At 31.2% G+C, this 69,781-nt stretch overlaps 12 protein-coding genes and 2 non-coding genes across 14 annotated transcripts in view; 4 read left to right on the top strand and 10 right to left on the bottom strand.

The window, feature by feature from the left end:
• Positions 1-1,810, top strand: part of LOC124920941 (transcription factor bHLH104-like) — a 3,515-nt gene extending 1,705 nt beyond the window's left edge. Inside the window, exons 4-5 of the mRNA XM_047461531.1 lie at positions 254-416; positions 1,308-1,810. Coding sequence (XP_047317487.1) covers positions 254-416; positions 1,308-1,556 — 412 coding nt within the window. The 3' untranslated portion in view covers positions 1,557-1,810. The remainder of the gene's footprint in view (positions 1-253; positions 417-1,307) is intronic.
• LOC124920940 (WAT1-related protein At5g07050-like) lies at positions 1,782-4,193 on the bottom strand. The gene is made up of 7 exons (XM_047461530.1): positions 3,921-4,193; positions 3,772-3,834; positions 3,557-3,673; positions 3,206-3,437; positions 2,957-3,115; positions 2,452-2,603; positions 1,782-2,353 (listed from the first exon to the last, which is right to left on the bottom strand). Exons 1-7 carry the CDS (start codon positions 4,118-4,120, stop codon positions 2,206-2,208), a joined length of 1,071 nt encoding a protein of 356 aa, XP_047317486.1. The 5' UTR covers positions 4,121-4,193; the 3' UTR covers positions 1,782-2,205.
• A 67-nt stretch (positions 4,194-4,260) lies between these two features.
• LOC124921934 (CASP-like protein 5B3) lies at positions 4,261-5,141 on the bottom strand. The gene is made up of 3 exons (XM_047462641.1): positions 4,976-5,141; positions 4,775-4,907; positions 4,261-4,680 (listed from the first exon to the last, which is right to left on the bottom strand). The coding sequence occupies exons 1-3, from the start codon at positions 5,104-5,106 to the stop codon at positions 4,486-4,488; spliced, it is 459 nt and encodes a 152-aa protein (XP_047318597.1). The 5' UTR covers positions 5,107-5,141; the 3' UTR covers positions 4,261-4,485.
• Positions 5,142-6,424: 1,283 nt separating this feature from the next.
• Positions 6,425-7,625, bottom strand: LOC124921710. Its single transcript, XM_047462398.1, has 4 exons — positions 7,478-7,625; positions 7,145-7,259; positions 6,873-7,061; positions 6,425-6,798 (listed from the first exon to the last, which is right to left on the bottom strand). Exons 1-4 carry the CDS (start codon positions 7,543-7,545, stop codon positions 6,697-6,699), a joined length of 474 nt encoding a protein of 157 aa, XP_047318354.1. The 5' UTR covers positions 7,546-7,625; the 3' UTR covers positions 6,425-6,696.
• Positions 7,626-9,936: 2,311 nt separating this feature from the next.
• Positions 9,937-11,365, top strand: LOC124919325. The gene is made up of 5 exons (XM_047459550.1): positions 9,937-10,190; positions 10,500-10,614; positions 10,726-10,815; positions 10,906-11,004; positions 11,095-11,365. Exons 1-5 carry the CDS (start codon positions 10,123-10,125, stop codon positions 11,194-11,196), a joined length of 474 nt encoding a protein of 157 aa, XP_047315506.1. The 5' UTR covers positions 9,937-10,122; the 3' UTR covers positions 11,197-11,365.
• Positions 11,366-16,369: 5,004 nt separating this feature from the next.
• LOC124923160 lies at positions 16,370-16,500 on the bottom strand. Its single transcript, XR_007098170.1, has one exon. It is a non-coding gene; the product is annotated as a U11 spliceosomal RNA (small nuclear RNA).
• On the top strand, positions 16,419-21,916 carry LOC124919323 (actin-related protein 9). Its single transcript, XM_047459548.1, has 20 exons — positions 16,419-16,692; positions 16,775-16,847; positions 16,926-17,044; positions 17,137-17,196; positions 17,269-17,334; positions 17,417-17,516; positions 17,598-17,806; positions 18,118-18,238; positions 18,745-18,809; positions 19,178-19,267; positions 19,795-19,845; positions 20,085-20,216; positions 20,482-20,571; positions 20,674-20,744; positions 20,824-21,017; positions 21,105-21,148; positions 21,227-21,276; positions 21,372-21,417; positions 21,501-21,551; positions 21,659-21,916. The coding sequence occupies exons 1-20, from the start codon at positions 16,690-16,692 to the stop codon at positions 21,800-21,802; spliced, it is 1,779 nt and encodes a 592-aa protein (XP_047315504.1). The 5' UTR covers positions 16,419-16,689; the 3' UTR covers positions 21,803-21,916.
• On the bottom strand, positions 21,880-22,733 carry LOC124919324 (enoyl-CoA delta isomerase 2, peroxisomal-like). The gene has a single exon (XM_047459549.1). The coding sequence runs from the start codon at positions 22,692-22,694 to the stop codon at positions 21,966-21,968; it is 729 nt and encodes a 242-aa protein (XP_047315505.1). The 5' UTR covers positions 22,695-22,733; the 3' UTR covers positions 21,880-21,965.
• Positions 22,734-26,533: 3,800 nt separating this feature from the next.
• On the top strand, positions 26,534-31,519 carry LOC124921084 (DNA repair protein RAD5B). Its single transcript, XM_047461693.1, has 17 exons — positions 26,534-27,306; positions 27,396-27,529; positions 27,616-27,751; positions 27,840-27,893; positions 27,992-28,135; positions 28,211-28,362; positions 28,445-28,523; positions 28,593-28,751; positions 28,854-28,997; positions 29,083-29,303; positions 29,391-29,513; positions 29,609-29,708; positions 29,803-29,915; positions 29,997-30,642; positions 30,740-30,811; positions 30,895-30,993; positions 31,116-31,519. Exons 1-17 carry the CDS (start codon positions 26,539-26,541, stop codon positions 31,236-31,238), a joined length of 3,267 nt encoding a protein of 1,088 aa, XP_047317649.1. The 5' UTR covers positions 26,534-26,538; the 3' UTR covers positions 31,239-31,519.
• A 3,458-nt stretch (positions 31,520-34,977) lies between these two features.
• Positions 34,978-35,475, bottom strand: LOC124918808 (transcriptional regulator SUPERMAN-like). Its single transcript, XM_047458862.1, has one exon. The coding sequence runs from the start codon at positions 35,473-35,475 to the stop codon at positions 34,978-34,980; it is 498 nt and encodes a 165-aa protein (XP_047314818.1).
• A 1,854-nt stretch (positions 35,476-37,329) lies between these two features.
• On the bottom strand, positions 37,330-37,401 carry TRNAG-UCC. The gene has a single exon. It is a non-coding gene; the product is annotated as a tRNA-Gly (tRNA).
• A 12,387-nt stretch (positions 37,402-49,788) lies between these two features.
• Positions 49,789-51,599, bottom strand: LOC124920896 (serine/threonine-protein kinase BLUS1). Its single transcript, XM_047461474.1, has one exon. It carries the CDS (start codon positions 51,513-51,515, stop codon positions 49,914-49,916), a length of 1,602 nt encoding a protein of 533 aa, XP_047317430.1. The 5' UTR covers positions 51,516-51,599; the 3' UTR covers positions 49,789-49,913.
• Positions 51,600-51,765: 166 nt separating this feature from the next.
• Positions 51,766-54,805, bottom strand: LOC124920895. Its single transcript, XM_047461473.1, has 2 exons — positions 53,898-54,805; positions 51,766-53,861 (listed from the first exon to the last, which is right to left on the bottom strand). The coding sequence occupies exons 1-2, from the start codon at positions 54,645-54,647 to the stop codon at positions 51,807-51,809; spliced, it is 2,805 nt and encodes a 934-aa protein (XP_047317429.1). The 5' UTR covers positions 54,648-54,805; the 3' UTR covers positions 51,766-51,806.
• A 1,352-nt stretch (positions 54,806-56,157) lies between these two features.
• On the bottom strand, positions 56,158-60,309 carry LOC124922238 (cellulose synthase-like protein G3). Its single transcript, XM_047462971.1, has 8 exons — positions 59,673-60,309; positions 58,182-58,271; positions 57,973-58,110; positions 57,667-57,879; positions 57,502-57,601; positions 57,231-57,406; positions 56,799-57,146; positions 56,158-56,731 (listed from the first exon to the last, which is right to left on the bottom strand). Exons 1-8 carry the CDS (start codon positions 60,282-60,284, stop codon positions 56,240-56,242), a joined length of 2,169 nt encoding a protein of 722 aa, XP_047318927.1. The 5' UTR covers positions 60,285-60,309; the 3' UTR covers positions 56,158-56,239.
• Between the last annotated feature and the right edge of the window lie 9,472 nt (positions 60,310-69,781).

Genomic DNA, 69,781 nt, shown 5'->3' with positions numbered 1-69,781 from the left:
TCTTGTTAGTTATTTTCTTGTTATAATAAGTTTTTGATATATGCCTCCTAGAACACGCGTCAAAGATACTTTCTACTAATAAAGATATTATGTAATTTTGAACAACATAAATTTCAGGAGTAACTTGTCATATGTTGGGTGGTAAATTTCAGCTGTAACTTGTCATAAGTTGGGTGATTTTGTGACATGGACTAGGGTCAGCAGACTTAACTAATTACTGATCTAGAAATAACTTCAATTTAAAATTTGGCAGATTCTTAGAACTGAGTTCAATTCTAGAGCCTGGGAGACCTCCCAAAACTGACAAGTTGTCAATTCTTGGAGATGCAATCCGAGTGTTGGGCCAGCTGAAAGAAGAATCAGAGGAATACAAGGAGACTAATCAAAAGCTCCAAGAGGAGATAAAAACTTTAAAGGTATTTTATCTTCTAAATATTCTGTTCCCTCTCTTTACAACTGGTGAAATGACCCTGGCCTCAAATATGCGCTCGTACTCCAATTCTACTACAATATAGTCTATTAACCTATAAATATTGAGGATTGATCTCTTGGTTTGGATAAAGTTTGTTTGATCCATGGCTACATGAGAGAGTTTTGGTGGTTGTATTGCTGTTCAAATTCAAGTTGCCTTGGAAAAAAAGTACTATGAAATATACAACTTATAGTGTTCTCACACTTCAACCAAAAACAGAACTGGTTAAGAGCATCATCCTCTTACATATCAAAATTATCTAGATTTAATGTTGAGCTGATTTACCTCTATAACTTACCTTTAAATAATGAAGACTGAAGCATCCCTGTACAGGAATCTATTTACTACCGAGTTCATAAATAAAGGCATTAACTCTGCCATCGAAGTTTGTTTGAACTTGGGTTTTGGGGAAGATTCTTATGATATTTGGATACAATGTAATGCTTATAATGATGTATTTGTCAATTTTAAGTTCCACCCTAGACTATATATATATTCCTTCCTCTATGAGACTGTTTTGATATGAGTCCTTTTTAAAGGGCAATTCTTTATAGATTTTGTTTGTTTCATACTCCCAGCTACATGATAATTTTTGTTGATTGTCCAATTTTTAAACATCATCTCACTAAATAGGTTTTGACACTATAGAAAGGCCAAGTTACAAAGTTTGAACATAAGAAAAAACTGTTAAAGTTTCCCTTTTAAAAGGGTTCAAGTCAAAATGCTTTCATTGTTGAAGGGTTTACTTAAAAAAATAATAGTCCAAGGGCAGATTTCAAAATTGACCTATAATATAATGGCTTATTTATGGGTACTCATTTTTTTCTTATCACAGTTGGAGAAAAATGAATTGCGTGAAGAAAAACAAGTACTTAAAGCAGACAGAGAAATGATAGAACATCAGTTGAAATCTGCATCTGCTGGCCCTGCTGGGTTCATGCAAGGTCACCCAGCTCCATATCATTCTGGTCTTAACAAGATGCCCATTTACCCCAGTTACGGATTTGTTCCAATGTGGCATTATCTACCTCCATCAACTGTTGATATATCCCAAGATAAACATCTCAGGCCTCCTGCTGCTTAGAAAGACTACAGATGGTATTGTGGAAAAAAAGGCCAACTCTCATAAGGAATAGAGTACATTCCCATTCAACTGTAAATATGATTGTCACTGTAGTTGGTAACAGGTCCTGGTTTATAGTCATTTAAATGGCAGTAACTAGATTAATGTACCAGCAAGATATTAAGTTGGGTTGAATGTATGTCCATGTCATTTTTTTTATATCATAACTTTTACCTAGTTTTTTTAATATAATAAAGAGTTTGGATACAGAATGTTTTACCATTGGTATTTTCATATATTTTCTTGCTTAAAGGGTTTTAATTATGTGATTGGACATTCAATAGATAGATAAGTCATCAAATGACACCAAGAACTACATGATATAATTTGTGTTATAACCATAGATTTCAGATTCCACTTGTGGGATAGAAAACATTGGTAATATATAATACAGAAACTTTACAAGCATAATAACTGGTAACTAGGTGTGTTGGACATGCCTCTTCCCATTGCTGGTGCAATAATGTTTTGTTCCACTATCTTATATGTTGACTTGAAGAGGAAATTGAAGCTGTAGTTCTGGTTTGGGTAAGGTAATTCCTTGTGTCCTTTTACCTAGCTTAATATTGGTGCACCTTTATGTTTTAAATTAGTTCAATGGACTAAAACTTTATAGTTCTTCTTTCTTATCCTTCCCAGCTGAAATTTGCAGATGTAGTTTAGTATCTTCACAAGGCTCTTCTGGTTTTTCTTCATCACCTTCTTTGCCCCACAATAACATGTATAGGCCAATGATGACAATGACTGCTCCTATGATGCTGAAAAAGTAAGCCGAACTGTTAGGCACCTTTTCACTATCTTTTTACTTTGGCTTGTTTCAGCCTAGGGCTTATTGAATGAAAAGAAGAAGAAATACCTGCCCATATAGAGTTTTTCTCCAAAGACAAAGTAGGCTAGAGCGGCTACTAAGATTGTTGAAAGGGGACTAAACATTGTGACAAAAACTGGTCCTTTTTGCTTAGTGCACCATAGTTGGATGAAGACGACGATACCAGACATCAGAATACCCTGCCAAACATGCAATGCATAAACATGGATAAGTAAGTTTAGGGTGTAGATGTTATGTAAAAAAGATGAGTCAGATTCTGAAGGCCTTGTTTGATCTGGGGTTATTTGAATAACCAAGTCATTATTTTCAAAGCTTGTTTGATGTAGGTATAGAAAGTTAGATTATTTGGGTAAGAAGACATATTAGGAGTATAACTATAAATATATAATCAATAAATAACTTTTTTTGAAGGGCATTTTAATTGGTTGGTGATTTGAGTATAGTGTTGATTAGACAGTGATTTATTTGAAATTAATCCCAAATAACTCAATGATTATACCGGGCCTAAGTATTTATACTGTTAAATCCTTACTGCATATATTGTAGACCAAAAGTCAATATCAAAACCCATAGTCCAGGCAGACAGTTTATGTTCACTGCAGAATGTGAAGACAGCTGATTGTGCCGCTCCCATGAAGCTCATCCAGGTTGTCAATGACAACTGTGCTGGATATCTTTTGAGGGTAAATGCCTGCAACGAATAAAGATGTATGTAAACTAGGTCTATCTTGCAGTTTTTGTTTTAGGTAGTAAATGTAATAGGTCATTTTGGATCTGAGACCTGCATTATGTACCATATAGACCAAGAAACACAGCTTGCAACAGTAAGTAGAGAGCCTTTCAGCCAATCTTCTTGGAAAACTGAACTTCCTTGAATATGGATCAGAGGAGGCCATAGATTCTTAATGGTAGGTCCTTTGTACAATGTCATAGTCATGACTCCAGCCAGGGAGATTAATGTTCCAAGAACTTTGGCGATACCTTTAAGGTGTCCAAGATCAAGCACCTCTAACCTACATTCATTTTTTGTAAACATTACATGCCATTACCTTATTTGATCCAATTGTTTTTAGAGGGTGTGAAACTTGGATTTGTTTTCTTTGCTATAAACTTGGAATGAATTCAATGCAACCTGAGGGCAACAGCGATAACAAAAGTTAAAGAAGCTACGGTATTGACCATTGAGGCGAGGAATGTTGGCGAAGTTAATTTTAAGCTTGCAAAGTACATGTTTAAGGTTAAACCAACTCTGCAAAGGGCAAAAGTAAACTTAACCATTAGTTAGTTAAATGTGTCACCCTTTCATGTGTTAACTATATAAGAGATGTAGATCTTCATAAGTTTTACCCAAGAAGGGAAAGAACAAATATCTCTGCAAACAGAGCTAATGTGAGCCTGGGCCTTGTTTCTCTGCAAGAAAGGGTATCATTTAATGTATTTTTCCCAATTTTGTTACAGTCATTCAAAACAATTGTTTGATAATTGGAAATATTTACCTTTCGAGAAAGTAGGCGAAAGGCAACATTACTAGAGTAGCTACTATCTGTCTGTAAGTTATGTAGACATGAGGATTCATCCCATGGTTGAAGGAAGCCTCTGTAATGAAATAGAGGACTGTATATCCAATCTGAGCCATCACCATGAGGAGGTGAGGTTTGAACCTCCTGAAGGTGGATGTAGTAGTAGTAGCTCCCATTGATTAGATATTATTGTAGCTTACTTTTGTTTTCATCAAATGCAGCACTTAATATAGAGAATTTGATTCTATTAGCATATTATCGTACCGGGTGAATGTTAGAAATGAGTGTGGGAATATATTATTGGCTTTATAGTGCACCATCAATTAAAAGTAGAGTTTTGAGCTGGACTGTAACATTTGGCATATATATATTCTGATTCTCTATTGTTGAGTGTGGGAATATTATAATGTTGATGAACCAAACATTAAAAGTAAATGAATAATGAAGTAAACAAATATTATTACATGTACTAACAACTCTATCTATGTAGGTTCTCTTTATGTGTGTAATTTATGGGCATTTACAGTTTGAAGATAGGTAATCAACCAGCTGCCAATAACCAGAGCATAATTAGAGCTGATATGGTAGTTGTTATCCAGGCGAAGAATGCGAACACAACTGACATTTGGTACTTTATGCAATAGTCTTCTAACACACAATGACCCATGTCATTGAAGTACAATATTGTTATCCCAGCTGATGAAGAAGCTGCTGCAAGAGATAATATGGCTGTTACCTGGACATAGACAGACAGACAGAGACAAAGAAAGTTAATTGGGTTTTTTTTGATTTTGCAGGTTTAGGGAAGGGAAGGGGGCTGACTGACTGACCCAGTCTCCAATGAGGAAGAAGCTGACGGTGAGTTGGTTATGGATCAATTTGTTGTTTGCCAAGGCATAGGCGTCGAGAAAGGTTAGGGTGCAACTCCAGATGACTTGCCATCCCATTGATGCAATTAAGTAGCTGATGATGATCATGTTAAAAGAAGACAGATTGATAGAGAAACATATATATATATATAATTGGATTACCAGAAAGCTGTAACGCTGATGAAGGTTTCAGAAGTAGCCATGGCAGTAATTGAAGCAACGGCAAAGATGCACTGGCAGATCCTAAGAACAAGACCGCTCACCGTTCCTGGTGTACCTGCAAAATCCTTCATTTTCTTCTAACAATATTACCCAAATCGAATTAATGTTTGATTAGGCGTGATAATCAAAGAAGAAGAAGAAGACTGTATAATTATATTGATGGAAATAGTCAGCCTACAATTTAATAGCCTAATTATTATTATGTGGGTTTTCTAATTTAACACATATTATAATTTTACTAGTCATTAGTCAACCACTGACCAGATCTTGCAAACCTATGTGGTTTGCCACCAACCATCTTTAACTAATATTTCAAATAAATCATAAGAACAAAAAAAAGGAGAGCAGGCTTTTTTTTCTTGTTTTTTCTAGACATGTCATCCACTCATCTACTATAGTGCTATTTCTTTTTTAGTAAATTAATAATATATATTTAATAAATAGTTTGATACTAATAAATATTATGGGAAAGAAGAAAAATCTCTATAAGGATAATAAATAAGTAAGGAGATGGCAGATCTACATCCAGCATTGATGGTTCATATGAGAGCTGATTTAGTAAGAGTTATTATGTGCAGCCTTTTATGCCCACCTCCATCCGATTTCAAATTATTTCAAAATATGCTGGTTTTATTTGTATTAATTATTATTATTATTATTATATGCATAATGAATAAATCCCTTATTATATATATTTAGAACATAAATGGATATAAGATTTCGATATTTATATTTAAAAACGTTTTAAAATATAATTAAGTTTCTTAAATTGAAGTGAAAGTCATAAATTTAATATATATATTAAAACATAAATTGATACAAGATTTCATATTTATATTTTAAACATTTTAAACTGAAATATAATTAAATTCTTAAATGGAAGTGAAAGTCATAAATTTAATATATATATATTAAAACATAAATTGATACAAGATTTTGATATCCATATATATATTAGAACATAATTTTTTTATAAAAAGCAAGAGAATTTTTAAATATATATTATTTTTGAGAGAATAAATATATATATATATATATATATATATTCCTAAACACATTTGTTTGTTTATAATATAAAAAAAAAAACTCAGTGTGGGAAAGCCAGCCAGCATTGATTTTTTAAATTTAGTAAACAACTAAAAAAATTAAAGCCTACATGCCTCTATAATTTTTTAAGAAATTCTAGAAATAAGAAATACTTTTTAATTGAATTTTCAAAATTTTCTCATTAATTTGATAGTGAAAATAACAAAAGGTACTTTGAATTAAAACTAAGGGCGTACAAGTAAATCTCTAAAATTTAAAAATACATGAAATAGCCCCCAATTGATATATATGAAAATGAAAAAAAAAAATGTTTCAAACACCAACAAAACCAGAATCAATATTAAGAAAACCCACAAATTCATAAGGACAGGATGGATTTAGAATGTGCAGGATTCAAGATTCCATATTTTTTGAACTATACTAAACAATAATTTAGGCAGATAAATGCAATCAACATTTTGCTCTTCCATGGATGGAATTCAAAATTTTCCAAATAAAGCTGCCACATTCTGAGTCTCAAGTCTATCTCTACTACACTAAAGAGATAAATTGAAAGCAAATCATACCAAAAAAAACAAAAAACAAATCTAGATCTTCATCTTCATCTTCTTTCTTCAGCCTGTTTTGGTTTTGTGAACCTTCTTCTTAGCCAATCTTACTGGAATTGAATTCTTCATGCCAATGAAAAATAGAATAGCCCCAAACAAAGCCAGGTTCTGCCACACAAAAAAAAATGTCAATTACAATATATAAAATTGACCAAAACCAACCAAGATTTTCACAATTTTACCTGAGTGAATTTGACAAAGAGTTGAGAATATTCATCCTTTTCAGCATCATAGTTATAGAAATCAAACAAAATTGGAGTAACTATCAACTGATGAAGTAACAACAGATAAGCTCCAATTGAACTTCCAAATATGAAAAGAAGACTTCCCAATCCTTTCAAAGCTATTGAAGCTCCAACCAAGTTTTTGATCTGTAAACAAACATTTCATATCAATCCAACCAACCAACCATGATTAATCAATAATGATCCATGTTTTGTTTCTATATTCTTACTTCCAATGGAGGCACAACTAATCCAGTCAGACTATTCACATGATTCGAAAACACATTAAACTTAGGTTTCAGAGCTTTTGCTGCCGGCCCACCATGAATCCCGAATTCATTGAATCTGATAAGAAAAAAAAGTACAGTGGGGCTCAAAAAACAGAGATCCAAGCCTAAAGTGTTCAAATTTCGTAAAATCGATCAAAACCCATTATAGAAGATACAAACAAATGAACAAATCGATGGAGAAACAAAAGTAAGCATAGAGAGAATGCAGATCTGATTATAAAACAAGGTGAAAACAAAGAAATGTAAAATAAAAAAATGAATGAGCTTGCTTACTCTTGCCATGCTGAGAGAATGAACACTGAGACGAACAAAACCCTTCCGAGGAAAGCTAAAAACGCCATTGATGTACTTTCTCTGTCTAAAATTTAAGACAGAGAGAATGGAAAGAAGAAGAAGAAGGGACGCGTATCAAAGAGAGAGAGACACAATTTATAAAGATGGACATAAACTCAAATATAATATTTTTAAAAAAAGTAAAGTTAATTAATCATTTGCGAGAATAGTATTTAAGTGGTACTCGCTAATAAAATATTACACGTGGCAAAGAAAAAACATTTGGACAGGAAACACGTCAAGAGAACCAATCAGATCTTGTCGTGTTTGTCATTCATGTTAGCATGGCGCGTGATTAATGAATATTGCTCTTTTTTGTACTAGAGGAATACGGTTTGAATTTCATTAAGAAGACTATGATGAAGTTTGAGATTTTGTTAAAATAATCAAATTGGCCCCTTAATTCTTTATAAAATAATACATTTTGAGAGCAACTTAAAGTTTAAGGTCTTGTTTGTATCACTTGATCCCTATTAGAGACCACCTCTTACATAGAGGAGTAATGATTAAAATATATATATTTACAGTTTTACCCTCTCAGAGATCTCATCTGTGTTTGTATGGAAATCTCATTTATAAGGAAATTTGAGTGCCTAAATACATACGGTGTGTCACTAATTTAAATAGCGCTGGTGACCCTATTTTTTTTTAATGACAATTGTACCCTTGCGTAACGCAACTCCAGTTGCGTGACGCAATCGATTTTTTTTTTGTCTCGCGGGTGCGTGACGCGATTGCGTAACGCAACTGGGGTGCGTGACGCGATTGCGTAACGCAACTGGAGTTGCGTGACGCAACTGGACATTTTCGTCAAAAAAAAAGGGTCACCAGCGCTATTAAATTTAGTGGCCCACACCATATGCATTTAGGCCCCTTTTTAGGGCCATTTGCTCAAATTCCCCCATTTATATGATTGTATCAGTCTCATAAAAAAATTAACTTACTAACTTAAACTTAAGCCTGGTTGGTTATAGGTTTTTATTTTAATTTTTCCAAAATCAATTTTTAAATCAATCACTTCTCACCAATCATATCACTCATTTCATTAACCAAAATACTAAAATACTTTTTATTTTATATTTTATTTATATATATCAATACTTTTAAGGTTTTTATAAAAATAATCATTATCTCTTCAAAATTATCACCCATCATTCAATTTTTCTCTCTCTTGATTTTTTAAAAAACCCATAACCAACCAGGCCTTAGTTTAAATGTCAAAATGATTTATAAAATAAAACAAATTGATGGTCACCTTTACTTTAAATCGTGTTAAATTGAGGGGAAATTTGAGGAGATGACCCTCCAGATGGACCTAATTACGGATGGTGCGGACCTATAATTTTAATAGTGCTGGTGACCCTTTTTTTTAATGACAATTATACCCTTGTGTAATGCAACTCCAGTTGCGTGACGTAACCGATTTTTTTTTTTTCAGATTTTTTTTTTTCAAATTTTTTTTTTCGGGGTTGCGTGACGCAACTGGAGTTGCGTGACGCGATTGCGTAACGCAACGGGGGTTGCGTGACGCAACTGGGGCATTTTCGTCCAAAAAAAATAATAATTAAATTTTTTTGAAAAATAAAAAAATAAAAAATTGCGTCACGCAATAGAGACATTTTCGTCAGGAAAAAAAAAGGGTCACCAGCGCTTTTAAAATTATGGGCCCGCACCATCCGTAATTAGGCCCGGAGGGTCGTTTCCTCAAATTTCTCAAATTGAGTGGGTTATGTGACATCATTTTTTAGTATCTCACATTAAAAAGAAAATTAATAATAATTAATAATTAAACAAATTTGATGTAGGATATATAAAAATTTATCAAAAATTCATTAATTTATATATAAAAGAAAATTCATATAATTAAATTAAAAATCTATAAAAAAAAATGAAAAATTATGAAAAAGAAAAAAATTATCAAAACTTTATTAGTTAAAATAAATAATGAGAAATAAAAATATTAAATTATCAAAAGTTTGTTAGTTAAAATATTGATAGAGATCTCAACTTATAAGCACAATCAAAAGTGGCCAAATAATTTATCAAAAAAGTTTAGAAAATTCATATAATTCATTCAAAATTATATAAATATCAAAATAATATTACATTATTTTTTACTTTTTACTTTTATAATTTAAAAAATAAATAAAGGCGTTAATAATAAATAAACATCTTTTGAAAAGATTCCAATTCAAAATATCACATATATGGTTTGAAAATATTTTATTAATATTTTTTTTATTATGTATGTATATATGAACATACTAATTAATTATTTTTTAAAAATATTGTAAGCTATTATTAATAAAAAGGAATTCAAAAAAAAATAGTCATGTCACGTGCAAGCACGATTGTAAATAAGTAGAAAACAAACGTCCATAATTGTATTTCCAGTTGTCAAGATCGGAATCTGCAAATTTCTTATTAGGCTTTTCTCAACGGCTGCTTTCTTCATCATCTTCATCTTCTTCGTTCAACCTTTCTCCGGTCCGGTCTCCGATCAATATCCAGGACTGACTGCTCGGAGGCGTTTCAGGTTCACGATTTCATCTCTCTAGACTCTCTCATTACCTCAATCCGTAACAATGGGGTTCGCTTCGTTCCTTGGACGCTTGCTTTTCGCTTCTATATTCATCCTCTCCGCCAGACAAATGTAAGCTTCCCTGTCATCTCATTCTACGTACAAATCTGTACTCGTCTTGACTCGATCACTACAAACTCATTGTTTAGGGTTTAGTCACATGAGAATACCAGATCTAGTATATACTCTGTTTCAAAACTTCTTGTAACCTAGATTTAAGCATTGTATTCTCGGATCTAGACAGACATTGGTGATTTCTTTGTATTTTGACTATTTTCAACATTTCGACCTGTAAAACAAATAGAAATGCAAGTATTTCAATTCATCTAGGAGCAAGCAAATTGAGTTTAATTACTTGTAGATTCCTTCTACCTTTTATAGGTACAATGATCTTGGAACGAATGATAGCCCATCAGCTCAGCAATTTGCTCCAAAGTTAGCAGTTTTGCAAGGGTTTCTGAATACCAAATTTGGAGATGAAGCAATACAGATTGATGTGAGGACTTTTTTATACATTGAAAACTACTCTCTTATTTGTGTTTGTTTCAATAAAAGATAATATCTTTTTGCTTTCCTTCCTTCATTCCTCTTCTGTCCATACATACAGGTTAACCTTTTGGTTGCTGCTGCCATTGTTCTTAAAGGGCTTGGTGGATTTCTTTTTGTGTTTGGAAGTACATTTGGTGCTTATTTAATGGTAGTAGTAGTAGATACATCATTCATTCTAAACCCTTTCTTTTAAAGATTATTAAGTATTTTTAATCTAACCAAATTTGGTCTTGATCAGGTTTATTACTTGGCATTTACCACACCAGTCTTGTTTGATTTCTATAAGTATTCTTATGGGGGGGATAAATTTAATTATCTATTGGAAGAATTCATGCAGGTAAAATATTGTTTATTTGTATCAATCAATTGGTTTTGATATAGGGAGATTGAATTTTCAAATTTTTCTTCAATTTTTTGTTTGGAATAGGGATTAGCCTTGTTGGGAGCTTTGCTGTTTTTCCTTGGTATGAAGAACTCATTGCCATCAAAACAACTGAAGAAGAGGATCCCAAAAGCAAAGACAACTTGAGCTATTTATTTATTTATTTAGAAGAGGTGCTTGTTTCAGATTTGGATTAGACATTTTTTTTCTTTTTCTTTAGATTAGTAGAATATATAATAATAATATATGTATGATTATGTTATTTTCTTCTGGATTTAATTATTTTTTTCTTTCCTGAGTTACAAATGTAATTTCAAATTTTCTAAGCTATTTTTAAATTATGATTTTTTTTAGTTTATTATCTATAACTCTAAATGGTTGACCGGGTATTGTAATTCTTCCACCCAACCCAAAGAGGGGGTTGGTAATTATCTGCACCGCTTGACCGAAAAAATAAAATTAGAATGATATTATAATTTGTAAGATAAAACAAAATGACAATTAAAAAAAACTAATCAAAAATCTTAGTTAAAAACAATATCATGATCATCTTCTTTTATAAATTATTAATTATGTTAAAAATGTTTTTTTTTTTTTAAACAAAAAATGTAGACAAATATTTTTCTTCATATTCTCATTCCTGAACCAAAAAACTTGTTTTTTTAAATAATAATTTAATTATATATTTAAATTAATTATTTTTATAATAAATTATATATATTATAAATAATATTTAATAATTTATATATATTAATTATTTTTAAATTTTAAATTATAATTTATATAAAATTATTTAAAAATAAAATCTAATTTATATAATTATTAGTTTCAAACAAAATTATTTAATATTTAATTTAAAAAACTAAATTATCAATTCTTTTTATAATTAAATCAATTTGTAAAATAAGAAGAAAACAAAACTTAAAAACGGGACCAAATAAAATCAGTTTATTTCAAGAAAACATGTTAATTAGCATAAATTAATCATATAAACCAATATATTAAAGGGGAAATTTGATGGAATAACCCTCATAAGAGGGTTATTACCACTTTTAGCATGTCATTTATAATTTTATCATTTTTGACCTTTTGCCAAGGCAAAAGGTCAGTTTTACCCTTTATTAAAAAAAAAAAAAAAAAAATTTGATTTTCATTCTCCCCCGTCGTTTCCCTTTCCCCAGTTCTCCTTTCACTCCCTCTCTCTCGTTTCCAACTTCCCGAAGACGACTGATCAACCCCGAAGACGACGACGACGACGAAAATCCCCCGAAACATCGACGACGTCCTCTTCCTCGAACCCTCCCTCGAACCCCGACGAGCACCGACGACAAACAAGAGCCCCCGACGAGAATCTCAACTCCAGAACGTCGAAGGTGAGTTTATCTTCCCCGTTTCTATCCGTTTCTATCTGTTTCTATCCTAGTTCTCCGTTTTATATCCATGCATGCTATAATGGAGGAATGGTTTAGGGTATTGTTTAGGTTTAGGTATGTGTTTAGGTTTAGGTAGTGTTTATTGTTTAGGTTTATTGTTTAGGTTTAGTTTTGGGTTTAAAATGCTTCTGTCGAAGGCTGTTGCAGGGTTTTGGGTTTATTGTCGATGGCGACGATGCATTTTCGCAGGCGATAGTGCATATGTCGCAGACGACGGTGCATCTGTCGCAGACGACGGTGCATCTGTCGCAGACGACGGTGCATCTGTCGCAGACGACGGTGCATCTGTCGCAGACGACGGTGCATCTGTCGCAGACGACGGTGCATCTGTCGCAGACGACGGTGCATCTGTCGCAGACGACGGTGCATCTGTCGCAGACGACGGTGCATCTGTCGCAGACGACGGTGCATCTGTCGCAGACGACGGTGCATCTGTCGCAGGCAGAATATACTATTGCAGAATATCTGTTGTAGGGTTTTTGGTTTATTGTTGATGAAGAGGCTGTTGATGGTTTGGAGATCAACAAAGAAGCCGAGCAGAATGAAAACAAAGATGAAGAGGCTGCAGTAGTTGTTGATAAGAATGCTGAGTTGGGAAAGAAAGAATTGGCCATGAAGAAGAAGAGGAAGGTGGTTTTGGCCAAAAATAGGTTGCAGCAGTTGGGCAAGAAAAGGAAGATGAATGAAGAGGCTGACATGGGAAAGATGAATGATGAAGAGGCTGACATGGAAAAGAAGAATGATGAAGAGGCTGACTTGGGAAAGAAGAATGATGAAGAGGCTGAGTTGGGAAAGAAGAATGATGATGTATTGGTATTGACTCCAACAAGATTTCAGGGATAGAGTTTTCGGAGAAAGAAGAGGTCCACACAATTGGGGAACTATACAGATCCTAATGGAAAATCCTTTAAACTCATTGATCCAGTAACTGTAAATCCTCTTTTAGATTATGATAGTGAACTGTTTGATGATTTGAAACAATGGCTGAAGCTGGAGGATGAAGACAAGATAATAATATAAAATAATTAAAATAAATTAATTTAAATATCTTACAAATGTAAATATTAAGTGAAGTTTGCTTCACTTCTATCAGCGCTGTAAATATTGAGCGAAGCAATCTTCACCTGGTAGTGCTTGTTTCACTCATTTGAGTGCTGTAAATCCTCAGGTGAAGCTTGCTTCACCTGGTAGTGCTTGTTTTTTTTTTTTTGCTGACTTACATGAAGGTATAAATGCTCTTACATTAAACATATAAATGTTTTTACATAAATGTGTTAATGATTTTACATGAACATTTATATATATTTAATATATAATTATAGAAAATATAAAATAATTTAAATAATTTTTTTAAAATATCTTATAAATAAATTTAAAAATATTTTGTTTTACAAATTTATTTAAATATATTACAAATTTTTTTTAACATGTTGTTATATATATATTTAATATATAATAATATAAAATAATTAAAATAAATTAATTTAAATATCTTACAAATGTAAATATTAAGTGAAGTTTGCTTCACTTCTATCAGCGTTGTAAATATTGAGCGAAGCAATCTTCACCTGGTAGTGCTTGTTTCACTCATTTGAGTGCTGTAAATCCTCAGGTGAAGCTTGCTTCACCTGGTAGTGCTTGTTTTTTTTTTTTGCTGACTTACATGAAAGGTATAAATGCTCTTACATTAACATATAAATGTTTTTACATAAATGTGTTAATGATTTTACATGAACATTTATATATATTTAATATATAATTATAGAAAATATAAAATAATTTAAATAATTTTTTTAAAATATCTTACAAATAAATTTAAAAATATTTTGTTTTACAAATTTATTTAAATATATTACAAAATTTTTTTAACATATTGTTATATATATATATTTAATATATAATAATATAAAATAATTAAAATAAATTAATTTAAATATCTTAAAAATGTAAATATTAAGTGAAGTTTGCTTCACTTCTATCAGCGCTGTAAATATTGAGCGAAGCAATCTTCACCTGATAGTGCTTGTTTCACTCATTTGAGTGCTGTAAATCCTCAGGTGAAGCTTGCTTCACCTGGTAGTGTTTTTTTTTTTTTTTTTTGCTGACTTACATGAAGGTATAAATGCTCTTACATTAACATATAAATGTTTTTACATAAATGTGTTAATGATTTTACATGAACATTTATATATATTTAATATATAATTATAGAAAATATAAAATAATTTAAATAATTTTTTTAAAATATCTTACAAATAAATTTAAAAATATTTTGTTTTACAAATTTATTTAAATATATTACAAAAATTTTTTAACATGTTGTTATATATATATTTAATATATAATAATATAAAATAATTAAAATAAATTAATTTAAATATCTTACAAATGTAAATATTAAGTGAAGTTTGCTTCACTTCTATCAGCGCTGTAAATATTGAGCGAAGCAATCTTCACATGGTAGTGCTTGTTTCACTCATTTGAGTGCTGTAAATCCTCAGGTGAAGCTTGCTTCACCTGGTAGTGCTTGTTTTTTTTTTTTGCCGACTTACATGAAGGTATAAATGCTCTTACATTAACATATAAATGTTTTTACATAAATGTGTTAATGATTTTACATGAACATTTATATATATTTAATATATAATTATAGAAAATATAAAATAATTTAAATAATTTTTTTAAAATATCTTACAAATAAATTTAAAAATATTTTGTTTTACAAATTTATTTAAATATATTACAAATTTTTTTTAAAATGTTGTTATATATATATTTAATATATAATAATCCTGGGAATACATCTTGCTGCTCAAACACATCCTGCTGCTCAGATACATCTTGTTGCCTTGGGAATACATCTTGTTGACTTGGGAATACATCTTGCTGCTCAAACACATCTCGATGCCTTGGTAAAATATCTTGCTGCTCAAATATGTCATTTTCTGGTCTTTCACTTTGTTCAGTTGAAGGTATTGACTTCTCTACTAAGGAGACACATAGCGGGGCGCGATGATTGGGCAGTGAAGACGAGAGTTCTTGTAAATAGAACGCCACATCGCTATCTCCAATGATTGTTGCAGGAGGAGAATTGATCATTAGCATATTATACTTTACCTTGAACACTAAGTCATATCTTAGTTTGTCCACACCAATAGAATTATAGACAATTGAAGCTAACTCTTCATATGTAACATTTCGGGGTACATTCACACCACGACACGAATTTGAGACAAAAGAACTAACCCCACAATCATCAGTTTTCCCGTCTCCATCAAAGAGTAGAAAAACACCAACATTCATGTGATCTGCAATTGAAAAAAATTCAAAGAAGTCAGTGACAGTGACCAGTTAGTGTTTGCGACAGATGCATTTCCCGCCTGCGACAGATGCACTGTCGCCTTCGTCACCTTCGTCGGATGTATATTTCACTGTAAAACAAATCAGCCAAGCTCTAAAACCATTATTCCATGACCTAACCTACATCCTAGACTCTAAACGACAAAACCCTAAAACGACGAAGGTCCAACCTGAATGTTGAAGACGTTCCAGTTTTGTTGATGTTGAAGGATCCGTTGATGTTGAAGGAAGCTTGATGATGAAGAACTTGATGATGATGAAGGAAGGGGAAAGCACGGTTGGTGTAGAGGAGGGAAAGGGGAGAAGAAAGTGACATTTCAGTAACTGAAAGGCGCACTACTGATTTTATTTTATTTTATTTATTTATTTTTTTTTTTAAATAAAGGGTAAAACTGACCTTTAAGATCAAAAATGATAAAATTATAAATGACATGTTAAAAGTGGTAATAACCCTCCTATGAGAGTTATTCCATCAAATTTCCCTATTAAAGAAGATAAGGATAATATTATAAAAACTAAAACTAAATGAGAGGGTCGGCCGAAGCGAGCCAACCCTACAGATTTCCAGAAATTATGTCAGCCATATGTCTAGATAGCCATACAGCACTTGCCAATAGACGCGGGCAAGCGTGGCATAATTAGCCAACCGACCCTTTTAATTTTCTCAAATTCCCCCTGTACAAGACTTTATACTAAAACATTCTACTTCTTCTTTGTTTTCTTATCGATGTGGGACAATTTCCTGGTTTATAACAGTTCCGTCTCCTCCTTTCCTCCAAAAACAGTTAGGGCAGAAGAAGGAGCATGACGAACTGAAGAAAACTAAATTCTCTGTTATCCCACTGCCATGGTGAGCGCAGGAGTTGGAAGCTTCTCTCTGTTTTCATCTTCATCCCAATTCATTCTATTTAATTTTTATATTTTGATCGCAGGATTACCTCAAAACAGTGGTACCTTCTCAGCTCTTCGCTGAGAGAGGTTCGGATATAGTTGTCATCAACCCAGGTTCTAAATTCTGCATCTTATAAAACCCTACATTCATAACATTCACTGAGTTTAACTTTGGTTGATTTCTGTTCGTAGGTTCTGCAAATATTCGAATTGGGCTAGCTCAACATGACAGTCCTCTTAACATTCCTCATTGCATCGCTCGACGAGTTTCAGGAGGCAATCAGCAGCCTAGAAGGAATGTACAGGACCAGGTTCAGTTCTTTAGTGCTTGGAATTGCAACATGCTTTTTTTTGGCCTTTTGATTGATTGATTATTTTTTTTTACTGTTTGGCTGGTTTTCAGTTGCTTAATTCTCAAGTTACTACGGCTCAACATATGGAGAGGGAGAGGGCGTATGACATGGTGAAGTAATGTTGATTTTAGTTTGCTGATTTCTTGGTACATTTCTAATTGGTCAATTTTTTGTTTTGTCAGATTGCTTCTCTATTAAAGATTCCGTTCCTAGATGAAGAGGTGGCTAATAGTTCATTCCCCAGGAAGGTAAAAGTGTCCACTACATCTCATTCCTTTAGCTGCTTTTTTAGAACTGTTTCAATGTAAGGATTGCTAATGTCGTGAATAGATGGGACGAGTAGATGGCCACATGCCACAGAGCAACAAGAAGGAAACAGCATTTACCTGGACTGATGTGGAGGTGAAAGCTGAATCATCTCCACCATTAGGTAACCAATATTTTGGTTGTTCTTTCTTTCTTTCTTAGTTTTGATACACTTATTTATGATAGTGTTGTTGGTTTGATGCAGAAAATTCACAGAATATAGGCAAAGTGGGAGAAATTTCTGAACTCGATGACACTACCACCACAAAGGACCTTGGTTTAGTTGAGCGCAAATTAAGAGAGTATGTTTGTGGTGAGGAAGCTTTGACAATATCCCCAACAGAGCCATATACTCTACGCCGCCCTATTCGTAGAGGTCACCTCAATATCTCGCAACACTATCCCATGCAGCAGGTATTTCATCTCTTTTTTGTTAATTTTAAATTATGTAGGACCTGTTTTTGTGATCAATTTGATTATGGGGGTACTACTATGTTGATTATCATTTTGAGAATTTGAAAGAGCAAATGGGCTTCATTGTGATCAACTGAATGCTGGCAATAATTTTATACATCCATTCAATATAGTATTGAAATAAGTTAGATACATATTGTAGCTCATAACAAAATGCAAGAAATTGTTGTCTTCTAGGACTTGTAAACTTTGTGCTTTTTTAATGTATATGCATGTTAAATTCCTTATAAAGCTTCCTTTTATTTTTGCAGGTCATAGAAGACATGCAGACCATCTGGGATTGGATTTTGACTGAGAAACTTCATATTCCTCGCAGTGAGAGAAACATGTTTTCCGCTCTTATTGTCGTGCCAGAAACATTTGATAACCGTGGTATGGACTTGTTCAAAAACGTTTCCACTCTTAAGTATGTGACATACTTCCTCAAATATTACCCAAACATTTCATGTTTCTGAAGTTGGAGATGAATTTGAACATGAATCTGACAACACTATCAAACTAGATGAATTGGTAATTGGTCTGTTATAACTATAATCATGAAAATGCTGTGAAGTTGTTAGGTTGACAGGTACAAACTGGTTATATTAGTAGAGCAATGTGTTTGTACACGTTTGGACTCGACCCCAATTTCAATGAATAACTTTGCTTTTATTCGGTCTTGTTATGCTTACTTGTTTATGGTGATCATTAAGGAACTGAAACCAGATGTTGGTTGAAGAAATGCACAAATTTGATAGTTTATATTTCATAGAAGCTTATGTCGAGCATTATAAACCAAATATTTTTTTCCAGACATCTTAGTTTTCTATTTTTGTATGTGAGTAACATTTTTTGCAAGAACTTAAGAGACTAATCACTTAACTTGTTTTTGTATGTAGAAATAAAAGAGTTGGTGTCTATTGTCCTTAGGGATTTGAATTTCAGCTCAGCAGTGGTTCATCAGGTAAGGATTGTTTCTAGTTGCTGTCTTAGTTTTGGTCAATATATAGTTCGAATACTGAAATAAACATTTTAACCTCATATTTCCAATACTTCTTTGAACTTTTTTTACTCTTCAGCCTGGACTTAGATGAAGTTCTATTTATTTTTATTTTGCGAAAAGGAAAAATCAAGTTCTATTTTTTTTTGTGGTATGAAAATATAGAATAAATATACTGTGCTTTTCTTGCAACTATTTTCTACGCCTATATATATATATATATATATATATATATATATATATATAGCCATTATATGGACCATCCATAGCTAAAATTATTTTTTCAGAGTAGAGCGTGTCTCCCGGCATCTAATATTTGATTGATTTATCAGGAAGGTCTAGCTGCAGTTTTTGGGAATGGTTTATCAACAGCATGTGTCGTAAATATTGGTGCTCAAGTGACCTCTGTTATCTGCATTGAGGTATCTATCTGACCTTATTGCATAAAAAACTGAATGATTGTGCTTTGAGGTGGCTTTTGCTATGGGATATGTCTTAGGCATAATGCTATGACCATTTCCCTTAGTGTCAGAAAAGAAGGTGTAAGCTCATAACTATACAAGATCATTTGTAAATCGAAGTTATAAGCATAATTACCCCCAAATACTTATACAATATCATTTTTATACTGCTGTAATAATATATAAGCATAATTGTCCCTGCATTTTAGTTGTTTAGACTGATTACAGTATATATTACTTTGTTTTATGTTTTTATATTAATACATGTTTGAGATGGATCGAGATTTCACAAAAATGTATCAGAAATCATTTCCTTTTTAGGGATAAAGTCCCTTTGCTTTAGTTTCTTAAGCCTTGGTACTTCTAGAAGAGAAGTTTGCACATGCAAATATAATTTACTTCATCTGGGAGAATTTGCTTTTATAGTTCTGGTATAAGTTCTCCTTATGTCACTCTTGGAAAATTGTTTAATCTGTGTCTTTTAACAGGATGGATTGGCTCTACCAAATACACTTTTGACCTTGCGTTATGGTGGAGAGGTTTGAACTCTACTCTTGGATCCCTTTTTCTTTTACTGTCACTGGTTTCTTCAGCAAAAGGAAATACTTAGAGATCTGGATCTCGAACATCAACCTTTTTTCATATTTCTTAGTGGCCTATATGAGTAGAAAAAGGCGGTCTCAAATTTTAGCTATGTTCTATATCCATGTTCTGGTGATTTCTGTTAGGCACTTTTATTTGTTGACTTCACCTGATTTTTTAACTATTCTTTTTCAAGGACATATCAAGATGTCTTCTCTGGACCCAACGCCATCATCAAACATGGCCCCCAATTAGAACTGATGTTCTAACAAAGCCTGTTGACTTATTGATGCTTAATAGACTAAAAGAGACATACTGTCAGATTAGAGTAAGTTTTATCTTCTTTTTCTCTCAGATTATCTTAAATCTAAGATCTTTTTGACAAATCATCAATCAAACTGCTGGACAGTTGAAACTTGGATAACATGTGCCTCCAAGAAAATGTATTAAACCTCAGTTATTTGAACTTATATATATATAGTTGTTTATTTTTCACCGTTTGGTTGCAATATTCGTGATTAAATTGATCAATGAAATGAGTTTTATCCTTTCAAAAAGAGAGTATTTGTCAATTTATGACATTTTTGCCTTAGGAGGGGGAACTTGAAGCTGTCGCAGTGGTCCATTCATATGAAGACGGCATGCCTGCTGCTTCTCACAAGACTAGGCTAACTGCTCTAAATGTACACCGATTTATGCGAATATTCTTACATTCGATATATTTTGAGATTAGCTTCAGTGTTCATCTATATATGATCCCTTTGCCAATATTCCTTCTTACATAGGTTCCTCCAATGGGTCTATTTTATCCTATGCTTCTGGTTCCAGATGTTTTCCCTCCACCACCTCGCACTTGGTAAATTCCGATGATCATGTTTTGCATTTTACATCACTGAAGCTACTACCCTTTTGATGTTCTTTATTACTCTTCCTAGGTTTAATGACCACGAAGATATGCTGGAAGATGCATATGAATTTACCAGAAGAACTGACATGTCAGATGGCTTCTATCCTGTCTACAGTGGTGGGTTCTCAATGTGGGATAGCTACCCAATGTTTCAATCCAGACCCAAGAAAGAAGATAGTATTGGTCTTGCAGAAGCAATTTCAAAGAGCATTCTTTCAACAGGTACAATTACTCTTTTGATTTTCTGATATGTATATGTGTGTGTAGATTTTAATTGACTAGTCCTTTTCATTCCTTAACTACCTACAGGCCGTATAGATCTCCAGAGAAAACTGTTCTGCAGCATACAACTGGTGAGTTTCGATGCTCTGACATTTAAATTTGTTCATAACATGAAGTGACTATATTCTTCTGCTCTTCATTCAATTCAGGTTGGCGGAGTGGCGTTGACATCCAGTCTTATTTCTGCTGTTGAGGATAGGTTTGTTTGGTCTTATTTCTCAACTATGTTTTCGAGGGGAATGCCCATATTTTACATTGAATTCATTGATTGCATCTCACTCCCTTATTTTACAGAGTATTACATGCAATTCCATCAACAGAAGCAATTGACACTGTGGAGGTTAGTTTTTGGTTGATGATCTTGGCTAGTGTTGGTTTTTGATTACTGATGATGTTCTTGGAAATGTTATTTGAATTGTACAGGTTTTACCATCAAGAACAATTCCAAATTTTGTATCATGGAAAGGTGGAGCTGTAAGTCATGCACCAACTCTCTATTTACATTTTTTTCTTTCTTTCTATGTTTCTTCCATTAAACAAAATCTGATTGAATGATTTACTTACTCATGTTGTGTTGTTAGATACTTGGCATTCTTGATTTCTCACGCGATGTGTGGATACACAGAGAGGATTGGATTCGAAATGGGATTCATGTAGGAAGTGGCAGAAAATACAAAGACTCTCACTTTCTCCAAGGACAAGTTATGTGTTACATTAACTCTTAAAAGTTTAGCTCTTTTTATTAGTGTTCATCTGAAATGTTTGATTTGAATTGGAGAATGTTTAGATTTCTTGAAACTCATGGCATCCAAATTTGAGAATATGGGTATTTCATTTCATTTCAATTCATTCAATAGAGAAAAGAAAAGAAAAGATAGATTTGACAGTTCATAGACGGGAGGAAGCTACAATGGACTTGCCAGTCAAGCTGAGTATACCACACAGGTCCTGATGCATTGCCTTCCGTATCTCTGCATAAACATCCCCATTCCAACTTCTCTTCCCCAATTCTTCTCCAAGGCGCATCGCAGCTTCCACCACCTTCTCTCTGCTATCATGAGCTGAATCCACCATCCCCATCTTCACTCCCTCCTCCGCTCTTACCTTCATCCCTTTCAGCATAATATCCCTCATCACCATCGGTGACCGTGCCTTGGATCGAATCACCGCCGTGAAGAAATCCGGGTATGTTATTGCTATATCCAGCTCGCTCATATACATTACGCCTCGATAACTTCCCATCATCACGTAGTCGTGACTCATCGCCAGAATCATGCCTGCAGCGGCAGCGTGCCCTGTTACTGCCGCGATCGTTGGCATCGGAAGGGATATCAGATCGGCGATTAGAGGTTTGAAAACCTCCACCATGTATCTGAGACGTTTTATCTTAGCCGATGATTCGCCAGCTTCTTTGGCCCAATTGAAGTCGAATCCATTGCAGAAGAATTTGCCTTGGGCAGCAGTGGTTACAAGAACGCAGCCGGCGGTTGCTTGTTGTCGGACATGGGAAAGAGAAGATCGAATTGCGCCAATAAGATTAGGGTTTAAGACATGTTCGTCGTCGTCGCCGGTGAGAGTGAGGAAGAAGATGTTGCCACGCTTCTCTAGAGTGCACATGATGGTTTGTTTATCCGGCCGGCCTTTCTCTCTCTCTCTCCCACACATATGCTATATATAGTATATTTTACAAAAACAATATTTTTTTTTATTAAATTTTTTTAAAGCAGTAATTAATTTCTGTTCATTTAATAGCGTAAAATGATTTCATATTAATCTATTATCCACATTAAATAACTTCACATTTATATATTGATTTTATATTTCTTTTTTATTTCTTTTAGATTTATAGAATTACACATTAAATTACTTTTAACATTTTTATCCTTAGTCTTGATATTTATGTTTATCTTTTTATTGAACATTTTCTTTATGATATTTACAAAATTATGTGTAAATATACACATTAAATTACTTTTCATATTTTTATACTTATCATTGATTTTTATGTTTTTAATATTTTTATTTAATAAATAAATTTATTTTATTTTATTTTTGAAAAATGTTCATTTATACTAAAACTAAAAGAAAAAAATATATATTTAAACACAACGAAAAATCATGACATTAAAAAAAAAACGGTACTAAATAAATTACCGAGCTCATAAATTCTTGAAAATAACGATTAACTCTCCGATATACTTGTCATAATAATATGATACGAATCGGATAACTATGAATATTGAAAGCTTGACGATTTCTCTCCAACTAAATAGTCCACCAAATAATAATAGAACAGTAACCCAAATATATATGCACGTCATATCAGTTGCATCAATCTAAATTTCTCAGCAACTATTTAAAGACTCAAACATCACACAATGAATTCCAATAATACTCCACAAAAAACTTCAAATACTAGTCATCACTCTACAATGTAAAGTAAGTGAGTTGTCAATTCAACCCCTTTGTGACAAATACGTCATCGACTAACTATAATACAATATTTGTTCATGCACATATCATCCGTTAAAATTCTATCATAAATAATGTTTCATCCAAATAACGAAATTTTGGATGAAATCTTTGACTCCCAAAATTTTTCTAACAAAAATTATATGAAATCATCTTAGAAAATAACTTGTAACATTGCCCCACATGGAAATTATACATATATTGTCAACGCATAACGTCTTGTTCAGACTATGATACTTGTTTACGTTATACCAAAAGTAATTTCTATTATGGGACGAATTCTCTATAATGTTTAATCTTTTTTTATATCCAATTCAACTAGTGAAACCACTAGATTGATGATCAAACATGTCTTTAACTGTGACATTTCTACATATACCAATGGAAGCAAATTCAAGATATATCGTAGCTAGACTTTTGACGCTACATCAAATATCGTCCCAAAATATAATCGAAAAAATCCTCACAATGAATCTAGACTACTCGAGAATTTTTTTTACATAGAATAAATTTCTCTCCAAATTCTAAACCCCGTTGGATAATTAAACATTTTGGTGAACCAATCAGACCAATCATTATCATACTTACATCTGATTATCGATGCGCAAAGACTATTCAACTCTATTGCAAATCTATTACATTATTTTGATAGAAGAGCTTTATTAAAAGAAATAAGATCTTGAATATCTAGACCTCCTTGATCTTTAAAACATTTAACATTATCTCAACTAACTAGATGACAAAACAATTAGATAGAAGATCCCCATATAAATTTACACATTATTTTCTCAATTTTCAACGTTACACTTTTAGGGAGAATTAATAACGACATCATATATGTGGGCATATACGACAACACACTCTTAATGAGGATTAACTAACCTTCTTTTGAGAATATTTTATTTTTTCATCTAAATAGTTTACATTACATTTTAGTGATAATTGAGTCCTAAAAGACATTGGATCGTAATTTGGCACCTAATGACATACCAAGATATGTTCACGGAAGACCACAAATTCCGAACCCTAACACATTTGCCAACCCCATCCTTTATTTATTCAAAACAAAATTTGATATCTTCTTGACCCACAGCTCACTCCACGGATGAGTCACAAGTCTTTTTTTTTTTTTTTTTTTGTAAACCCATCATTTTTAAAGAGCTTCCATAATAATAACGAACAAAAAAAAGAGAGAGTGAATCATCTTGTCTGATCATTCTAGAGCTCTCAAAAAAATCTCTAAGAACTCCCATTATCAATGACAAAAAACTTAACTGTCGAGAGGCAAAATCTAATTCAATTAATCCATTTTGCACCGATTCTTATTTTGTCCATTGCATGAAATAAAAACTCTCAATTGACATGAACATAAGTTTTTTGAATATCTAACTTGACAAAAATACATTTTCCACCTCTTGAATTAGTTTCTCATTCGGTCTAAGTTGTCTGAACTCTCGCCTGCCAATTGACATGAACATAAGTTTTTTTGATATCTAACTTGACAAAAAATACATTTTCCACCTTTTGAATTAGTCTGAGTTGTCTGAACTCTCGCCTGCCATCCGGCCTTTCCCCCTACCTAAACTTATGCTTGAATTGTATTTCTGGTCTATTTTCAGTCTGACCAACGCTGAATTTAAGTTGTGTTTCTAATATTTTTATTTTAAATTATTTTGATTAATAAAATTATTTCATTTTCAAATCAAATTACATATAAATCATCGCTCCCAACTCATTTTTATTAAAAAAAATATCCAGTCTTTTTATTGTAAATCTTATATAGCAGGTCAATTCAAATATATTACGAATTTTGTATTACAATATTATATTTTATATTTCGTAATTTCTATAATATAATTTATATTTTAATTATATGACTATCCTATGTTCTTCAACATATCAATATTCTTTATTATTTAGAGATAATTTGAAAGCACAACACAATATCTAAATATGAAAAATATTAATGAATAACAATCTCGTCTCCGTCTTAGTTTTTGCAACATTGTTGACTAGAAATAAAACAAATCAATTACATCTCAATTACATCGTCGTTTGAGAATGAAGTTGAAAAAGTAATCTCAAAATGAAAGTAAATATTTTGCTCATAATTAGAATAAAAAAAAAGGAAAATATATCATGTAGAGAAATTTATATTTATTTTTAACACAAATTAACGATTTTATAATACTTTAAATGTTTTAGATATTTAAGTGTAAATTAAAAAAAAAATTCTATAAAGAGGAATTTCAAAAATAAATAAATATAAATGAACAATAAACAAATTTAAATAAAAACAATTATATAAAGATCAATTTAAAAAATATGTATAAAAAATTATTTCAAATATCTCATATATTTTTTTATTGTTATTAAATTGGGGTTGATTTTAAGTAATTTAATTATTATTTTTCTATTAAAATACTGAATTTATTTTAGTTATTGTCAATCTATTATCATATTTATTTTAGAAAATTTTATATAATATTATTACTTATAAACTTGATTTTGATATTTATTTAATATAAAAATTTGTTTAAAATTATGATTATATTTGTGATCTTATATTTAGTTTTATTTTATTAATTATTTTACAAGTTTATTTACATGATTGAATATTGTATGCATAAAGTCCAAAAACCAAAAAATTATCTCCAACCACTTAATTTTGATGTCCATATATGGAATGTAAATTTCTGAAAATAAAAAAATTATCAATCGAGATTTAATATTCGTATCAATTGATAAAATATAATATATTCATTCAAAAATCAATTCAAACTGATCCGGCGGTAAAAAAATATATAGTAGAATCTCCGCTGTTAATTCCCGCCAGATAATTTACCACTACTTCTTACGTTAACTTGGCGCCACAACTAGCGATGGTAAAAAGATTTGGCGCCAAATTTTATATTTATATTTATTTTCTTCTTCTTCTGTAATTTCATATTTTTCTAAAGTTTATTACATTTCCTATCGTCTTCTTCCGATGACCGCCATTGAAGGACTGGAAGAGGCCATTGCCAAGGTTCGATCAGTACTCGGTACTGAGTTATCCGAGTTTTCCATAACTAAAGCGCTTTCTCATTGTTCTAACAATCCCGATTCCGCCATCGATTACATCATTAACAAGTCCGGATTCATGCCGCCTCCATCCAGTATTGTTAAACGAACTCTCACCAGCACTGGAGCGCGGATTTCCGGTCCAATCAAGCAGGAGAATGATCAAACTGCATTTAAGCCGATGATTCGAGTGAAGGAAGAACCTGATGTTGATCATGATCAAGTAAAGTATTCCGCATCTCAATGTATTTCTTCTGATAAGTTTCTTAACGCCACAGACATGAAAGTGATAGTTAATGAAGAATATCCAAGGACACAGATTATTAAGCAAGAGCCATTACAAGTTCTTCCTCTTAATAAAAATAAACCAACCTATATGAAAAGGTCTCTTGAGGAGGTTGGAGACAATCTTAGGTCTTCAGGGAGTAGTAACAAGAAAGCAAGACCTGCAAACAACCAATCGAGTACATTTGTGATTGAAGATGGTGATTTTCCTGAAGAGCCAAATTGGTTATTGGTTGGAATGACATCTGTTATTGCACTTTCCACTACTAAAGGTAGGAAACTAGAGAACAATGAAATCGTTGAATTCACCTTTCCTGATGGAGAAAAGCTTAACTCACTGCGGGGAAGCTCCAAGGCTATTGCTGCTGCGTCTATGACAGTTCGTTTTTCCACTAAAAGATCCGGCGAGGTAAATCAACATTCTTTTAATCATATTTATAGTTTTATACATCATATCAACATTTTCAATTAATCTGATTGATTGTAACCGGGATTTAGATTGGGAAGTTGAAGCCTGAATGGGCTAGTTTCCTGATTCCACTTGCGAATTCTTCCAAGATCAAGATTCGTGGTAGATGCATAGAAGCTCCCTTAAATCTGAGCTATTATCAAGACATAATGTTATATGTCAGGTAACATTTTCATGAACTAACATAATTTACTTCACTTTGCTCATTAAGATGAGTTTTGAATAAATCACATTTCATTTATTTTGCAGCTTTTACATCAATCGATCTATTTTCACTAAAATTGATGTTCTTCTAAGTGGGCTTGATTCTTCATTAAACATTAACAGTGCTATTGCTCCCTTGCTGAGATTATTCAGATGTCTACAAATTCAACCATCATCAGAGGTATCCATTTTGAAACTTTTTTATTCTTATTTTTTTACCATTGATGATCACAGTTTCATTATATATATAAGTTTCCTTCTTCAAACAGGCTTTATTCACAGCCGATGACCTTGATCCTAATAGATGTGCGATAAATAGAGAAGTATGTCCTATAAATTATCATCAGAATCTCACTTATGGTCAGGTTTTGTTATGTGCTGTTTTCAATTTACGCTCTTTTATTCTTTATAATCTGAATAGGGCGATTGGGCTGATATTAAGGCTGCATTGCCAATGGTGAAGGGTACAACCCAACAATACCAAATGCAAGACAAGGAAGAACAAGCTATATCTGAATCATCTTTGAACAAGATTATTGGTGCAGTTGATGTTTATAATCTAAAGGTAGAGAACTAAAACATTTGACATTATTTATGCAATTTGTATATAACAATCCTTCTCTTTCTTTCTCATTGGCAGGAAATGGAAGCTCCTGAGACACTTCTTTGCAAATTAAAGCCGTTCCAGAAACAGGCCTTATACTGGATGACTCAGCTAGAGAATGGTATCGACGCTGAGAAGGGCGCTGCCACTCTTCATCCATTTTGGGCTGAATACAAGCTATGCAATGAGTAAGTGTATCTTTCACTTGAATTCTCAAGAGGAAAATGAGTATTTTCATAATCAGTTATGATAAATCCTGTTTAATGACAGGAGTGCTATTTATGTGAATGTTTTTACTGGAGAAGCAACTACTCGGTTTCCCAACGCCACTGAAGCAGCTAGAGGAGGAGTGAGTTAACGACACTTTTTGTTAGCTTAATCCCCTTTTATAAATTACTAACTAAATAAAATTGTCCAGATTTTGGCAGATGCAATGGGGCTTGGGAAAACAGTTATGACAATTGCTTTGATACTTTCAAGACCAATGCAAGTAAATAGAAGCAATGCAAGTGCTGGATCGAAAGTGAATGGTGGCACTCTAGTCATCTGTCCTATGGCATTGCTTAGCCAGTGGAAGGTATACAATATAAATAAACATTATCGTCTGCAAAATCACAAAAAATAAACAAATGTGTTATCATTAATGGTGTGATGAACTATATTTGATGTGAAATCCCAGGATGAGCTTGAAATGCATTCAGAATCAGACACTATAAGCATTTTTGTTCACTATGGTGGTTACAGAACCAATGATCCTTCTATCATAGCAGAGTATGATGTTGTCTTGACAACCTATGGAGTTCTTAGTGCATCTTTTAAAAGTGTAAGTAGATTTTTTGATATAAGTTCATTAACTGGCTTATTTATGACCAACTTCTTTACTTAGAAAATTGAAATCTCATGTTCAGGAAGGAGTAAACAGTATTTTCCACAGAATAGAATGGCAACGAGTAGTACTTGATGAAGCCCACACTATTAAATCCTCTAAAACGCAAATCGCTCAGGCCACTTTCAAGTTGTCGTCTCAATGTAGATGGTGTCTAACCGGTACACCTCTTCAGAATAGTTTGGAAGATCTTTACAGCCTCTTATGCTTCTTGCGCATTGAGCCTTGGTGCAACTGGTTATGGTAATGAAATGAATCGGATCATTGAACAAACCACATTAACTGTCTAGAATCTACATGTTTGGAAAATAATCTTTATGAGCTTTCCAGGTGGAAGAAAAAGATCCAAAACCCATATGAAAATGGCGATCCAAAAGGGCTGAAGATACTGAGAGCCATCTTGCGGCCACTCATGCTGAGAAGGACCAAAGATACTACAGATATCAACGGAAGGTGTGTAAAGTCTTAATTCTTTACATTTGGGTTTTGTTTGATTCAAGGTTTATTGTAGTGTTTATAGCAATGCCTAATATCTTATGCAACATCAGGCCTATTATTGTTCTGCCTCCAACTGACATCAAAGTCATTGAGTGCCAACAATCTCAAGCTGAGCGCGATTTTTATGATGCCCTCTTCCAGCGATCCAAAGTGAGTTTTTTGTTTTGTTTACTAAACTCCACATTGTTTATCTGTTTCTTCTGTCCTAAAGGTGAAACTAAACGATCCTCCTGAAATAAAACAGATGAAATTTGACCAATTTTTGACTAATGGGAAAGTTCTGCACAATTACGCAAACATTCTGGAGCTGCTTCTTCGACTGAGGCAATGCTGTAACCACCCATTCCTTCTCATGAGGTGCAAAAATATTCAAGCTTCAAATTTCCCTTTTATTTATCAATATTCATTTATCTGATTCTCCCCCACTAAAACTTGCAGCCTAGGCGATTCACAAGAGTTTGCAGATTTAAAGAAGCTAGCAAGGTGGTTTCTCGAAACTAGCCCTGATCCAGCCAATCATAACCGTCAGGCGCCAAATTTAGCATACATTGATGAGGCTCTAGAGGATATGAAGCAGGGCAGAGGTAATAACCATCAGGCACCACCAAGCCGTGCGTTCATTGAAGAGGTGGTTAAGGATATTAAGCACGGTGTGAACATGGAATGCCCGATTTGTCTTGAATATGAGGATGATCCTGTTTTGACCCCCTGTGCTCATAGGATGTGTCGAGAATGCTTACTGTCCAGCTGGCGGTTGCCATCAGGTGGAGTTTGTCCTTTGTGCAGACAGAATGTTAAGCAAAGTGAACTCATTGTGTGCCCGTCTGAGAAGATTGATGTTGATGTGTATGAGAATTGGAAAGAGTCATCTAAGGTAAATAAGTTAATGGACTGCCTGGAAATTATAGGAAGAAATGGTTGTGGTGAGAAGAGTATTGTTTTCAGCCAATGGACATCTTTCTTAGATCTTCTTGAGATACCATTGAAGAAAAGAGGAATTGGGTTTCTGAGATTTGATGGGAAACTTGCACAAAAGCAAAGAGAAACTGTCTTGAAGGAGTTCAACCAAACTTCAAATAAAATGGTAAAAAAATGTATTTTTTTTTGTTGGTATTAGATTTCCTTAATTTATTTTTGCATGATAAATAATAGAAAACAATTGTGACATTTTACTATTTTAGGTTCTATTGATGTCCCTAAAGGCAGGAGGTGTTGGTTTGAATTTAACTGCAGCTTCCAATGCCTTCCTCATGGTAAAATTTCTTGATTTTCTTTTCTACTCCCTTTCCCGTGTTTTTTTTGTTTGCCATGCATATTGATATCCTTTTTAACTTAGGATCCATGGTGGAACCCTGCCGTGGAGGAGCAAGCAATCATGCGGATTCATCGCATTGGCCAAAAGCGAACAGTTTCCGTTAGAAGATTCATAGTCAAGGTAAAATATGATTTCTATTTTTATTGATAAAGATATGAACTTTCCTATGCTCTCTTCAATGGGGATGCATGAAATGAAGAAATAGGATTCTAGAAAATGATAGGAAATGTTTTGATGAATAGGACACGGTGGAGGAAAGGCTGCAGCAAGTCCAAGCTCGAAAGCAACGGTTGATTGCCGGAGCCCTAACCGACGATGAAGTTCGATCTGCCAGGATTGCAGAGCTTAAGATGCTCTTCTCATAACTTTTATATTTTATGATAGGAAGGATGGAATATATCAAAAGAAGATTAGTCTGGTTTAGGTTAGGTTAGCTTAGGTTAGGCTAGCTTAGTTAGGTTAGCTTAGGTTAGGTTAGAAGGGTTTTAATTATTTTCTATATGGTATAGGCAAGGTCCCATTTCAGCTTTCTTTCAAGATCTAAAGCTTTTATTTTTGTTTAGCCATGGCTACTTTTGTAAGTTTCTACCCAATCCAGATGTGAAGGTTTCTTTCTCTTTTGTATGTTATAGTTATTTATTTTGGAGGAAACAAATGCAGTGAAGACAACGCTAGAGAATTGTGATAGATGCATAATACAAACAGTGATTGGAATAATAACGGTGGTAATAAATAAAAGTCTATAAAGCCTTATCATAAACTGATTTTCATATCTGCAAGTGTTTTGAATAAAAAAAGAAACATGGGATTGAATCAGTTCTGTACTTTGGCAGACTAATATTCTACTACCGCATAATACAAAGTTGTAATAAATGAAAATTTATGAAGTCTTACCACATAAACCTACAATTGTCTCAAAACATAGGGTAGTGCATCAGCAGGAATTGAACCTGGTCTATACTATGGCAGAATACCAATAGACCACTAGTGCATAATACAAAATTACAAACATTTATTCGATTAATAACAATTGTAATAAATGAAAGTCTAAGAAGCCTTACCATTGCCTCTTAACATAAACTTACAATTGTCTCTTAACATAAACCTCAAAAAATGTTTGAAATGAACCAAAGTCTAAGAAGTCTTACCATTGTCTCTTAACTTAAACCTCAAGAAAATGTTTGAAGTGAAACTTATTTTCAAATCTTCAGGTGGTTGGAATAAAATCAAAGGTAAAATGAATATATATAAAAAAAAGAGTGTTGCACCAGCCGGGAATTGAACCCGAGTCTGTACTGTGGCAGGGTACTATTCTACCACTAGACCACTGGTGCATCATATAAAGTTACAAATAGTGATTTAAATAATAATAGTTGTAATAAATGAAAGTTAGGCATTGGGTTCGTTTTCATTGGTTGGGGTCTAAGACCTTCGATTGGACCCATCGGTCGAGGTTAAGAAGCCTCGGTCGAGGTGTTAGGGACTCTTAGTCTTTGGTTGAGATTATCGATTAGGGTGTAAAAACCACCAGTCCTAGGTTAGCCTCGGGCTAACTTTTATCGGTCATAGGTTTAGGAATTCTTAGTCAGGGTCGATATTACTCGGTCCTAGGTTTGACCTCTCGGTCGGACTTCTTGGTCCGGGGTGGAAGCCATCGGTCCTAGGTTCGGGAGTTCTCGGTCCTTAGTCTGACCACTCGGTCGGATGTAAAAATTATCGGTCGGACCTCTCGATCCTAGCTGAAGAACATCAAAATTGTAGGTTTTGCAATTTTGATGGAGGCTTGGATTCTTCGGTTTAAGGGTCTGGATAGTTTCACAAAACTCCCATGAATATTTAGAACACCATCCAATGTATCAATTGACCTGGGTGATGATCAATTTGTTCAAAATAGTTTGTAGCCAAAAATCGTTTTTTTGGTTTTCAAGTTGTTTTGAAGTGTAAGGAGCTAGCCAATAACTTCCTTATACTCCACATACTTGATTGATATCAAAACAAGAACACTAACTGTTCGTTTGGACCAATTTAAGAACTCAAAAATTTCAATTGTTTTGAAAATTTTGAGTTTTGATAAAAAATTATCCAAATGGTTTCCCAATCCCAATATCATTACAATAATGTTGGGAAGATTTCTAGGTAGGTGTTTTTGAGGATTAGCTCAAGAACAGAAAACCCGATTTTTTGATTTTACAAATTCAATTTTTTTTAAAGATCGATTGATCGGTTCTAACTTTCACAGAAAGCTCAAAAATGATCCTAAGATCGATTTTCAATTAAAAAATCCAACAACTAGATAACATACAAGCTTATGAAAATTGAAATATAAAAATTTCAAATTCAAACTGGAAATATGAATTAAATAGTGATTGGAAGCTTATTAAGGATTGAAGAACACTCTTTAGACCTTAAGGGAGTTTTGAGGATGCTCAGATCCAAACTTTAAGGTCTTATGTCAAAATTTTGAAAAATCTAAAAATTTGAAGTTTAATTGACAAATTTCTAGTTTTTTCTATTTAAAGTTTGAGAGTTGATCTCTTAGCCTCAAATTTATTTAAGGAGGCTATTGATAGCTTCTCCAAGTCGGTTGTGAGCTTCAAATGGATTGAATATCATTCAATTATATTTCAATAAAATATGTTTATGAATTTGAAGTGAGGAAATTAAACTTATGTAAAATGATGATCATTGAATGCATGTATTTGTCGGGAACATGCAAACTATCAGGTTTTGGTTTTGGGAAAGACATTCAATAATTAATACACCCCACAAAAACAATCATACCTGAATTCATTAAAATCATTCACATCTCTCTGCACCCCAACACTGATCTAGGATATAATTACACTCATTCAGACTCACTCTCGCTCCTCCTCTTCTCTCTCTCACACACACCAATGCAAGAGCGTGATGTAAATAGTTAGTTCCCCTGAAATTATTAATTGTACATCCGTGAAAATGAAAAAAAAAAAAAAATATATATATATATATATATATATATATATATATATATATATATATATATATATATATATATATATATATATATATATATATATATATATATATATATATATATATATATATATAACAATGATTAAGAAACTTAACTAAAGTTTGTTAAAAATATTTAAGTAAATTTAATATTTTGATTAATAAATTTAATAATTGAATATATAAGAAATGATAAAATAATATTTAATTATGTTTTGATATAAAAAATTCAACCAAACAAACTTACAAATATTTAAAACTTAAGATAATGTTTAATAAGAAAAAGTTATTTGGAATATATAAAATAAAATATTAAAATAGTTTTTATTTAAAATTTAAATATAATGAAAATAAAGTAAGAGTATTTTAGTATTTTAATTAATAATTTATAGATAAAATAATATTAACATAAATAAAAATAGAGTTTTTAAAACCTGAAAATTCAAAAAAAATCCAAGAAAAATGGTATAATAAATTAATACAATGCTTAATATCATAATACGAGGCATAATACATTAATGTTTTTGTCACATCTCATTTGTTACTCACTTTGTTCTAAAATAAATATCATATAGTTTTATATAATTTAATAAAGTAATTAAAATGATAAAATAATTTGTAAGAAATCAAATATCATAGTTCATTTTTTTCTTTAGACATCTTCCAATCTTAAAATAATAATTAAACTTAATAACAATCAATCTTATCTATAATAATGTTAAATGCTTGGGAAATTGGAACTTGTTTCCAAAGTCCAAATCTAAGCCTTAATTCAATCATCATCTTACTTAATAAACATATATAATGAAGAATGGAAACATATTCTAGGGTTATTTATAAAATATAAAAAATACTAACAACTAATCAAAGTAAGACTCTCTATCATTAAATTAATGGTGACGAGTCTCTCCTCTGAATTTTTGTAATAAATAAATAGCTAGAACAACCCAAATACAACATAGATTTATCATAAATTATATAGGGTATAATAATATAGCTTAATTTCTGCAACATGCATGAAAGTACGACCTAATTAGTTATATTAAAAAACATATAGCTTAGAATATATAGATACTACCAACAATGAAGCAGCTAGCTAGCTTCATGTTCGAACTAGTTAGTATCATTGTATCCCAGTCGAAGCTCCAAATCCAACGCTGGTTCATCCTTTGAATCTCTAACCGAACCCATATTCTCCAAATCCAATCCAGCTAATTTCATTTTCCCCCTCTTATTGTAAACCTCATCAATATTATCCTCGCGAAAAAGGACTCTTGTTGTCGTGGCACAAGACTTCATCTTTTCCAAATTCGCCGGCCCCCCACAATTGACTGTATTATGCGTCCAGTAAATATTAGGGTTTGGGGGATGATGATGATGATGATTAGGGTTAGGGTTAGGACTAGTAGGGGTTATGTTAAGGTTGATGAGGAAATTAGGAAATTGATCTGATGTTGAAGAGGAGGGAGGAGGAGAGAGATGATGTCTGAGCTTAGCTCTGTCTCTTCTGTGGACATTCATATGACCTCCCAATGCTTGAGCAGATCGAAACTCTCTTTTGCAAAAGCTACAACTGTATGCTCTTGGTGGCCATGAGAAACCAATACTCATCTCATTCCGACATTCACACACTTTCTTGTTTTTCTCTCTCATCAATCCTTCTTCTTCTTCTTGTTTCAAATATGAGAAAACAGATCCTAGGTCCGTCCAAACAATATAAGGAGACAAAAAATTAAGAAAGATGACATCCAATTCTTAAGGTCAGGTCAGGGCAGGGCAGGGCAGGAAAGACCATGAGGATTGGTTTTATATCAGCTGCTGCAACAGAGATGATCATGAATATGGGTCATAGTTTACTAAAACTGGAACTTAGTTAGTAGACAGCTCATACCTTTTTGCTATATCTGGATTCAGACTTTACCATTTGAAAAGAACTAAAAAAAATGCAAAGGAAACATATTACAAGTCACAACTCCTAAATTGGTGATTACCTCTTATCAACTTAGAGCTTGCTTAAAATAAATTATGTATTTGCTACACAAGAAAAGTAATTATGTTAATCACAACCTGTAAATATTTGCTTAATCAAATATTATTTTACTTTCCTCTCTACTATAACATAACTCAATATATTAACTAAAATATTTTTTAAGTTTTTTTATAAAAAAAATTAACATCTTCTCAAAATTACCATTTATCATTACTTTTTAAATAATACAGATTATTCAAAACACCTAAATCTGAAGGGACCGGATCTGCTGTCCTACGACATGTCTCAACGTCTGTTTCATTCTTTAAAACACTTTAAAATCATATAAAAAAGAACTTTTCATCAAGAGAGAGAATAATTTTAAAGTGTTTTAAAGAATGAGACAAACATTGAAACATGTTGTGGACAGCAAATCCGACCCCATATCTGAACGAGTCCAAACTTTATTTTATATTAGTTTTTTTTTTATTTTACCCAAAAACTCAAACATTTTATCTACCATCTTTTCATCAATCAAATCTTTCTTTTAAATATATAAAATACTAAAATACCCGGATTATAAGTATTTTATTATTTAAGGGAAATTATGTAAATAACCCTTTTAAAAACTAGTTTTTGTAATATTTACACTTAACAAGGTTTTTCTATAAAAAAAAAAAAAAAGTGATTTTATCCACCCAAATAACCAACATCATATTACTACCTCTCAAGCCAAATTTAATTAAAAAAACAAATAAATATTTAAAGCTGATAGCTAGCTAGTTAGCAAAGCAGTGAGATTCTGCAAACAAAGGAATTTGAAGTAGTCTAGCAAGATTTGTGATTGCCATTTTCCTTGAGAAAAGGTAGATCGAGTGAGTTGGTTCAGAAAAAACCAGACAGCCAAAAGATCCTTCCACATCTGTCTCAGATTTTGTCAATTAATTAATTAATTATATTATTTGTCAAATATTGGATACAGCACAAAAGCAACTTTCTTCTTCTTTATATGGGTTGTTGATTCTCCAAGGTTGTGTTTCTGAAGCTGCAGAGATTTCCTCTACGAGGATAATTCTATCAATTACAACAGTAGATAATGTCGTTTCAAAAATTTAAGGTTAGATTTCTTGAAGTGGAGATATCATCATGAATTCAATTGTTAGACGGGAAAATAACAAGTCAGAACAATCAATGACTTTAATTTAATTTATTGAATTTAATTTCCATTTTTGTGTGTTTCAAAAAAGAAGAGATAAGAAAGGTTAATTATGATATGGAGCTTTATTTATTTTGTATTTGTTTTTTCTGGGCTTAGCAGTTAGCTAGCTATCTAGCTTCTTCATCATTCTGTTTTGATAGATATTCATGAGAATCATCCCCTTTAATTAAGCCTTGTGTTTGATCTGAATTATAATTTATAAGCAATTTACTTTTTGTGTCGCTTATTATTCGCCGCCAATTATACGTCAGTAATGCCTTTTGTTGGAGTAAAAAATTGCGTCTGCCGGGAGTCGAACCCGGGTCTATTGCTTGGAAGGCAATTATCCTAACCGTTGGACTACAAACGCTTTTGTTTGAATATATTAAAATAGTATACAAATTTAACTAAACAGTTTCCCTCCTCACCATTTATCCTAAAATTTAAACAAAATAAAAATATATATAATAAAGGAGTTTTTATAGATCGATGCAAACACACCGTTCATAAAAAGCAAAGTAAATTATCTCTGTTAATTAATTTATATATAAAATTTTATATTTTTTATCTTATCATTTATTTATATATAAATATTTATATTTTTTATATAAAAATTATATAAGGTATAAGTTATATAGAAATATAAATTATAAAGAGATATAAATAGTATATAGGATAGTATAAGTTGTATATATAAATTATATTCGCTCTTCTAGCTTAGTGGCATCAAAATGTGGATATACTTAGTCTCCTTGAGAATCTGGGTTCGAGTCCGTCTGACCATAAGTTTGCGCCTAAATAAATGGTTAAGTGTGTTTGCGGGTTATTTGCTTAACCTGCGGGGATTAGTCGCATTTTATATGAGAATCGGAACCCAGAATTCTCAACAAAAAAAAAGTTGTATAGAATATTGTTGTTTGATTTTAATTGTAAAATATAATTTATAGTTTTGTGTTTGGTATCGTAGTCTCGGTCTAGAGTTACACGCTCCGCTCTGTGCGCTTCGTTAGACTCAAGGAAGTGTAATGTGTAAATGAAGAGAATAGAATAGAAGGGATGAAGTCCACTCTAGCCTAGTCTATATCCATAGCTGATGCAACTACATATTGATGCTTTTGAATCATCTACTCGCATGTTCTAACTACATATTGATGCTTTTGAATCATCTACTCGCATGTTCTAAGAGATTGAAACTTGATAATTTTCACTTAAAAATGGGAATGAGAGAGAGTTTGGTGTCATCTAAAGTATGATTTCAAAAAATATTTGTGGAGACTTGTGAACAAAATATATATAAACAAAGGAGTTGATCAATTGTCAATCCGGCCAGAAACTTGTTCAAAAATACTGTAATTAAAGTAACATAGGAGTTTGTAGCTCCCGCTGTCGTGGTACAGCTGTGGACAATTACGACGGAAGAGATAAGAAATAAGAAAGAAAGATGTTAGACTATCTTACTACTCAAAAACGAAATCAACTTTTAAAAGCCATATAAATAGATAATAGAAAATTTGAGAAAATGTTCGTGTTCATATTATTTATGTTCCTCTTGGTTTTGAAGTCGTAGCTTGCTGCTCGTTAATATTTCTATTTCCCGAATGTCATCGGTACTGTTAATTTTCCCGCTATTCTTGTAATTGTCACATGTAATCCGCACAAGTGTGTCCGTCCCTGAATAGACGAGAAAGAAATGATTTTTCTAAAAAAAAAAGTGAATTCGAATTGGATGGAAAGGAGCGATAAATTCATTGGTGCGTTGCTGGCTTAAGAGGTATTGCTATGTGTTTTTTTATCTAATGTCCCTTGAGTTGTCTATTGCGTTACCGCCGAGAATAAGTCATGTTCAAGTGGCAGTGGTTTATCCTGCAGCGGATGTCAGCGGGTTCGTGCCTGCTTATATCTAAATTCTAATTTAGAAACTTTTCAAATCAATAATCATTTATCAAGTGTCTGCTTATATCTAAATTCTACTTTACTAACTTTTCAAATCAATAATCATTTATCAATAGATTTAGTTATCGCTTCACGAAACACTAATTACTAATTGTACCGTAGTATAAATAAATAAAAGGATGCAATCTATTTTTACTACCTCTTTGATGGTTACTTATGGCAGATGAGAAATTCGTCCTCAAGCATTGTGCTCTGACTGAAGGTGCTCCTTTGAAATTACACTTCTATATTTTAAATAATTAAAATAAAAATATGAATTTAAAATTATTTGTATATAATGAATATTTAATTATTATTATTATTATTTTAATTTATTTATTATTATAACTTATTTTAATATTATAATTATTATATTTAATAACTAATGTAATTTTAATTATAATATAAAAATTAATTATAATATAAATTATAAATTATAATTATTTAATTTAAAAATTATAATAAAATAAATATAAAACAAAAATAATATATATAATAAACAATATTATTTATAATCTAATTAATGTATAAAAAATTGTAATAATAATAATTAATAAAATTATCAATATAAAATAAATATATATTTTTAATTATAATATTGAACTATTTAAAAAAATATATGATATTAAAATTATTAAATAATAAATAATATTAAAATTAAATAAAATATATTTAATATATTATATAATAATAAGTTGTATATAATATTAATAAAAAGTATAATAAAAAGTATAATAAAAAATAAAAAAAATTAAGTGATATTATAAGTAAAAACTAATGAACACATGGTTATATTTATATTATACTATCATATTACCTCGTACAAAATAATACCTTTATTCTCTTATCATTAAATTATATATAAATATTATATATTTTCTTTAATTGTATTTATATTTTATATATATTCTCTTATCATGTAAATATATCTTCTATATATATATATAATATTAATTTATATATAATAATACAAAATATATATATAATATATATATATATATATATTTGTTTTTCATTTTTATTTTTAATTAAAAAGAATTAAAATTCAATTTTTTTTATTTTATAAAATAAACACTTTTTTATCTATATATCAAAATCAAAGTTCACTCTCTATTTTTTTTTTTCAAAGTCAAGTCAATTATTTTTCCTAATTAATTTATTTATAAACTTATTTTCTATGAACGTTTAATTAAATATATTGGTATTGGAGGTGGGTTGTTGGGCTTACACGTAGAATAGGTGATAAAGTGTCTTTTGGTAAAAAAAAAATAGTATTTATATTACACGTCGGGTCTTGTTTGGTAATGAATTGGTTTATTTAAAAGTGTCATGATTGAAGACTTAAAAAATATTATTTTTTGAAAAAAGACAATATATATTAAAAATAAAAAAATAAATCATTTAAGTACCATGAAAAAACATAACAATGATTAATATATAATAAAAAAATAAAAAATAATAGTTTAAATAGATAAAAAATATATATATATTTAATTATATTAAATTATTTAAATAACCTTAACCAATCAATATAATTGCAAATATTTTTTCATCAAACAAAGTCTAAAATAAAAATATATACATAAAATAGAAATCCCCTCAAATTTAGTGGATGAAGTTTGATTATCTATAGTTAAAAAGTTGAAAATCACATATTTATTATTTTAAATTACTTTAAAAAAATTAAAAAAATCAAAAATTTAAAATCCTAACTCAATAACCTTTCAATTAACAATATCATAAAAATAAGTGAGTAAAGTAATATTTAAAAGAAATATTTAAGGATTCCTTAATTTATCTATAAATATGTAAAAGAATATATCTAAATATTTAAGGATTCCTTAATTTATCTATAAATATGTAAGGTAGTTAAAGTCCAAATAATATTTTGAAATTCCTAATCACCTTCTATCTATAAATTTAGCCAAAAAGAGAGAGATTTAGAGGATTGAGAGATAAAAAGACAATGACGAAGATTACGCAATCGGTAGGGGATGAAAAAAGAGCTAATAGGCTTCAACTATGGAACGAACTAGATAGAGAATTCTTAAAGTCATTTTTAAACGATATAGACATCGGAAAAGTCGAAGTATATGTCGGTGTTGATTCGTCGTTCTTTGAAACTACTCAAGAGAATAATTACGGTGGTGGCCACAATAATTTATTCAGTTATAGACAAAAGTTTTTGAGAAGTTATTCATTGGGGAAAGATGAGAAGAAAACAAAAACGCAGAAGGTGAAGAATTGGATTAAACAGCAAAGAAATTTCTTATTAGTTAAAAAGAAATAATTAATTGAAATATTGTAATTTGTGACGTGAATAATTGGAAGTAAAATTAGAAATATTTATTAATTAGATTTATTTATTCTTTATTGTGTTCTTCTATAATATCTTAAATGTATAAGTTATATTTTTTTTTATTGAAGTTGAAAACCCTAATATATAGTTATCCGTTTAATTGAAGTTTTTAATTTTTTTATTTATGAGCTGATTCAAAATTTTGTTTTCTTTTACCTTTGCTTATGTAGTAATAAATAATTTAGTTGCTTGTATGGTCAATAAAATTAAGGGCGTTCAATATTTGTTTTGAACTAATATTTGACCGAATTCGAATTAAACCGAATTCGAATTAAACCGAATTCGAATTTTATTTTCGATTTTCGAATCGAATTTCAAACCAATTCGAATTAAAATACGATTTTTGAATTGGTTTTCGAGTTTGAGTTTAAACTCGAAAACTAAACCAAAACCGAATTCATTTTTTATTATTTATTTTTCCAAACTTAACTTAAGAAAAATTTCAAAATAATCAAATTAAAATATTTTGAATTCAAAATTTAATAATAAAAGAAAAATAGTGGTACAATTTATTTTGAGTAAAAAAATCGAATTCAGTTATAAGAATATCAAATTTAAATTCGGTTCGATTTAATTAAAATTTATTCGGTTCAGTTTTCGAATTGGCTAAAAAAATGAAAATTCAAATAAACCGAACAGAAAAACTCGAATAATCTGAAAACCGAACCGATACACCCCTAAATAAAATTACATTAACTAGGTCAGTTTTAATTGGGTTAATAAAACATCAAATCTAACCCAATAAAAATATATTACATACATGCCTTTATTTTTAGCTATACCTCTTTCTAATTTAAAAAAAAAAATTGAATACATGAGCTTATTTAATGTTGGGTTATTTATGGTTTCTATTTATTTTTAGAAAAATATTGTTTTGATTAGAAAATAAATTATTTTAACTTATAAGTTTTAAAATAAGTAAACTTATCGTTATTAATTATTTTATCTTAGTTTTTATGATTTTTTTTTAGTTTTCATTACAAATATTTAAATAAATATATTATATTTATTTTAAAAAAATATATTATATTTATTTAAAAAAAAAATACAATTATATGAAGTAATTTAAATTTGTTTAAATAAATATAAAAATATTTTAATAATAAAAGTTAAATTTTATATTTAATATGTATAAATTTTAAATATGTTGACCAAATAAAAAAAATTGTGTTGATATAAATAAAATATATTATATTATGTAATAAAAATAAAATGTATTTTAGATATGTAATTTTTTTGGGGAAAAATTAGATATGTAATTTTATATTTAGTTATAAAATAAGTAATTTTTTTATTGGTATATTTATAGGGAGAGAATAAATAAGTCTATATTTATATTTATTTATAATTAAAAAAATTTTATTTATATATTTCTCTATTTTATTTTTCTCACATCTTTTTTCTTAATATACTTTATTAAAGGGATAAATAAATTTATTTTATACTTATTTTTAATTTTTATATAAATATCATATAATAATTTAAAATATATAATATTTTAATTAATAAATTAATAAGTGTGATAGATAAAAAAAATGATATTCAAAATTATGTTAAAATTATTTAAATAACTTCAACCAATCAGTGTTATTTTAAATAATTTTTCATCCAAAAAAATCTAAATTAAAAAGATATTTAATATATACATAAAATAAAAATCCCCTAAAATTTAGTGGATGAAGTTGAGATTAATTTGATCATCCACCGTTGAAAAAATTGAAAATCACGGATTTAATATCTCAAATCAATAACCTTTTAATTAAAAATATCTTATAAAAAAAAAGTTGGTAAAGTAATACTTGAAAATATATATCTAAATATTTAATAATTCCTTAATTTATCTATAAATATGCAAGGTAGTTAAAGTCCAAATAATATTTTGAAATCCCTAATCACCTTTTATCTATAAATTTAGCCAAAGAGAGATTTAGAGGGATTGAGAGATAAAAAAAAAGAAAAAAAGAAGACAATGACAACAATAGTGAAGATTGCGCAATCGGTAGGGGATGAAAAAAGAGCTAATAGGCTTCAACTATGGAACGAACTAGATAGGGAATTCTTGAGGTCGTTTTTAAACGATATAGACATCGGAAAAGTCGAAGTATATGTCGGTGTTGATTCGTGGTTCTGTGAAACTATTCGAGAGAATAATTACGGTGGTGGCCACAATAATTTATTCAGTTATAGACAAAAGTTTTTGAAAAGTTATTCATTGGAGAAAGATGAGAAGAAAACAAAAACGCAGAAGGTGAAGAATTGGATTAAACGACAAAGAAATTTCGTATTAATTAAGAAGAAACAAAATTAGTAACATGTTTGAAGGGTTGGAAGTAGAATTAGAATATCAACTCTATAGATTTATTAATTAGATTTATGTATTCTTTATTGTGTTCTTCTATAATATCTTAATTTTTTTTATTGAAGTTGAAACCCTACTATTTAACTGTTTAATTGAGGTTTTCAATTTTTTTTATTTATAAGCTGATTCAAAATTTTGTTTTCTTTTACCGTTTATTGTGTTTGTCAATAAAAATTTGTTTTCTTTTTCGTTGCTGCTCGTGTGGTCAATAAAATTGTATTAATTAGGTCAGTCAAATTCATAGAATATATTTTAATTGTGTTAATAAAACATCAAAACTAACCCAATAAAAAATATATTACATACATGCACTTATTTTTAGCTATACCTCTTTCTAATTAAAAAAAAATGTTTATACGAACTTATTTAATGTTGGGTTATTTATGATTCTATTGATTTTTAGAAAAAAATAAGTTATTTTAACCTATAAGTTTTACAATAATTAAACTTATAATTATCACTTGAACTTATTTTAACTTGAGTTTCTTATGATATTTTTGTAGTTTTATAGAAAATATTTAATTTGTAGGCAAAATAAGAATTAAAAGATGAGTTTTCATTACAAATATTAAAAAACAATATTATATTTATTTTTAAAAAATACAATTATACGAAGTAATTTAAATTTATTTAAATAATAAATAAATAATTAATTAATAAAAAAATCAAATTTTATATTTAATATGTATAAATTTTAAATATGTTGGCAAAATAAGAATTAAAATATTGTAAATAAAGAAAGGCAAGACAAATATAAACGTGTATCTAATATTATTTATTGATATTATCAATATTATAATATTAATGAATTTTATAATGAGGAGTGATAGAGTAAGAGAATTTAGTGAGGGAATTTGGTGAGGGAATGACGTGGCATCACCTTCTCATTGGTTGAAAAATGTAAAAGTGAGAGGAAAGAGAGAAATTATTTGATTTTTTCAACGAATAAGATTATGCCACATCATTCCCTCACCAAATTCCCTCACCAAATTCCCTCACCTAATCATTTCTCTTTTATAATATTGATGAATTGAATCAATTACAATATAATTGAATTATCTTATTTATAACTAATTAATTTAAAATAAATAAATAAATAAAAATAAGCAAAGATCGGAAGAAGTCTTTGAATAATAATAGGAGTAAAAATAGGAAAAATAATTATGTTGTTGTATGGATAAATACATTATATTCAGATTGAAGCCACAACTTATTATCTTTTTGAATTTTAAGAAATAAGTTTATCTTTAGAAAAATTCAATAACCAGTTGTCAGATCATATAATTATCAATCTCTGACACTACACTGCAATATTTAAACATATTCTTAATAGCAAATTATTTAAATAAGCTGTCAAGTTTAAATTTGAGGTGCATTATATGAATAATCCATGATTGGGAGTATGTTTTAAGTATCGCATTATTCGTTTGACTACTATTCAATTAGATGTGGAAGGAGTTTGTATAAACTGACATGCTCTATTAACACGACAAATGTTAAAACTGGACTAGTAAGTGTCAAATATTGAAAAACTCCAATAAGGGGCGGCGGAGCCAGTAAGAATTGCAACTGGGCTGTAGCCCGGAGGGACTTATGTCCTTATTAAACTTACTTTATTAATTTCTACACAATAGGCCGAGGCCCACATACTTAATAAATATATTATAATATATATATATATATTTACTTATCTGTAGATATATTTAACTAAATATGTCTATAGATATATTTAGCTAAATATGTCTCAAATCTAGCTAATATATTCTATAATATATTTATTATATTTAAATAATTTAAATCTAATTTATTAATTTTTAAATAAATAGATAAAAAATTATATTAATATATTATATAATATATAATATATTTATTCATAATTAAAAAATAATAATTTATTAATTTATAAATAAATAACCCACTGAATAATATATAATCTATCACTTCCAAATTAAAAAACATCTAACTTATTCTTCCTAATTAAATTTAAACTATATATAATTTATTCAGTTTAACTAAAAAAATATATCCCTAACAATAATAGTTACTTTAAAAATTTGAAATTTTTTCTCACTAGTTATTAAATCTCTATAATTTGCAAACTTTATTTCTTAAAGATTGCCTTTATATATATATATATAATGCTGCTTAATTTTTAAAGTGTCCGGATTGCTGGGTCAAGTGCTGTGGTTAATTTGGATACTTGGGTCGGATTATGGGTTGACCCGCCTTTAAATTTAAAACGGTTAAATATAAAAATAAAAACGTAAGAGGTATGTTTCGAACTTGCAACATAACAAAACAAATACAACTTTTTAACCAACTAGGCTACTAAAACTTTATATTTTAAATTCAACACCAAATTTGATAAACGTGGGACGTTTTAATATTAATATAAGTTCAACTTTTTAACTAACTAATATATAATGATGTTGAGTAAATGGATACTTGGGTCGGATTGTGGGTTGACCCATCCATAAACTTAAAACGGTTAAAAATAAAATTAAAAATGTTATCCGTAATTTTTTTTCACGGTTTTTTATAATATTACTCGTGAAAATGCACGGGCTAAATGCTAGTGCGTATTAATTGTATTGTTTTGCTCATCGACGTTGAAAATGAGATCTTTATGTCTTTTCTTTCGAATATGACGACTATTATCAATATTATTACATTTTCTTCAAAACGTAATACCGAGTTACATTCAACTCAAACTAATGAAATTGCTCGTTCTATTGTTGATGGTGAACGTGAGATTGGACGATGAACTAATGTCATCCTTTGTTTCGTTGTGTGCTTAACGATTCATATTTTTTAATATATCATGGACTATTAAAAAAAATTGTTATATATATTAGTTTTTGTGAAAATATTTTTAGCCCGGGTAGACTTAAAATTATGGCTTCGCCCCTGGCTTCAATAGTACTTCTGTAAATTATAGGATCAAAAAGTAGATCAACATCATGTCGAGAGAGATGAACCTAAAGCCATAGGAGTATGGAGTAGCTTGCCATTAAGCATAACAACACTTGTAAGAATATCATCAGGGCCGGCCCTGGGGCAAGCCCAGTAAGCCCCCGGGCTAGGGCAGCCAATTCCCCAAGGCAGCCCATTTATTAAAATAAAGAAGAAATTTTTAGTATTTTTTAAACATAAATAGATCTAGCTAGTGATTTAGAATGTAAAAAAAATTTAGTTATAATCTTACCACAAGTTTTTTTTTATCATTTTTTTAACCGTCAAAATTGACATTTTTTTAGGCTAGGGCAGCCCAAAACTCGGGGCCGGCACTGAATATCATTAATGTACTTTGTCTGAGATAGAAATAATCCTAAGTTAGTGCGTGTTGCTTCTATTTTTAAAAAGTGTTCTATCTAACCAAGATCTTTTATTGGAAATGCTTCACCTAGACATTTAATTATTGTAGAGATATGAGTTGTAGAGTTACCTATAAAGACAATATCATCAACATATACGAGAATGTGTGAAATAATATCACTAGAGTGAAATAAGAATAAAGACATATCTAATTTGGTTTTAATGAAACCTTGATAAAGTAGTGTAGCTCGGAATTAGGCATGGAAAATTTTCGGGTTTTAGGAGACCCAAACCATACCCGAACTGAACCAGACCCAATTTTGCCACGAAAAAAATGAATATTTAAATTATCCGAAATATCGGTTCGGAACCGATGGGTAACCGACCCGAACCGGACCCAATTTTTTAAAACAATTTATTTTTTACTTATTTAACTAATTTTAAACCTTAATATATTTTTAAATTTTACACAGGTTTTAAAATTATTTAATAAAAGAATTGTAAATATTACATTAAATCAAATAAAACAAACAGTAATATATATATATATAATATTTTTTTTAAAAAATCACATTTACTCTGACCTCCTCTTCCTCTCCCTCTTATTCTCTCTCATTTTCGGTTTTTGTCTTCCATTTTCCTCATTTTCTCGTTTGGTAGGTATTGAATATTACCGAAACTCTATACTGGAATTAGGTGATTTAGTTTCCATCAATAGAATAGTTGTAGCATGTATGAATGGAAACGGAACAGTAGAACCGAACAGTGAAAACAAAAAAAATATTTTTAATTATTTTTCGGGTACCCGGAACCGAACCGGACCCAAACCGGAACCGATCATTTCTGACCCGAAATTACCTGAAACCGAAAAGCAAACAAAAAACCTGAACCGATCGGTTGGGTTCCTTCGGGTACCCGACCCGTCGGGGCTAAAATACCATGTCTACTCGAAATGTAGCATACAAAGTCTGAGGGGCTTGTTTGAGGCCATAAATAGCTTTATGAAGACGACATACATGATTAGGAAATTATTGATAGATAAAGCCCGGAGGTTGTGTCATGTAGACTTATTCATCAAGTGTACCATAAAAAATGCATTAATCACATCTAACTGATGAATCGGCCACCCACGAGTGACTACAAGAGTTAAAACAATGTGAATCTGTGTTAGTTTGACCAATAGACTGAATATTTCTACATAATCAATAATAGGTTGTTGATGAAATCCTTTAGCAACAAGTCATACTTTATGTCGTTCAATGGAACTATTAATTTTGTGTTTGATTTTGAAAACCTATTTGCACATGACAATATTTTGTTGTGACGAGTGAGGAACAAGTGATCATGTTTGATAATGGATGAGTGCATTGAATTCAGAAGTCATAGCAGAACGCCATGCTGGACCTTTATGGGCAGTAGTATAACATTTTGGTTATAAAGCGGGAATATTAGTAGTAAAGTTAGCAGTGGGAACATTAGTTCGAGATCGAGCACTAGTTATCATAGGATGAGTTGAACATCGAGGCGCTTCTTGTGTTGATGAGGTTCTGACAACATCTTCCATTGGCTCGGGCTGAGTAGTTATATGCTCAATGGGCTCAACATTATTAATGGTTATGGGATTAACTTGTGTATTGGAAATAGATAGTGGCTGTTTTAGGATTTGAGTGCAAGGGAGATCAATTATATCTCAACCGAGTTTGGAATAATTGTTGGTGTATTAATCATATTTTGTGTTGATGTTGATGTGGGGAGTGACATTGAGAAGATTGTTTCATTGAAAGTGACATGTCGAGAGATATGAAGATCTGATTTGTTGGAATATATAAACATTTATATACTTTGTGAGAAGAGCTATAACCAAGAAATAAACATTGAACTGATCTGAAATCTAGTTTGTGTTGATTATATGGTTGTGTAAGAGGGTAACATGAACAACCGAAAGTTTTTAGTGTTGTATAATCGGGTAGTTTATTGAATGAAATTTCAAACGGAGATTTACACTCTAAAATTGGTGTCGGTAGTCTATTGATCAAATATGTGGCGGTAAAAAAAGCATCAACCCAATATGTGTGTGGTAACTTTGCATGAGCAAGTAAGGTTAGACTTGTTTCAGTTAGATTACTAACTTTTCTTTCAGCAACGCCATTTTGCTCACTAGTGTGTGGGCAAGAGAGTCGGTGTTGTATATCATGTATCTGTAATTGATTTAAGATTGCGATATTCTCCTCCCTAGTTTGCTTGTTAAATTGATTCTCAACTAAATTCTTGAATTTGGTAAAAACATTCAAGACGTTTGATTTTTGTGTGAGCGGATATAACCAAATAAATAGACTATAATCATCTACAAACAAAACAAAGTATCGATAACCATCTGAAAAAACAACTGAGGCGGGTCTCCAAACATCAGAATGTACCCAATCAAGAGAAACATGAGTTTGTGAGTTTTTCAATGTTACACGATTCACAAAAGGAGAGATTGTTTTTACATAATATCAAGATATTTATTAATATTAAGATATTTTTTATAAATAAAGATATAATATTATATATATATATATATATAAATATAAATATGACAAATAAGAAACTATATATTTTATATGATTGAGAGGGAAAATATTTATATAAAATTAATTAAAATATATATATATATATATATATATATATATATATATATATATATATATATATATATATATATATATATTATAAGAAAAAGAGAGAGCAAGCTTGAATCAAACTCTTTTATTATACGTGTGTTAGATTCATTGGGTTTGGAAAAAGAAAATTAAGCTAAAGTGATTTATCCCACTAAAAACATATTTTAAAATTAAAATAACCTGACCATATATGTTACAAAAACAAATTAATACGAGCTCATTTTATTAATATATATATATTATAATTAAGGAACTTATTCTATACTTGATTCTTTATCGAAATCATATTTTTGATCGGGTATTTGCGTCCTGACCGCCGCCAACTCCATCGCTAAATGGCCGAAATCAAATCTTTTCTCTATATCATCAAGTAGTTCTTCCTTCATCAATACTTTCTCTCTAATCACCCTTGTTTCTTCTTCCTCCTCCTCCACTCCTCCACCCAGAGCTCGGATCAACTGAATTACATACTCATTCTGTAGATCCAAGCTCTTTTTCACAACATTAAGTGTGTTCAACACTAACTCTCTTACTACCCTAGGATTCAACTTCTCCGAAACCACCCCCTGCTCTTGCTCTGGCTCTGGGTTCTTCTTCTCCTCCTCCTCTACTGAACCAGAACCAGAACCAGAACCAGATGCCTCCCAGGCTCCACTACTACTTTCCATTACTCCTTTCTCCTTAATTACGGTTTCTTCCCCACCAAATCGAACTTGTTTCACCACACTCTCATCACCTGTCTCAACAGGAAAAACAGGGTTAAGCTCGAAATCCTCCACGTTCAAATTCCACCCACTAATTCTCCTCTGTTTCCGACCAACCTCCCTTTCCCTCTCCTCTTCTTCCTCATTGTCATCACTACTTTTAATTGATCCCCCCATTCTCATTCTCTGATGTTTCAATTGCTTAAACCTGTCTTCCACACTAGGCAACCCGGTCAGCATGTTCTTCACAAGATAATTGGTACCTTTACAATTTCTGAAGAAAGAATGCTTCAGCAACTTCTCCGCGGTCGGTCTCTTTGCCGGATCTTTATCAAGACATTGCCCAACAAGATCCTTGAACGACTTTGAGAACTTCTTACCAGAACTAGAAATCTCCCCACTCTTTTCTAAATCTGAAAATCGAAACCTCTTGGTGATCTTCATGATCAGAGACTTCGACAGTGGAAGATTAGAGAGAGGCGGCCTACCATGCGCCAATTCCAAAGCCGTGATTCCAAATGACCAGATGTCAGCCTTTAAAGAATACCCATTATGAGAGTGAATCACCTCGGGCGCCATCCAATAAGGGGTCCCGGCTATGTCTGTGATCGCAAGCGAGGATGAAGAAGCCGAACCCATACGGTAAATGGATGTGGACACACCGAAATCCGCCAGTTTTACCGATCCGTCAAAGTCGACGAGGATGTTTCCGGCCTTAATGTCCCTGTGGAGATGTCCCTGGATATGGAGATAAGACAGAGCGTTTAAGGTTTCTTTAAGGACAACAGCAATGCAGGGCTCCGGCAGTCCAGTTGGAAACGAGCTGGAGATGATGGACTCTAGAGAGCCGGCGGACATGAAGGGCATGATTACCCATAGCAGGTGGTCCACTGTGAAAGAGCAGTGGGCTTTGAGGATGTTGGAATGAGAAAGAAGAGACATGGTTTTGGCCTCTTGGAGGATTGAATCCAAATCGCGAGGCGATTTGTCTAGATTAATGGCTTTGATTGCTACAATGGTTGAGTTCTTGGGTGTGCAAACCGCTTTGTAGACTGTAGCACTCATCCCGCAGCCGATTTCTTCAAGGATTCTGTAAGAAGAAGCATCCAGAGGGTAATGGTGTTTGGATTCTTGATCTGCTAGGCTAGCCATGATGAACCAGTTAGATCAGAGATATGTAATTGTTTGTGGGTTTCTAGGAAAGATTGGAGATTTATATTAGATGAAAGATTGGTATGCATGCCATCTTGATATGAGAGATAGGGAAAAGGATTTAGGCAGGATTCTTGTGAACTGTGATATGTACAGTTTTGCTTTGGGGGTTGGAAATGAGTTGATGCATGTGAAGTTACTTATTTTCAAGATAAAAATAACATCTCATACATAAATTGTTTTCATGAATAAACATGACATGCATTATAAAGTAATCTGAGCAACATTACATTATTTACTAACAGCAAAAGATAGATTATCACCTTTCTGTTTCTCATTCTTTTGTTGAAGCATGAATTCGTTGAACCTTGCTGCTTTTGCTTTGATGTTTGAGATCTTCTCTACAGTTGCATCTTTGATTTGTTTAGGCAGATAGACCTCCATGTAATCAAACCACTGTCCAAGGGTCATTTTCTCCAAATCAGGTTCTACTTCTTCTTCTGCAGCCTCAACATCCATCTGGTTTCCTTCTTCATCATCTTCTTTACCAATTTGAGAATCCTTCAAAATACATTTCTCTGCAATCACCTCATTTCTGACTATCAATGGTGGATCATCATCTACTTTTCTCTTCCTCTTTTCTCGGCCGCCACTAGTCTCCTTCTGCACAATCTCAGCTGAAACCCCTTCTTCTTCTTCTGCAGCCTCAACATCCATCTGGTTTTCTTCATCATCTTTACCAATTTGAGAATCCTTCAAACTACATTTCTCTACAATCACCTCATTTCTGATTATCAATGGTGGATCATCATCTACTTTTCCCTTCCTTCCTCGACGGCCACGAGTCTCCTTCTGCACAATCTCAGCTGAAACCCCTTCTTCTTTACCAATCTGAGAATCCTTCAAACTACATTTCTCTACAATCACCTCATTTCTGACTATCAATGGTGGATCATCATTTACTTTTTTCTTCCTTCCTCCGCGGCCACGAGTCTCTTTCTGCACAGTCGCAGCTGAAACCCCTTCTTCTTCTGCAGCCTCAACATCCATCTGGTTTCCTTCTTCATCATCTTCTTTACCAATTTGAGAATCCTTCAAAATACATTTCTCTGCAATCGCCTCATTTCTGACTATCAATGGTGGATCATCATCTACTTTTCTCTTCCTCTTTTCTCGGCCGCCACTAGTCTCCTTCTGCACAATCTCAGCTGAAACCCCTTCTTCTTCTTCTGCAGCCTCAACATCCATCTGGTTTTCTTCATCATCTTTACCAATTTGAGAATCCTTCAAACTACATTTCTCTACAATCACCTCATTTCTGATTATCAATGGTGGATCATCATCTACTTTTCCCTTCCTTCCTCGACGGCCACGAGTCTCCTTCTGCACAATCTCAGCTGAAACCCCTTCTTCTTTACCAATCTGAGAATCCTTCAAACTACATTTCTCTACAATCACCTCATTTCTGACTATCAATGGTGGATCATCATTTACTTTTTTCTTCCTTCCTCCGCGGCCACGAGTCTCTTTCTGCACAGTCGCAGCTGAAACCCCTTCTTCTTCTGCAGCCTCAACATCCCTCTGGTTTTCTTCTTCAGCATCTTCTTTACCAATTTGAGAATCCTTCAAACTACAATTCTCTACAATCGCCTCATTTCTGACTATCAATGGTGGATCAACATCTACCTTTCTCTTCCTCTTTTCTCGGCCGCCACTAGTCTCCTTCTGCACAATCTCAGCTGAAACCCCTTCTTCTTCTTCTGCAGCCTCAACATCCATCTGGTTTTCTTCATCATCTTTACCAATTTGAGAATCCTTCAAACTACATTTCTCTACAATCACCTCATTTCTGATTATCAATGGTGGATCATCATCTACTTTTCCCTTCCTTCCTCGACGGCCACGAGTCTCCTTCTGCACAATCTCAGCTGAAACCCCTTCTTCTTTACCAATCTGAGAATCCTTCAAACTACATTTCTCTACAATCACCTCATTTCTGACTATCAATGGTGGATCATCATTTACTTTTTTCTTCCTTCCTCCGCGGCCACGAGTCTCTTTCTGCACAGTCGCAGCTGAAACCCCTTCTTCTTCTGCAGCCTCAACATCCCTCTGGTTTTCTTCTTCAGCATCTTCTTTACCAATTTGAGAATCCTTCAAACTACAATTCTCTACAATCGCCTCATTTCTGACTATCAATGGTGGATCAACATCTACCTTTCTCTTCCTCTTTTCTCGGCCGCCACTAGTCTCCTTCTGCAGAATCTCAGCTGAAACCCCTTCTTCTTCTTCATCATCTTCTTTACCAATTTGAGAATTCTTCAAACTACATTTCTCTGCAATCACCTCATTTCTGACTATCAATGGTTTCTCTGCAATCACCTCATTTCTGACTATCAATGGTGGATCAACATCTACCTTTCTCTTCCTTCCTCGGCGGCCACGAGTCTCCTTCTGCACAATCTCAGCTGAAAACCCTTCTTCTTCCAACGCGGAACATACATCAACAGTGGAGCTAAGAGGAGGTAACAAACTCGACTTCGTCTTCTGTCCATTCCCAACTTCTACAACCGCATGAAAACTCTCTTGAGAATCATCAGTTTGCGCCACAACCTTCCTAGGTCTACCCCGCCGAACCTTACCTTCACCGCCAACCGCCAAACCTAACCCTAGTTCTTTCTTCCCAGCAGTCGAAGCCAACTCACCTCCTCGACGGCTCCTAACTCCCGAAATCCCTACAGAATACTGTTCCGAATCCTTTACTGCTCGCCGCCTAGGGTTTCGCCTTAGAGTACTACAACCAACATTTTGCACTTCGATCCTAACTTCGATGGAGGTAAGCTCGCCGATTTTAATCGCATCGCCATCTCCAAGCTTTATCGAGGTGCCGACATCGATAACTTCACCGTTTACAAATGTTCCATTGGAGGATCCAAGGTCGGAGAGGATCCATTCGCCGGAGACGAATTCAATTGAAAGATGTTTCGATGAAATCCCTGAGTCTTTAATTACTAATGTATTACCTCGAACGAATCTTCCGATTTTAACCACCGATCCAGGTTGGAACTCTAGGGTTTGTTTCTCTCGATTATCTTTCTCAACTATCAGCTTCAAGATAGGGCCTCCCTCCATAATAAAATTCAAATTTTCAGGTCCGAGAAAATGGTGCCTTCCAAATTCAATTTTTACAGGTCTGAGAATTCCATATATGTCCTTTTACTTTTTCTATGTATTAAACTATTATCCTATTACTTTCAAGTACGAAATTACTCTCAAACTAATAAATTACCTAAAAAGTAACCAAGATTAGATTAGTATATACTAGAGTAGAAACTCGATAAATTAATATTCGATTATTTAATAAACTCTATAAGATAATATTTTTGGCCGGTCCCGACTCAGGAATAGGGTGCTAAATTAATAATTTGCTAAAATTATAGGATAATGATACATTTTTGATAATTTCTTTAGACCCCACATATAATATAAATTAATAATTCATTATATATAGCATATTACATGAATGATTTATGAAGGTATCTTGAAAAATGACTCAGTTGTCTTTTGTTTTTTGTTGAAATCAATTTCCCTTTGAATGTCGTCTCTAATTTTCCTTAGCATTGTAAGAACTTCTGGTATTGTTTTCTCATAGCTCAACAAGAAATTGTTCAATGTGATTATCGTTTTAATAGCTTTGTTTCGCGAAGGGGGCTCCATTGTAGAACTTTCATCATCTTCTTCATCGATATCATCTTTATTAATTCCAATAACGTTTTTAAGATGGGAAGTCATGTCGTGTGTATGATTTGTTTGTGTTAACCTACAGTATTTTAATCTTGTTTATATAGAAAATATTTTTAATGTCCATAAAGTGATACATTGAACACAAGAAGCATGATAAGGCGGGAAATTGAAGGTTTCTTTCAAATTGGCCATTCATTTGATGTATACAATAATTAAGTGCAAACTTAAAGGTGTTTGTAGACTAAGTACCTTACTATAAATTAATAAAATATTAATTAATATATAAATTAATAATTATTAATTTATCGATTAATTAATAACTCTTTTAATTAATAAATTTTGGTCGTCCCAAGTGTATTATTTTATAGAGTAATAATATCCGACACGAAAATACGATTCGGACAAAATCGATGAAACGGAAGATATCCGAGTGAATGGATAGGAAAAAATTGGCTTGCTTTCCTTTAGCTCTTATAAACACACATAGAAAGGGACTATACAAGCTTAGAATCTGTAAACGCTTTCTATTTTCTTCAAATAAAGAAGGAAGGCTTGTCATTTCACTCTTCTATGTATGTTTAGTGTAGCAAATCGTCTAATAATTCGAACAAACACATGTGATGGTTATTTCTCTTTTTATTTTTTTTTATTTTTAAGATTTATAATTTTAAAATTTTAAAATTTTTTATATCATCTATTTCTGTAAAGAAAAGAATTTAGTATGGTAAATTATATATACTGATTAAGTTCAAATTAAATATTTTAACCTAAATTATTAAGCATATTCGGGTTGAGGTTAATAGCATTCAACCGACTAACCTATTAAATTGAGATTAATATCGTTCAACCCACTAGTTTGCCTGTCCACCCGTGAACTCGACCTATACCTTAATTGACACCATAAGTATACCATATAATGAGCTCAAGAGAAAGCTCTTGGGTGTTTTATTTGACTATAACATTAGATTATAGGAAATAATTTACATCTTCTTCTTCCTATTATTGGATATTAAGATCCCTTCAAGTATAGGATAACCCATAACCAAACCAATAGAAGAAAGAAGAAGCTGCCCAAACATCTGATCTAGACCACCGTAATCATCATCATCCCAAAAAACAAGCCTCCTCATTCCTCCAATAAAACCCACCATGTTCACAACCACCACCACCGTCAACGGGACCATGAAAACCTCCGCCCCTTCAAAGTTATACTTCCCCATCTCATATTTCTCCAGCTTCTCCTTATCCACAGCCTTGTTTGTTAACAGGAACTTGGTTTTCGCCAAGCCCAGCCATTTCATCAGAAAGTCGATCATTCCAAACAGGCAACCCGTCGCTAATCTCATTAACCACATCCTCTGTTCATTCCACCACGACTTGATCGAACCACCCGACGACATAACCTCGTACATGTGTTGTAGGAGAGCCGACGCGTATATGAAGACGAAAACCGCAAACCATGGACTCGAAACCTGAGATTTTCATAAGCATCATCACAATTGAAAACAATTTCTGGGTATTGATCTAGATCTGGATTACCTTTGGGTAGACGGGAATTCCACTTAGGAAACACAACTGAGGGACGGTTCCGTAGATCAAGAAAGCGATTGAGCCTGTGCTTATGAAGGTGAAGTATGCATAACAAGTGCTTTGGAAAACACACATTCTCGACAAGCCATAGGTGAGTGGGCTGAATTTCGAAAGTCCGACCTGCAATAGGCCAGAGCTCCACTTCATTTGCTGGACTAACGCGTCCTTCATGTCTATCGGTGTACACCCTAAGAAACAAGGACGCTCCGGGTAGAGGTAGACCGACCTCCAACCCCTGCAGTGTAACAGGTAGCCCGTAAACGTGCTCTCTAGCAAGCAATAGTACGAGTACCCAACCTGCAAATTAACAAACAAACTATATCAATTGAAATGAGTCTATCGAAATTGGGCGAAAAGATTTCAGTTTTTGAGTTAACTCGCCTCGTTTCCCCATTGAGTTCCTTCCTCAAATGTGCATGAAGCCATCTTCTTGGCTTCTTGTAATGTTTCATATGATATTCCCTCCATAATGGGTTTCTTTAAGTTTCCACATTTTAGTGAATCAATCAACTTAGAAGACCACCCAAAATTCCTCTCTGCCTCGAGAAGAAAAACATCTGTTTGCAAATACCCCGATTATCTCGTGTTAAAAAACAGAGTAACGCATATGGATCTGAATCTGAATCTAAATAATAATCTAGTTCATACATACCCTCTCGGTTAGGATAACCATACAATGACTTGCGCTTGACATAGTAACCGGTGCCAGTGAAAAGAGGGCCTCTAAGTCCATCCATTCCTTGCCATTTAGTCTAAATCAAAATCAATCAATCCAATTAGTGTCGAAGACAGCTAATAACATAAATAGATTCCCCACCTTATAAGCCGATCTAGCTTGGCCATCGTAGATATCATTCTTGCCAACATTATGAAATATTTGCGGGTATTGAACGAAAGCGAGTGAAGATGACATTTTTTCGTCAAGATGGAAACACATTGCTTGCTTGACTGAAGTTGCATCATTGCAATACATGTCACAATCCAATACAAGCACATACGGTCCATTGCTCATTATCCCCGAAACTCGGAGCTATCATGAAAATTAAAATTAAGTTATTAGTTCAACAAAGACGACAAAGACAAAGACAAAAACAATTGTGAATACATAGAGATAAACGCATACGAGTGCATTAAGAGCTCCGGCCTTGAATCGATGAGGATGAGATGGTCTTTTTTCGCGGGATAAATAGACAAGAAGTGGCAGCTTAGCTTGCCCATTGTTATTATTCTCTTCATCCTCTACTTTATTTTCATGTATAATCTAAATAAATTTACATGTTAAAAACAAATTAAGTATTAAATTTAATAATGAAAAAATAAATATCTATTTACCTCAATATGAGCAGGCCGATCGTGAAAGACAAGTTGCTCTAGTTGGTTGGCCATCTTCTCAACATTTTGCTTGAACACTTCATATGCATACTAATATTGTTGAAGGTTTATCAAATTATATCAGTTTTTATCCTAACATTTATTATAACTATTTTTATATTTAAATTCAATTATTTATTAGGTCCTAATTCACTTTGATGAGCCCACAATCTAATATTTTGAAAGATATTTATTATTTAGAAAACTAGTATACGGTTGGGTTGGTCCCTAGTTTTGGGCTACCCAGCCCTAGATAGAAAAAAAAATATTTTGTTATCCTAGGTCTAGTTTAAAAGGTTATAAAAAAAATAGTTTTTTTTTGTTTAGATTTGAACCTATAATCAAATAAAAATTTTAGGGCTTGGTTGATGTTTGGTTATTTGAGATAAAACTCAGTTTTTATCCCAAAACTCAAACATCATATCAACAATTTAATCAATACTTTTATTCATTTAAATACAAAAACTACCATCTAATTTTATCCCCTCTCTAAACCATTATTCTCTCACCTAAACCATATTCTCTAAAGTCCAAAAAGAAATTAGTTTTTAAATTTTAAAAACTAATTTTTTCCTATTTTTTATCAAACAAAGATTTTTAGAAGAAAACCCAAGTAAAACCCAAAAAACTCTTTCTCAAACAAGTCTTAAATTGTTATCTTAAACCACTAAACTACAATCTTTTACGATTATAATATATTTAAGTTTTATATCTTCCTATTTGAAATGAATCGGACTTAACCCAGTGCCAGATATAGGGTTTGAGTGGATTTGAAAAAGTTTAAAATAAACTAAAAAATAATGAATTTTTTTTTAAATAAAACAAATAAATAAATATAATTTTCATCATTTTTAAATAATTAAATAATGTCACTCCCTTATATAGGGCTTGTTTTCTTTGGGTTTTCAAAAAAAATCAACCATAATCCATTTTCAAATCAATCACTTCTAAACAATTGCATCATTCATTTCATTAACCAAAATACTAAAATACCCTTTATTTTAAATTATTATTTTTTAATTTATTTATATATATCAATACTTTTTAAGGTCTTTTTATCAAATATAATCATTACCTTCTCAAAATTATCACCAATCATTATTTATTTTTTCTCTAAATTTTTAAAAATACCTGAATCCAAACAAGGCGATAGATTTATCCCAGTCCTTATATATAATATATATTTAATTTTTAAAACTGATAAAGTCTACTGACACAAGGAAAATGATAACATGATTAGTTTTAAGGTTTTTTAAAAACATTTCTATGTCACGTCACTATCAAGTCACTTATTTTAATATTAAAATTTATATTTTAAATATATAAAAAATTTAAAAATCTTTATTTTGTAAGGGATTGATTTAATTTTCAGATCCAGATTAAAAAAAAAAGTTTGAAAATCAAATAAAGACAGACGGAGAAAAAATTGCAAATATTGATTACAAGACAAACCTTAATTCTAAGTTCATCCGCCTTGAATTCCTCATTCCAATTCCGAACCAATCTTTCATCATCCTCCAACGGCGAAAAGAACGCCTCAGGACATCTCGTTTTAATCATATATTTCCTACAAAACGGTACCCAAATTTTAGCAAATCCAAACGCTTCCTTAATCGCACCCGCCGTCAACGGCGATCCTCCGTCGTCAGATAGGTAAACGCCCAATTTTTCCGGCGGATAATCTAACGCCATGGCTGAGATAACCGTGTTCATCACTTCCACCACTGGTTCCTTAGTTGGATCCGCCGTACAAATGAATACGTCCACCGATGGCAGGCAGGTGACATCGGCTGGAAGATTTTGCGGCGAAACGGTGCGAACGATCGGTCTCCATCGGAAGGATTGGGTGAAGATCCAAATTAAGGTGAATATAAGTTCGGCGGTGGTCATGAGGGCCCATGGGAGAGGTGCGATGTAGTCTTTGTGGTAGAGAAGATGAGATAATCTGTAGTAGATTAGGGCAAGTATGGCCGATGTGTGGATTAGAATGTGAAGTCGGTTAATTGCGGCGCGTGTTTTCTCGACCGTGCATGTGTGTAGTGATTTTGGGTCAGTGGGCGCCATAGAAACTTCTCTCTCACACACATACACAAAGAAATCTGTAATAACTCTTGACTATAAATAGTGGATTGAATATGACTTGTTTGGTTTAGGGTTATTTCAAAAATACAAATTTTAAAAAAAAAAAAAATTTCTCTTTTTAACACTCTATTTAATTCTTTAACAAAAATATTAAAATACCTTATATTTTAAATTATTATTTTTTATTTTATAATTTAAATTCTTTTACTAAAAAAATTATTTCTTACTTTCTAAAATCACTTCACATCATTATTTATCAGATAATTCATTTTTTTTATTAAACAAAGTCATATGAAACTAGGGAAATTTTTATATATTTTTTAATTAAAATAATTATTAAACATCACTGTGATATAAGGAGTTTGTTTGGATTTGATTATTAAATAATCAAAATTATTTAAATATCATTTCATTTTCTCTCAGCTGCTTAACGTATCTAGATAGTGGGGTAATTTTAAAAAAAATATAGAATTGACTTAAATAAATAATAACGAAAATTTTTTGAATAAAATAAATAAATAAAGATAAGTTTTATTATTTTTTTAATAATAAAATAAACAAAATAATAAAAAAAATTTATTTAATGTATTTTTTTTTCTCGCGGAACCTAAGTAAATCCTTCAATGATTCCACGTTCATCACATAATTGAATTCAAATACGATTTTCTATTTATTTTAGGGTTGAGTTTCAACTCAAAACTTTTTTTATTTATTATTTGTTTAATAATATATTATATAATTGATTATGTGTAATTAAATAATTATACATAATTTATTATATAATATATTAAAAAAATTTCGAACAAAAATTAAATTCAAATTAAATTTAGTTTTCGAATTAACTAAAAAATAAATTCGAATAACTCAAAATAATGAACTCAAATAATCCAAAACAAACCGAACCGATGAACACTTTTAATCACAATTTACATCACTAAATTAATTAACAAAAATACTTTCTATAAAATAATTATTATGTATTAATGACCTTTAAGTTTTTTTTTTTTTAAAATCATACATTTTAAAATTATTATCTATTATTTATTTTTTTTCCCTCCAAATATTTTAATAACCTCGAACTAGGCCTAGGAGTAGAATATTATTATTAAGACTTATGTGATATTAATTTACATCATTAACTTTTTATCCCTTGTATTATATATATTCTCTTTTATACGTTATATAAATATATAAACATATTTTTTATAAATAATAACTCATTTTTTTTCTTAATTATTTTATTTTTATTATTTTCTCTCTAATCTCATGTTTTCATATATATTATATATTCTTTTTCATAATTAATATTTCTCAACAAGTTTTTGCTCTCCTAATTTATTTATTTATTAATATGTTTTCTTTTCTAATTTTTTTTAATTAATTTTTTTATTACTTTATTTATTGTCATATATATATATATTATTTTTTATCATTAATTTTTTATCTTTTATATTATAAATATATATTTTTTTTAATTAAAGAGAACTAGTTTAACATTCACGGTCATAGCTTCAATTCAAAAAAAATTCAGTTGAAATCGAACTAATAACAATTTTGATATTTTAAGATTACTCTTACTACTATGCTACATTAGTGAGTTAATATAAATATATTCTCTTTTATAAACTATATACTATAAATATAAACAAAGTTTTAATAATTTTATTACAAAATTAAAAATATAAATCAACAATCTTAAGTGATCCGTGGTTAAAGTTTTCATGATTCATAATAAAGACCGTGGTTCAAATTTCGTTAGGCGCAACTTTTAAACTATTGAAAAAATAATGATGATTAATATGTGAAATAAGAACGTTCGTTTACCTAAGTGATGAAAAAAATGTTAATAGTGGTTAGAATATGCGAGAAAATTGATGGGTTGGTAATTTGACCGAAATGAAAGTCTAAGCTCACGATATTAGAGGTCGATTGGGGGTAAATAAATATGGAATTGGTTTGAAGTTTGTTGATTTGACCGAAGTAAAAGTGTAAAATCACGAGATTAGAGGTTGATTGTGATTAAAATATGCAAGTAAGTTGGTGGGTTGGTAAATGACATTGGATAAATTGACTAAAGTGGAAGTCTAAGGTCACGAGATTAGAGGTCAATTGTGATAGATAAATTTGAAAATATATAGTTTGGAGTTTATTAATTTGACCGAAATGAAAGTATAAAATCACGAGATTAAAGGTTAATTAATGGTTAAAATATACAAGGAAATGGGTGAGTTGGTAATTTGACCGAAGTAAAAGTCTAAAGTCACGATATTAGAGGTTGATTGGGGTAGATAAAATACGAAATTAAATGGTTTAGAGTTTGTTGATTTAACCGAAGTGAAAGTGTAAAATCACAAAATTAGAGGTTGATTGGGGTTAATAAATGTTGAATGAGATGGTTGGTTAGCCGAAGTGAGAATAATAAAACAGATTGTATATTATTAAATTTATTGAGGATATGGGCCACGAGATGAGAGGTTGATCAGGAATTGGTTGACCAAAGTAAAGGTAATAGAGATTGGTAATGTTGTAAATTGTTGATTTGACCAAAGTAAAAGTGTTAGTTCATGAGATGAGTAAGTCAGGTTGTATATTATAAAATATGTGAGGAGATAAGTTGTTTAACCAAAGTTAAAATAAAGTCTCGTGATGAGAGATCGATTGAGATTGATGCATCAAAAATGTTGAATGAGATGGTTGGTTAGTCGAAGTGAGTAAGGATCGAATTGAGGATAAGTAAGTCAGATTTTGTATAGTCTAAAATATGTGAGGAGGTGTGTTCAAAATAAGTAAGTGTCGAAGTGAGGATAAGTAAGTTGGGTGGTATATTGTAAAACATGTGAGGATATGAGTTGTTTGACCGAACTGAAAGTAAAGTCTCAACAATAGATGTCGATTAAGATTAGTGGATAAAAAGTTGGAATGAGATGGTTGGTTAGTCAAGTTGAATAAGGTCACGCGATGAGAGGTTGATTAGGGATTGGTGAGCCAAAGTGAGAGTAAAAGAGGGTCGGTGGAAGTTTCATCTTCCTCTTATGATTTTTTCTTATTGGGCCTCTTATTTGTTGTTCTCCAACCACCATTTGTAAAGAATTTTTGCTTCAACCTCCACTATAGGTGGAGGTTGAAGGGCTTGTGAATGTTTCATCTTCCTTTAAGATTTTTTTCTTATTGGGCATCTTGTTTGTTGTTATCCAACCACTATTGCAGGTGTTTTTCACTACTAACCACCATTTGTAAATGATTTTCTACTGCAATCTCCACTACGGGTGGAATTACCACTTCAAATATTTTTTCAACTAGAATCTTCTACCACCACTTTGGGTGTTTGTACCACTATTTCAGATGTTTGTACCATCACTTTGGTTTTTGTACCAATACTTTGGGTGCATCGGAGGGTGTCTATGTGAAGAACTTTTGGAGGGCAATCCTAAGATTTTCATATATGCGCATATCATCGTATAGTACTTGTATTGATGTCTCATACATTGTCTATGTGTCCCTTTTTTTTTGCAGACTCTCTTATATCTGCCAACATTCGTGTGGCTTTTGAAAGATTCTGGGTAGAGGTAGCGATGAGCATGAATGCATCACTGACAACCTGGCCTAGATCAACCTCATCCTCTACAATATTATGCTATTCCTTCTTAGGTGTTACCTTCCTAGGTGCTACCTTCTTAGGTGCTATCACTTTCTCATGCATCCCCATATGCCCCTTCCTCATGCTGCCCATCCACCCCTTCCTCATGTTGAGGCACCTCCTCATTTGTCATTTATTGGGTGTTTGGAAGTGGAAGGTGTCCAACATCTCTTCCACATCTGAATCCTCCTTTTGTCAACTCCTTGTCCAACATATTCTTCAACTTACTGTCATTTCAACATAACAATATCGAAAATCGACGTTCATGAGGTATTTAAAGTTCAAGGTTGCAGACCCTATACAAGTAGCACAACTGAAAACATATATATTCAATATGTTAAAAAAACGTTTACATTTGAATAAACCACCAAAATAAAGTATTGATGACAACAATTACTTACGGGAAGAAATGATTGTGGTCTTTGGAAATGACGACTTTCATTTATGGCATGATTCAATTAATTCGTCAAGTATGAATTTGCACCAATTCAACTTTGGGATATTATGAATATCTAAAATAGATTTCAGAATTGTAATCCTATAGGTACAAAAATAGATTTGAGGATTATTAACAATCCACATAGAAGTGTATATAAATGAATGATGCTTTGAAATGTAAGTTTTGATGTTAACTCTATACTTGGATTGTTGACTTGACTGCGTTGTCCAAAGAAAGCAACTAAAAACATATAATACAAAGCTTATCTTAAAATTATTGTGAGCTGATGTATTCTCCAACATTTTATCTGCATTTCGGTCACTTTAGGACTGCCACTTGTATTTGTAATTCTCCGTCGACTCCTAAACTCCATCAACTTATAGTCGGGGCACATAGTCTTGTTTCCTACGTATTCTACAATCTCTATCTCCCCTCTAGGGATGTCCAATATGTATGGAACATCCTCTTATTTGATTTTTACTTCTTCGTCACTCTTTAGGATGATCGCACATGTACTATAGTTAAACGACCTGACGAGGTATCGAGAGAGTTCGCTGGGGAATTTAGAAAGGGATAGTGACAAAAGACTTCTAAAGCCTATGACATTCACCGTCTCTCTTTGTTGATTAGATATTCGTTGAATAAGATGGTAAAGACCATAAGTCGAGATCCTAGTCAAAAATATGTTGTGGGCAACTTTTATTTTTTGGGGGATGGTTTAGTTGTAGTTCTAATTGTACTCTCTATTGTCTCTTTTTTGGAAGGGTTAGTTCTTGTCTTCCTTTTATATACTCTAAAAAAAACAAATAAATGAAAGATGAAGCTCGTTAAACAGATAAACAGTTATACATATAACATATAAAATTTGGAAAAAACGGAATTTTTGGGATTAAAATGTCCCAAAATGAAATTTTTGAAAAAAATTGTCTTGAAAGATTTCATTTTAAGGAGAAAACGTCCCGAAAAATGAAATTTTTAGAAACTTTCGGGAAAAACATCTTGAATGATTTCATTTTCGGGAGAAAACGTCTCGAAATATGAACATTTTCGAGACATTGTAATCCTAAAATGCACATTTTAACTAGCTTCAACCAAAATCGCAAAAACCCTAATCGAAAAATGTTAATCGCTAAACAAAAACGAAGAGTCATAGATTTTTTTTTGGGAATTAAATGTGAACTAGCATGACACCCTGCAATCATGGACCTTCGCTTAAACTCATAAGTTAATGCATGTAGATTCGGGATTTTACCTTGGTGACCGGTGAATGCAGGAATAATCTTCTCCTAAAACGAAGACGAAGAGACATAAGTTTAGAAACGAAGAGAAACGAAAATAAAGAGCAAACATAAGATACTTGAAGACTTAACATTTCAAACTTTTAAGTTGAAGAATAAGAAAGAAGACGACGAAGAAATAGTCGGAATCGTTGACTGAAGAAGAAGGAAGAAGACGCCGAATAAATAGTCAAAATTGTTGATAGAAGAAGAAGGAAGAAGAAGATGTTGAAGAAGAGGTTTCGCCGAATAAATAGTATGAAAGGAAGAAATCAATCGTAGGAGACAAAGAGGGAACAGAAAGAAGAAAGTGAAAAATGAAGGAAAATAGAAAAAAAAATTAATATCTTTTATTTCTAAATGAGCGACATAGGGCGACGCGATAAACCACGTCGAAATTGTGGTCTTGCTTCGTTGCTAGTTCGTTGTCCCTATCATTTTCATAGAGAAATATTAAGTTGTTTTAATATAAGTTTTTGTTTTGTGTAAAGATAAAATTGTAAACTAAATAAAGTTATAAATATATTATAATTTTACAAAATTATACCAATATATATATATATATATTTTATAATAGGAATCATGACCATAGAAAATCTTCAACCAGATAAAAGAATTATTTGATTTTTATTTTAATTATTTTTAAAATGAAATTGTTACTCTAACATAAAAAAAAAAATTAAATAGCATTGTTATACTAGGAATACTTTTGTTTTTTAAATAGACAAATGAAACTGAAATGCTAGCACTACCTAGGCCCTTGTTTGGTTGTGGGTTTTTTTAAAAACTAAGAGAAAGAAAAATTGAATGATGGTGATAATTTTAAGAAGGTAATAATTATTTTTGATCAAAAACTTAAAAGGGTATTGATATATATAAATAAAATAAAAAATAATAATTTAAAATAAAAAATATTTTAGTATTTTGATTAATAAAATAAATAATATTATTGATGAGAAGTAATTGATCGAAAAATTAATTTAATAAAAATTAAAATAAAAATATTTAAATAACAAGCCCTACAAAAATAATAACTTTACTAGACTCGCGGATCACGACAACCTTTGATGAATCACGTATTGGTGATAATTTAAATGCTAACACTACTTTAGTGCGGTTTGTTTTAAATAATATTAACTTTAATCAAATATATTTAATTTATTTTATCATGTCACTCAGTTTAATAATTAAAATATTTTTTGTTTTTTTTTAAAAAATTATTATTATATATTAAACTCTTTAAGAACTTGTTTGATCTTTGTTTTTTTTAGTTTTATCAGGATTTTCTTAAAGAAAAAAAAGTAAAAAACATATTTGATCTTTAATGATAAATTAATTTTAAATAATTAAACAAAGGATAATTTTGATTTTTTGTTTTTGTCAGAAAACAATAGTAATTAGATAGATTGATTGATGATTGAATTTTAAATAAAAAATACTTTAAAAATATAAAAAAATAATAAGAGATAAAATAAGGTTTAAATTTTTTTTGTTTTTCTTTAATTACTTCCTCAAAATCATCACTATTAATTACTTTTTTAAATAACCGAGGTTATTTAAATCATTGAAATTCTAACAAACAATTAGAGCGTTTGATCAAAAAATTACATGAGAGAAAAAAATAAAAAATAAATACACAAAAATCTAAAAATAAGAAAAGAATAAAAATATTTTGTCCAACGGTTATCAAACTAGTAAATCCTTAAAAATAAGGATTAACTCCCTAAACTAATTTTACCGACTTTCTTAATAATAATAAAAAATTGTATATATATATATATATATAAATAAGAGAGAAAATAAAAAATAAATTAAATAAAAAAGAATGATTAATATTATTGTTAGAGAGAAACTTGTTGAGTGCGGTATTTGTACCTCCATATTAATATAACTTATAATTAATTATGATAATTTGAAATCGTTTCGCGAAAACTGAATCGAATTGTTTTGTTTGGGATAGTTTTTCCCCCGAAACTAAACGGGAATAGAGCGAGAATGTTATTTATGTCTCCGCCCTAACATGTCTCGATCTCACATCGATTCTGCCCCGAACACTATAAACATAATTAAATATATTAAATCAACAATATATTATTTATTCATTATATTTTATAATATAAATTTATTTCTTTAATAATATAAATTTTTAATATATTATAATATGTATTATACTAAAAAAATTCGTTTATATAATTTAATTGTATAATTTTTAAAAAAAATATTTTATTAACGTTGTCTTGCGGGAATTTTCTGAAATCAAATGTTGCGGGGATAATATTAAAAAAAATTCTAAAATAAAAACAGGACACGATGATAATTGTATTCCCCGCCCCATTATCATCCCTACTTATAATTAATTATTATATAATTTATATTTTTAGTTATTCCTTATATTAATATTATATTATTAATATTATATAAATAAAAATATATATTCATAATTTTATTGTATCAAATTATATTTTCTTAAATATAATTAAAAATATATAATTTAGTCAAATACTATTATATATATATATATATATATATATATATATATATATATATATATATATATATATATATATATATATATATATATATATATATAATGATACTTAATTTTTAAAGTGTCCGGATTGCCGGGTTGAGAGCTGTGGTTAATTTGGATATATGTGAGAGTAAATGGATATTTGGGTCGGATTGTGGGTTGACTCGCCATAAACTTAAAACGGTTAAAAATAAAATTAAAAATATTATAGGTATAGTTCGAACTTGCAACCTAACAAAACATGTACAACCTTTTAATCAACTAGGCTAATAACACTTTATGTTTTAAATTCAACCCAAAATTTAATAAACGCGTGACATTTTAACAATATAAGTTCAAATTTTTAACTAACTAATCTATATATGTATAATGATGCTTAATTTTTAAAGTGTCCGGATTGCCGGGTCGAGAGCTGTGATTAATTTGGATATATGTGAGAATAAATGGATACTTAGGTCGGATTGTGGGTTGATCCGCCCATAAACTTAAAACGGTTAAAAATAAAATTAAAAATACTATAGGTATGGCTCGAACTTGCAACTTAACAAAACAAGCACAACATTTTAACCAACTAGGCTAATAACACTTTATATTTTAAATTCAACTCAAAAATTGATAAACGCGTGACATTTTAATAATATAAGTTCAACTTTTTAACTTACTAATCTATATATATATATATATATATAATGATGCTTAATTTTTAAAGTGTCCGGATTGCCGGGTCGAGAGCTGTGGTTAATTTGGATATATGTGAGAGTAAATTGATATTTGGGTCGGATTGTGGGTTGACCCGCCATAAACTTGAAACGGTTAAAAATAAAATTAACAATATTATAGGTATGGTTCGAACTTGCAACCTAGCAAAACATGTACGACATTTTAACCAACTAGGCTAATAACACTTTATGTTTTAAATTCAACCCAAAATTTGATAAACGCGTGACATTTTAACCATATAAGTTCAAATTTTTAACTAACTAATATATATATATAATGATGCTTAATTTTTAAAGTGTCCGGATTGCCGGGTTGACAGATATGGTTAATTTGGATATATGTGAGAGTAAATGGAAACTTGGGTCGGATTGTGGGTTGACCCGCCCATAAACTTAAAACGGTTAAAAATAAAATTAAAAATGCTATAGGTATGGTTCGAACTTGCAACCTAACAAAACAAGTACAACATTTTAACCAAGTAATCTAATAACACTTTATATTCTAAATTCAACCCAAAATTTGATAAACGCGTGACATTTTAACAATATAAGTTCAACTTTTTAACTAACTAATCTATATATATATATATATAATGATGCTTAATTTTTAAAGTCTCCGGATTGTCGGGTCGAGAGCAGTGGTTAATTTGGATATATATGAGATTAAATGGATACTTGGGTCGGATTGTGGGTTGACCCGCCCATAAACTTAAAACGGTTAAAAATAAAATTAAAAATATTATAGATATGGTTCGAACATGCAACCTAACAAAACAAGAACAACCTTTTAACCAACTAGGCTAATAACACTTTATATTTTAAATTCAACCCAAAATTTGATAAACGCGTGACATTTTAACAATATAAGTTCAACTTT

This window comes from Impatiens glandulifera, chromosome 1 (assembly GCF_907164915.1).
Source record: "Impatiens glandulifera chromosome 1, dImpGla2.1, whole genome shotgun sequence".
Taxonomy (NCBI): Eukaryota; Viridiplantae; Streptophyta; class Magnoliopsida; order Ericales; family Balsaminaceae; genus Impatiens; species Impatiens glandulifera.
This window is presented reverse-complemented; position numbering and strand designations above follow the sequence as displayed.

Coding starts and splice junctions, on each gene's coding strand:
- LOC124920940 (XM_047461530.1), bottom strand. CDS start 4,120: ATGGGAGCTACTACTACTACATCCACCTTCAGGAGGTTCAAACCTCAC. Junction 3,835..3,920: donor TTCGCCTACTTTCTCGAAAG/GTAAATATTTCC, acceptor CCTTTCTTGCAG/AGAAACAAGGCCCAGGCTCA. Junction 3,438..3,556: donor GTTATCGCTGTTGCCCTCAG/GTTGCATTGAAT, acceptor AAATGAATGTAG/GTTAGAGGTGCTTGATCTTG.
- LOC124921934 (XM_047462641.1), bottom strand. CDS start 5,106: ATGAAGGATTTTGCAGGTACACCAGGAACGGTGAGCGGTCTTGTTCTT. Junction 4,908..4,975: donor ATCAGCGTTACAGCTTTCTG/GTAATCCAATTA, acceptor GATCATCATCAG/CTACTTAATTGCATCAATGG. Junction 4,681..4,774: donor TCTTCCTCATTGGAGACTGG/GTCAGTCAGTCA, acceptor GTCTATGTCCAG/GTAACAGCCATATTATCTCT.
- LOC124921710 (XM_047462398.1), bottom strand. CDS start 7,545: ATGGCGTTTTTAGCTTTCCTCGGAAGGGTTTTGTTCGTCTCAGTGTTC. Junction 7,260..7,477: donor ATTCTCTCAGCATGGCAAGA/GTAAGCAAGCTC, acceptor TTTTCTTATCAG/ATTCAATGAATTCGGGATTC. Junction 7,062..7,144: donor TAGTTGTGCCTCCATTGGAA/GTAAGAATATAG, acceptor GTTTGTTTACAG/ATCAAAAACTTGGTTGGAGC.
- LOC124919325 (XM_047459550.1), top strand. CDS start 10,123: ATGGGGTTCGCTTCGTTCCTTGGACGCTTGCTTTTCGCTTCTATATTC. Junction 10,191..10,499: donor ATCCTCTCCGCCAGACAAAT/GTAAGCTTCCCT, acceptor TACCTTTTATAG/GTACAATGATCTTGGAACGA. Junction 11,005..11,094: donor TATTGGAAGAATTCATGCAG/GTAAAATATTGT, acceptor TGTTTGGAATAG/GGATTAGCCTTGTTGGGAGC.
- LOC124919323 (XM_047459548.1), top strand. Junction 18,810..19,177: donor GCTCAGCAGTGGTTCATCAG/GTAAGGATTGTT, acceptor TTGATTTATCAG/GAAGGTCTAGCTGCAGTTTT. Junction 20,745..20,823: donor CCTCCACCACCTCGCACTTG/GTAAATTCCGAT, acceptor TACTCTTCCTAG/GTTTAATGACCACGAAGATA.
- LOC124919324 (XM_047459549.1), bottom strand. CDS start 22,694: ATGTGCACTCTAGAGAAGCGTGGCAACATCTTCTTCCTCACTCTCACC.
- LOC124921084 (XM_047461693.1), top strand. CDS start 26,539: ATGACCGCCATTGAAGGACTGGAAGAGGCCATTGCCAAGGTTCGATCA. Junction 27,752..27,839: donor AAATTCAACCATCATCAGAG/GTATCCATTTTG, acceptor TTCTTCAAACAG/GCTTTATTCACAGCCGATGA. Junction 28,524..28,592: donor CTGAAGCAGCTAGAGGAGGA/GTGAGTTAACGA, acceptor AAAATTGTCCAG/ATTTTGGCAGATGCAATGGG.
- LOC124918808 (XM_047458862.1), bottom strand. CDS start 35,475: ATGAGTATTGGTTTCTCATGGCCACCAAGAGCATACAGTTGTAGCTTT.
- LOC124920896 (XM_047461474.1), bottom strand. CDS start 51,515: ATGGCTAGCCTAGCAGATCAAGAATCCAAACACCATTACCCTCTGGAT.
- LOC124920895 (XM_047461473.1), bottom strand. CDS start 54,647: ATGGAGGGAGGCCCTATCTTGAAGCTGATAGTTGAGAAAGATAATCGA. Junction 53,862..53,897: donor CATTGATAGTCAGAAATGAG/GTGATTGCAGAG, acceptor GTCAGAAATGAG/GTGATTGCAGAGAAATGTAG.
- LOC124922238 (XM_047462971.1), bottom strand. CDS start 60,284: ATGGCGCCCACTGACCCAAAATCACTACACACATGCACGGTCGAGAAA. Junction 58,272..59,672: donor CGGATGAACTTAGAATTAAG/GTTTGTCTTGTA, acceptor CAACAATATTAG/TATGCATATGAAGTGTTCAA. Junction 58,111..58,181: donor ATCGGCCTGCTCATATTGAG/GTAAATAGATAT, acceptor AAATTTATTTAG/ATTATACATGAAAATAAAGT.